The sequence below is a fragment of the Betta splendens genome, chromosome 9, assembly GCF_900634795.4.
Source record: "Betta splendens chromosome 9, fBetSpl5.4, whole genome shotgun sequence".
Lineage (NCBI taxonomy): Eukaryota > Metazoa > Chordata > Actinopteri > Anabantiformes > Osphronemidae > Betta > Betta splendens.
The window spans coordinates 28,399,962-28,460,909 of NC_040889.2; the positions used below are offsets into that span (position 1 = coordinate 28,399,962).

General features: G+C 44.1%; 1 protein-coding gene and 1 long non-coding RNA gene across 3 annotated transcripts; one reads left to right on the forward strand and one right to left on the reverse strand.

Annotated features, from left to right (window-relative positions):
* Positions 1-24,612: 24,612 nt before the first annotated feature.
* On the reverse strand, positions 24,613-33,009 carry LOC129604578 (uncharacterized). The gene is made up of 3 exons (XR_008695589.1): positions 32,931-33,009; positions 27,798-30,620; positions 24,613-27,702 (listed from the first exon to the last, which is right to left on the reverse strand). It is a non-coding gene; the product is annotated as an uncharacterized LOC129604578 (long non-coding RNA).
* A 72-nt stretch (positions 33,010-33,081) lies between these two features.
* On the forward strand, positions 33,082-60,674 carry smarca2 (SWI/SNF related, matrix associated, actin dependent regulator of chromatin, subfamily a, member 2). Of its 2 annotated transcripts, none has more exons than XM_029161431.3 (34): positions 33,082-33,235; positions 34,685-34,949; positions 35,443-35,572; positions 35,781-36,185; positions 36,332-36,433; positions 37,335-37,587; positions 39,223-39,349; positions 39,605-39,778; positions 40,169-40,342; positions 40,699-40,869; positions 41,490-41,540; positions 41,816-41,946; positions 43,135-43,192; positions 43,482-43,579; positions 43,763-43,910; positions 44,895-45,058; positions 46,506-46,572; positions 46,662-46,772; positions 47,085-47,327; positions 48,489-48,602; positions 49,051-49,155; positions 49,292-49,378; positions 49,457-49,503; positions 50,030-50,196; positions 50,922-51,085; positions 51,955-52,182; positions 52,584-52,661; positions 53,218-53,436; positions 54,046-54,269; positions 56,461-56,566; positions 56,642-56,743; positions 57,580-57,706; positions 58,345-58,478; positions 59,229-60,674. In XM_029161431.3, exons 2-34 carry the CDS (start codon positions 34,716-34,718, stop codon positions 59,262-59,264), a joined length of 4,779 nt encoding a protein of 1,592 aa, XP_029017264.1. In that variant the 5' UTR covers positions 33,082-33,235; positions 34,685-34,715; the 3' UTR covers positions 59,265-60,674. The 2 variants fall into 2 exon arrangements, with proteins under 2 accessions (XP_029017264.1, XP_029017266.1); XM_029161433.3 differs by having other exon boundaries at positions 36,353-36,433.
* The last annotated feature ends 274 nt before the right edge of the window (positions 60,675-60,948 follow it).

Consider the following 60,948-nt stretch of genomic DNA (forward strand, 5'->3'; position numbering starts at 1 on the left):
CAGTGATACCTGCACTTCAGTTTGACCCAATAGGAGAAACCGAGGAACAAAATGAAATCCAAAGCTTGTAGATGAAAAATAAAACCCCCGTCTTTGAATGCACCTTCAAGCTTTTACAGGACTTGGTTTTTTACCGGGCAACATGAAAGTGTTTTACGAGGACCTGCGTGACACATGGGATACCACCTCTGAAGCAGGGTTTGGACACTGGGCTCATCCAATACATCACCTGTAAGTGTATGGTGGGCGCAGACAGACGCGCTGCCTTTGATCAGCAGCAGCGCAGGGTTTCAGGGAGGTTACGTCGTCCTGAACGGCGCAAATCACACATGTCACGCGCTCGCACGCGCTCGGCCTCGTCCGCTGCAGCTCACGCTCAAAACGATCCCGTCACCAGTTAAACTGCAATGGTTTCCTTTATTTAGAGGACGAAGGTTACCATGGCAACTGCACATCCTTTCTGTGATGGTGATCAGATGAAGCTATTGGTAAAAAAATGAACTGTGAATTAGTTATTCATGTTTATGATGTTGACGTTTTAACCAATAAAGGTAAACGCATTTCAAATCTGTGGGAAATGCATCTGCCTGTTTTAAAGTGACGTGTAACAACTCCTGTTCCTGCCTCTTTCTATTTCACTTCAGATTGTATTAGATAGTGAAATGGGATCTTTGGTTTCCTGCCTGACAGGATTCATCCTGCAGAACTCATTAATAACAGTCAATGAGCCCTAAATGCTCTCACCTGCGTCTGGAGACGACTCGACCAGTCGCTCTCCTGCTTTACAGGAGGTTCTAGCTTTTATCGGCCCTGTAAAAACACGGATGCACAGAGAGGGAAGATGAAAACTTAAAATGCCTCCAACAAGCCAGAGTTGAGAAGCACAGAGGTCAAGTTCACACTCATGCACTGGAGCAGCTCACAGAGTGGACCTCTCCACCTGTAGAGAATTTACCCAGACCGCAGGGGGTCTTTAAACATGTGCTACTCAGCTGCTCGCCTTCTCTGGAGCTGGAGATTTACACCCCTGCTCTACAAAAAGCCACAATTCAAGCTGTATTTTCTGCAGGGTGATTATTGCTCTGATTCAATGGACGTGCATTTTACTCAGGGATCTGTCTGTGATGTTAACGACTGTGCTGAGTCCTCAGCTCCTCAAAGACCTGCTGCTGTGGAGCGATTCCAGCCCGGCCTCGTCCTCCATCATGACTGGTGAACGGAATCAGCCGAGGCAGGAGTGACGTCCACTTCCTCTGGGCCTGTGAGCAACACGCTGACGGCTGGAGTCTCCATCGCTCACCGGACGAGTCCTTATAGCGACAGCGAGACTTCCGAGCAACTAGTCAAAATTGGTCCACAATTCGAATCAATCTTTAAATACCTCCATCTCCAGACACGACGTCTTATCTTGGTCCATCTGCGCCTTAAGACCTGCAGTGCAGTAGTTCTCCAGGCTGAGCCACAGGTGAGCTGATGGCGGTGCTGATCCAACAGCTGCAGGTTGTGAAGTGAAGACGATAAGAAAAAGGCCAGAACCCGGTGTCCAGCGTTAGTGCAGAAAAGACTTGGAGGTGATGCCCCTGAGACGTGTCCACAGTAGCTCACGAGTCCAAAAGGACAGTAGCATCTCTGGGTTTGAAACACAGGCCTCCTCTTCCTGTTTACTGCACTGTGATGGTTGTTATGTGCGGAGCGCAGGGTGGTTAGTTAGTTCCCTTCATCATGTTGACCTGAAGCCCACATCGCTCATCTGGGTCCGTGGAGGGAGCAGCCTGAGCAGAGAAACCCAGACGTGGTCCTTGTGGGGGTTCTGTCATTAGTCAAAACGCTCCTTCCTGCGATGCTTCAACTCCACTCTCCCTGAACTGCAGATTCAGGCTTCACAGCATCACAAGGTGCTCAACTCCAGCTCAAATCAGTGCTGTAAACGGAGCCTTGTGTTTCACTGCTGCAGTTGAGGACTGGATGAACTGGAGCCACCCGAGTCGTGACCAGTTCGTCCATTAATGGGAAACCCAGTGGTCGTATTCAGCGTTTTACTGAGAGGCTCCTCTGCTTTCCTGCTGGAAACGGCCTCACATCCTCAGAACGCGCGTTTGCATCGGCTTCGCAGCCGATAGCGCGACACGTGTAAGCAGATCTAGCTGCATTTGAAGTTTTAAAAGCTCCTGCCTGAAAGATTTAGGATTAAAAGGAGGCGGGCTGCAAGCGACACCCCTGCAGGACCTCCTGGAAATTGGAATCAATTTTTCAAAGGAAATCATAAAAGCTCTCTTGCGGTGCCACACTGATGGCTCCGTTTAAAGCGGTTCTGTCCACATTCCTTCACTCTGACTGCTAAGTATCGGCCTCCATTACCTTTGAGTCAAGGTTGGAGCATTAATGGCCCAGTTTGAATCAGGGTGCGTTGTGGTATTGTTTGGAATAAGGCACAGAGTAATACAGGGCCGCGGAGAATGGCAAAGCCAGTCACTTCCTACAAATTGACCTGACTGATGAGAAAAGCAAAGCGTGTGCAACAGCTTAAGCCCGTTCTAAAAGGGCCCAGATGTGCAACGAGGCCGGTCGAGCCTTTCTGGACCCGCCACGCTTCACTTGGAGCGCTTGTAACAAAAGGGGAAACTCTCCGGAGGCACCGGTGACGCAAGTGGAAGGAAGGCTCCCGTTGGCTTTCATCAGGATCCACGAAGGATCCTTGTCACGGGCTGAAGGACGGTTATGGAGGCTCCGACCGGAGCTGTGAATTCACTATAAGACACATCACAAGTTTAGTGCTCTCAACGTCATCCAAAGATTCAGGCCTCTTCACACACCTCTGACCTCTGACCTCCGACCTCCGACCTGTGACTTTGCATGGTGTCTGTGTTAGCTTGGTGTCACTTCCTGTTCATCATTACTTTGTTGGTTCGCTTTCCATGTGTTAAATGTCAGGTTTAACCCAATAGGAGAAGTAGGAGTAGGTTTATTCCCTAGTTTCTCCAGTAAAAACGTTTCTATATTTTTAGGCCAGTGACTTTTGGATGTTGGCACCAGTCACAGGACAGAAATATCCACCACGCTTGAAAGGAATCCAGCTGGGTGCAGCTTTGTGCCCACTGTCCCAGGCGGTCCCTCTGTGGCGCTGACGGAAGGTGGTGCTGGAGGTGGTTCCACACATGGGCTCAATCAGACAGAACCTGGAGCTGGTGAGTGACTGCGTTTAATGATTCTGACACCTGCGTTGTAACATGCAGCTCGTCTGCCTGATGTCCAGTTACCTTCACGTCTGGTTGGGACTAATGAGGTCATCAAACACCAACGAGCTGCAAAACACTGCACCACGCGTCCTCCTGCTGACACCAAGACTTTGCTTTTGATTTCACCTTCTGCATCCACGAGTCAACTCCAGGCTGCACCTCACGACGTCCAACTGGAAAACCACTCGTCCGCCTCCTGCTCCTCTGCACCTTTTCCCACAGGGACGGAATCGTTAAAGGAGGCGCACGATGAGCTCGACCTCCTGTAAAGCGTGTTCGTGAGGCCTTTTGATGGAGCAGCGGCAGGGTGGTCTCCGGGGCCGGGTCCTTGTAAAGGCCCTCTGTGACGACCCGCGCAGCTGGAGCCCCGCTTTTACGGCACCGTCGCTGAGCTGCAGGTGATCCCACGACCAGGCCGGCTTTTTGATCATGTCTGTGTCGTTCTCCCAGACACAATAATACCCACATATTTGTTTCCCTACATCTGTGACATAAAACATCCCCTCCTCTCTCCTCCACCTCCTCCACATACTTTCCAGTGTGACGGTGAGATGCCCAGCAGGGCTCCAGAACAGCACATGCAAACTTGACCAGTGTGGACTAATGGCAAGCAGACGTCCAGTCCCTCTCACTCCTTCATTTTCATGTGTTCATGACTCCTTTTCAGCCTGTTTCTTTCGCTGCCTCCGCTTCCAGCGAGTCCTCCCGTTCTTCCACTGATCAAGCTGCGTCCATGCGCTGCTGTATAAACACGGCGCTGACCCGCGAGCAGTCACCCACAGCCGCAGCAGCGGGAGAGAGTCACTGCAAATCAGAGCCGCTGCGTCCGTTTCAGTCGTGGAGACGAGCGGCGCTGGGACGCGTGATACGACCGTAGTTAGGTCAAATGTCCCAGCGGTGCTTTTAGGAGTAACTGAACAGATGACTTCACCTGTCATGGCTGCAAATGACAGCTCCTGGACCAGAACTACCAGAACCGAGGCCCTGACGATGCAGCAGCACATGTGGAACGGTTCAGAAGGTGGAACCGCGAATGTTAAAACATGCAAAACGCGTTGTTGAAGGGAACAAGGGTGGAGTCTGACAAAACAAGGTACGTTTCCGTGGTGTCCCTTCGAAGCCAGTCGGAGCGAAGGTGTCCGTCAGTTCGTGACCCTGCATAAACACTTACCATAAAAGTTAACACAGAGGATTGAAGTACTTCAGCTGATGACCTGCACAGGCTCCAGAAGCAGCTGCTCCTACAGCGACTTCCAATCATCAGCCTCGGCCCGGATGACGCTGCTCTTTCCGTGTGAGCGGGTTACAATAGGAAGAGGAATCCTCGCAAAGCCATAAAGAACCGACGCTGGGATCTGGAATCTAGATCGGAGCTCATAAAGCAGTGCATTAATCTCTGCTGGAGGTTTTACTCCTCGGCTCTGTGGGTGATGACCTCTGCATCTGTCCAGCCTGGAGCCTGAAGGGAAACTAGAAGGGCAGGAACCATCATGTATTTAACAAGGATCCAAAGGTTGAGTCTTTTCCTGGGCGTGTGTGCAGCTAAAATATATTGTATATAATGTGAGCGTTTGATTTGCACCGTCTGGGATGGAAAAGGTGCACGGACGCATGGGGATGTGATCTACTGAACCAATCTTGTTCTCGCGTACACGGGCCTTGAAGCGCAGAATAAATCAGAACAGACCCCCTCTGCCCCCAAAGCCTTTCTTCGTCCTCTCTCTTTGTTCCAAGATCCCACATGTGTCCAATATATCACTTGGACTGTATCACCTTCTCCCTTTGTTTATCATCTCCTTGGACGGCCATGTGGAATCTCCATCTCATCCTCGTCTCCAGGATCCAAGCGTATTTTACAAGCCACCGGTTGCTGAGCCTAATGGTTTGCAGCAGCGGCGCTGGTAGCGCACATGATATCTTGAATGTAACAATCAAAGAGGCATGCGAGATGTGGCTGTTTCCGCCGGCTTACAGATGTTCTGCAGCTTCTGAGCTTCAAACGGGCCATCGCTTACCGCCATTCATCACCATCGCAGATAAACAGGCGTTCCTCAGTAACTGTAGCTGAGCTCTGTGGCGCTAAGGAAGCAGAACAACTCTGTTACAAGACAACACTAATACACAGACAAATACGCCACAGGTGACGGCATAATTCATGTGCACGGAGGCTTTTTAAGGCTCAGACGTGGTTCAGTGTCTGAACTGAACACGTCCACGTTGAAAACTGACACATTCAATAATCAGCTCAGTTTGGTTGAACTTCAGAGACAAAGTGAAGCAACAACATCGATCTCTATTGTCTCCAAAAAAAAAACAGAAGTCAACCAGTCACTGTTGTGTTTTTGGCCTCTGAAACCTTAAACTTTTTCCATTGTGTTTTTTCGTTGAATGAAAATCTTCAGTCGGGTAAAAAAAACAGATTCTTTCGTGACCTCCTTTAGTCGCAGTAACAGAAAATCAGCCTATAGCAAACACTGTAGATAAACACATGAAAGTCTGATTCAGTTTGTAGATGATCTACCTGTGAATGAGACCCCCCATGACTTCACTGCCCAGGTCTCTAATGACACGGCCGTTAATATATCTGCTTACTGCTGTAAACGGGCTGAGCTGTACCAGGATCAGTCAGAGAGAGAGAGAGAGAGAGAGCGACTCTGGCACAGAATGTGTTCTTAATATGAGTCACACTGTCACTAGTTTTATCAAATAGTTCTAATGAATGCATCTGAGCCATGTTGAATAGACAAACCAGTCTTGAGCTTCGGTGCATTTCTTGTCAACAACAGCAACCATTCATAACCGCACTGTGTTGTACACACCTTGATATTTGCTTTTGTCACTGACAGTTGAGCTGCAATACCCAGAATCTGAGCAGACACACACGCGTCTGTTTAGCCTGAATGTGTGTTGATTTTTCCAGCTTTCCAAACGAAGGCAAACTGTTTGGACATCACACTCGAGCCCAAATCTTCTCTGCGGGTGGAAACTGAACCGCCGCTCGCACACTTTCGCGTTCAACCTGAAAACGTCTGAGCCTTTGTTCTGGGAACTCGTGCGCAGCTTTAAGGGAAGGTGTGCTTTGCTACAATGTGGGTCTTATTTTTGTGCTGCTGGTCGTCACTGGCAGCTGTTGTGATAACATTTTAGTGACCAACATAACTGCTGATCTGAGGAGCTGTACAGGTTCCATGAGGGCAACACACACCGGCGTTAAACCCACAAAAAACCCACAATGCAGTAATGAGCTGTGTTGCTGTGTCTCTGTTTTAGCAGCGCTGATAAGAGGGTCGTGGTGACGAATGGGCGCTTCCCACAGCACGTGGTCCAGCCCAGCGAGCTGGAGCAGAGCTTGGCCCGTCTCACGCGCTCAGTGGAACCGGGTCGGCGCGAGCCGCGGCCTGACAGGTGAATATGCTGCCTGCTTCCAACATCTCTGCTCAAAGAGCGCCCTCAGCGCTGAGCCAACCTTCAGTGAGTTACGCTGAGCTGTGGGAAAGTGCATTAGTGAAACCAGAGGTGAAGCAGCTTCAAGAATAAAGCAACTAATCATGAACAGGAACGCAGGTGAAACGCACTGTTAAGTCAATTGTAGGATGCTGCAGAGCGGTTTATCCTCAGGGGACCACGACTCGTCACTCGGACTTATTCTAGCGTTGACTCTTTTCTGCAACTGCTGCTGCTGCATAAATAAAATGTGTTTCACGTTGCAGGTCATTTTCTTCCTTTGTTGCCGCTGATTCAAACAGGAAAAGCTCCTGTTCCTGTTCCTGTAATGTAACGCTGTGACGTCCTATGGATGCGTTCGCTGTCCGCTGGCGTTGACTGTGATTTTCCTGCTTGGACACTTTGATGCTGTTCCCATTTTAACCTCCTGCAGCAGGAACTCAGTTTAAAGTTGTTTGATAACTTTGCAGCAGCTCCACCGGTTTCCAGGCGGTGATGCGTTTTTCCGGGTCTTTTACTGCACAGAAGTGGAAGCACAGAAGCCTGGACCCGCTGACAGATGTGGTCTCACCTTCGGCAGCGTTTCGGTTAACCAACCCAAAATAAAGCGGCAAACAGCAGCTTTTACTGCCTGAAACCTGAGGCGGAGCAGGCGTGACAGCTTTGTTGATTTCTTAAACAGCCATTAAAGCCATCGAGCTCCCAAGTAAAAACTGGGACGCAATGGACCGTGACGCGTCTGAAGGCTGTCAACAATAATATAACAACTCTTATAATAATATGAGCGTGCTTCAACCTCTGCGCGGTGCGATGAGTCCGAGAGGCGAACGGTAACTAGGCAACAGCAGCGCAGGAGGGGAAGATGGAGAGACGGATGAAAGGAGGGAGGTCACACACACTCCGAGTGCTAATGGAAGCAGGAAACGCATATTAATTTAATACTTCACACGCAAATACTTGTGGACTCTCCCAGCGGCTTGTGTTACCCAGCGCTCAGAGGAGAAAAGCCAGCGTGTCTCATGTTTCTGACCCAGCAGACCCTGTTCAGCCTCTGCCGCTTCAGCGTGCTGGCGCTGGAGCTGAGCTCCGATTGGTCGGAACCGGGGCCGCTGCCCCCGGGGACGACTCCGGCTCCGGCTCCTGCGCGGTCGCGATGCGATCGGTTCTCGCGAGAGCGGCTGCTGTGTTATCTTGTTTGGTCTGGAAGCCGACACCCTGCTGTTTAGGGTTAAACAGAAAGTGATGGTGCGTCAGCCTGAGCGCAGGCGGCGTGAGGGGACTTTCCATGAATTTGGCTACTTTCAGCCTGGTTTCCATGAGACAAGCATTCTTGTTACAGTGGAAAAATTGACAAAGCTGTGTTGGTATTTCAAACAGCATGTGTCATATTAGATGAGGCCGCGGCGCTGCTGCAGAGCAGACAGTTCAGCTGTGGAGTTTATTTCCAAAGCACATGTACTGGCAGGGCGATACATGCGGTGTATGTACAGTATACAAACAGGATATTTAAAATAAAAACCCTATGCAGCCCATGTTTTTTCCTGCCTCCGTTATTGATGCTCAACTGTCTTCACGTCTCAGATGATCCACAAACTCGTTTAGGCTCAAGTAACATATCAACAGTTGACAGATTATCAGTTATTCATATGAAGCAATGAAAGCAGATGGAAATGTATAAAGCATCACCTGATGTGTTCAGAAGCCATAATAATAATTGTACAGCGTTTACAGAGTGAAAGCTCCACTTCAGCACTTTCAACTGTTTTCAGCTTGTCGCTCCATGATGTGTAAACACACGTTGCCATAAATAGGAGCTGCTCAGTGTGTTTACAGACTCCACGGATTCAAAAGTATAATGTAAAACACAGACTTTCATTTGTCTCTTTACATCTACTGAGTTTGCAACATGTCAACATAGTTGTGAGTCTTCATAACAGGAAAAAATGCATTTGCAAACGTTTGCAATAATCTGGCGCTTTTCGCTTTAGTTTGAGTGTCTGTCGCCCTCAAACCAGTGCATCAGAGCTGATGGTATCAGCGATGCAGAAGCCTGACGTGTTGCTGTCTCACACTTCCTCCAGCTCCAGCTTGTGTTTGTCTTTGCTACTTGCAGCTTTCATTCGCTTCTCTCTGGGCTGGAAATACTTTAACATTACGCCAAAATAAACCTGCTGCTCCCGACAATGAGCTGATAAGCATCTGAGCGATGACAGACGCCACAGCGATTTATCTGGCATCGAACATATCGACGAGAGGAACCCAATGATAAAAATAAGATAAAGATAAAGAAAAGATAAGACAAGATACATCTTCATTCCCTCAGGAACGAGAATGTTGTGGCAACATATACTGTTATATACTATAGCCTGGTTATCACTGCACTGCATAGAGGCTTTAATTAAACAGACACACACACACACACACACGCACACACGCACACACACACACACACACACACACACACACACACGCACACACGCACACACGCACACACGCACACACACACACACACGCACACACGCACACACGCACACACGCACACACGCACACACGCACACACACACACACACACACACACACACACGCACACACGCACACACGCACACACGCAGTGGATGCTTCACTACGGACCTGTCGCTAACTGGACCGGGACACGTTCCTCCACGTCGCACGTCTGTGCAGTAACTGGAGGAGACGCATCATCCACTTCCTGTCTGACACCAGCCATGACTTGGTCAAACACGCCGGCCTCGCACCGATTCTCTACATCTGAAACAGTGTCGAGCGGTGTCTCGGTTTTCACACACTCGCTATGTCTTCCTTGACTTATTTTTCACACCCCTGATCTCACACAGCGAGCGTGTTCCCGCGACTGAGTAATGATTTTGGAGATGGAGTCGGCTCTCGAGAGACAACCGTGAAACTTTGCCCTCTGGATCTGCTTTAAAGATGGAATAATAAAAACATCAAGGTCTCTCTGTATTACTCAACCTCCAGTAAAATATTCAGCTCTGTAAAGTCTGGGCCAGAGCTGCCTCAGAACGGGCCGCGGAGCTGGAACCGCAGCCTCTATTCTGCAAAAACACAATATCACACTTTTACGAGCCAATAGCGCTGAACGACTTCCTAAGTGGTGAAACCGTAGTCGCACATTCATTCAGTATGAAGAGCTTTTATGAGCACTGATGTCATTTTGTAGAAACTCTTATTGTAGATTAGCAAAGGCTTTTACACTGGTACAAAACACAAGACTGGTTTTATCCATGGGTGAATAGTGGATGTGAACAGTCAGTGTGAGACTCATGGAAAGTTAGAACTACGGAAACCAAAGGCAGCAGCGTTTGTTGAGCGTCTCTGAAAGCGCTGTTAATGTGGACGGTAAAACAACTGTATGAAACAAACGGAGCCAGAAGTTAAGGTGTGAACGAATATGAAGGTCTTTGTCCAGTCAGAGAGCAGTTAGCGCAGCTTGTTTTGTTCTAAACAGTCTGTTGTTGTAGCTCCAAACACCGACAAGCACCAGGACTGAACCAGTAAGTGAAACATCTCCATCCAAAAACTGAATCACTTGAATCAAAAAGGGGATTTGAGGCCCTGAATTGTTGCTTTAGTGGTTTAATGACTGGAAAGAAAGGGTTGTGACGCTTCACCAGTGGATTCTGTGTAGCTTCTAAGGCACATTGTGAGCGGAGCCTTCACGCGCAGACTAAATGAAAGGATTCGAACCTTCGACCATCCTCCCTCATTTCCCTGCAGATGGAAAAAACACAGGAAGCAATTAAAGGGCCAAACCGTCAGTTTGCTGGCTTCAGCAGCGAGGGGACGCCTGCTAAACAGATAAAGCTTCTCCTTCTCCAGCTTCTGTTACACGCGGCCCAACTGATGGCCATTTATTTGCTTACACAGCTTTGCAACGACCTTTTCAGTCCCTAAAGGTCAACAACCACGCAACACCTGTCTAATTCAACACTAATTAGAACTAGGTCTGTCCTTTGTTTGGGGACTGACGTCTCCTGCTTCCACACAACCTGCTTTGGTGCAGTATTTATGGCAAAAAGAGGTCGTTCCACAGAAACCCGAAACCACATTTACTACCAATTGCTGTGGAATGATGGAGTGGCCCATTTGGTTCAGATACACAGTTTGTCCGCGGCATGCTTTGTTCTGCGTCTCGGCAGGTCAATCATCCTTTACAGCAGCACTTAGCCACACGTTACACTTCACACGTCTCTCATGGCGACGCACACAGTAATAATCAGCAAAGCGCAGCGGAACGAGGCGGGAGATGCTTTTATTCGTTTTATTCAGGGGCTCGACCGCAGCTCGTCAGCGCTTGAAGGACCCACTTTCCTTTCTTTTTAATGACTGTCTTTTCTTTTCCTGCAGCGTCTAGATGAACAGGACGGTTGCTTTAAACTCCTGCCTGCTCCCGGTTTCACTGCCAGACGGACTTTGGCTCTTGTCTTCCCTACAATCCGCACCAAATGTTTCACATTACGCAGTGTGAAAACCCTCCTTTTCCTCGGATTCTTTTTTACAAGTCCATTCAGCCGAGGAAACGTGATATTTCATATTTCATTCTGCTTTGTGGATGTCATTGCAAGTGGACACCGGTTCACATGCAAGCGCCCGGCCGCCGCCTTTGATCAGCCTGACCGCGACTAATTGTGGGAAGAGAACAAATGAAAGAAATATCGGGAGATTTCATGGGAATTGCCACAATGGCCTGAAATGCCTGATGGACGCTTTTAGCAGCTAAAGAAGCCGGAGAGCACGTGGAGAATGAACCTGTTGAATGCAGCAGATTCCTGACGGGAGGATGTTGCAGCTGAAGCGTTTCTGATCGACGTCGTCGTTTTAATAAAGCTTCCACCGACGCGACCTGTTCCATGCGTCCTCTCTGTCGCTAATAAACTGCATCTAGAAATACAAAACCGTAACCGCAGAATCGCTACATGAGCCTAGAAGGATTTCACAACAGCGGAATCGCTCTGGCAAACAGAGCCCGTTCCACCGACCGAGCGCCCGGGGAGGAATAGAAGTGAATTTAAAGCAGCATGAATAATCTGAATGTTAAGAGCGGCCACGGGATCCCGAGGGGCTCGTTCGGTGCCGCTCTTTACTCCTCGTACAGGATGTAAGTGCGTTCATGCATTCTCCAGCTTCGTAACGTAACAGCTCACTCCCTCACTCCTCGGCCCAGAGCTGCATGCAACAAAGTGTCTTTCTTTCCTTCCTTTAAGGCGAAGCCGTTTCCACCCACTGCTGCGTTTGTGCACAAACACGTCCCAGGCCTGAGGTATGCATCAGTAGTTGACCTGCGCTTCCAGGGAGCGTTTGCAAAGAGGCAGCTGATTTTCCGGTTAGGAGGGCAGGTTAGCCACGGTCCCAGCAGCAGGTGACTGGAATGAGGTCATGATGTGGTCACAGAGGGGGGGACAGGAGGCCGGAGGGTGTGTGTGTGTGTGTGTGTGTGTGTGGGGGGGGGGGGGGCGTGGTGAAACCTGGGAACAACTGCTGTGAGGGAGGTGAAACACATCAGAGGCAGCGCTCCGCTGACCCCCCCTCGCAGCTCAAGGTGTTGTCTAAGCAGAGATTCCCTCTGCAGTGGAATCCACAGAGTGACAGCAGCAGATTGATTTGCTCATCCATGGAAGAGCTGGACTGGTCCTACGAGCCCCAGGAGATAACAGGGCTGACAGCAGCACTACACACCGTGGAGAACGCACCTGTGTTGCATTTGGGCCAGTGTATCTTATATCACGACTTGTCCCGATTGGGTCTTTGCAGAACATCTTCTCTCCTTACTTCACTTTAACTCAACTATCTATTCAAATTTTTAATACAACCCTGTCTTGTTTATTAGGATGTCTGACAAAGCGATAATGTGAAAGGCGGTGAAGAGCCATAGAATGTTTTAAGACTAGACAAATTATGTCAACCAATAAATAAATACCTAAATCCTAACTAGTTCAAATGAAAGAGAATATTGAATAAACTTGAATAGAAAAAAATTAATTTATAGAATAAACAATTTCGGTACAATAAAATATTAAGATAAATTAAATGAATGAAATTGTCAACACTGTCAGACTTTGTCAAAATCCTGCAGCAGAACAGCCCACAGTGGTGGCTCATACAGGGGCATAGCCGGGGGGGGCTCAGGGGGGCACGGACCACGAACATCTGACTGGCCACGACTACACAACCATAAGAACACACAAAGACCAAAAATAAATAATAACAGCCTGGAGACACACTGCAACAAGACAGAAAATACTCACAAAGTGAGAAATAAGAAACAACAACAAAAATACTAAGTGCAAAAACATTTATAAAGGAATTATTCAAAGCAAAGTTTCACTCATTACGCCTTAGTGTCTGGACGTGATATGAAGGAGGCTTCAGTTAAGTCATTGGTTCCATCTCTACAACAAACTCCCAGAGGTTTCTTCATTTGTTTACTTTAGTATTTCCAGTACCAGTATTTGCTCAGACGACCTTTTGGCAAATTTTGGCCAGTTTTCTGTTTGATATTTTCTCCGGTGAGGTTTTATCCTTCACTTTGTTCCTCACGTCTCGTTTTCTGTGTGGTGACACATAAATCTCCTCAACTAGCTGTTTGCTAGTTGGCGTCCGCTGGGGCGGGTTTGGGTTAGTTCAGTCTCATAATGAGCCTTGAACGCGTCCAGGTAGCTGAAACAATAAAAGGGCAATGACTGAGAAGTCGCAAATCTGCTTCCATCATTTTGCCTTCAGAGTCCTGCCTGTTATTTGATAGGATTCGTAGTGTGCGTTGAGAAAGACGAGCGAGTGTGAAATTTTGTGCGCTTGGCGTTCTCGGCCTTCACATCCGACAAGATGAATGAGCTTGATGAGTTCTTCAGTTTCCCTCTCAGGCTGCTCGCATTTGGCCTTCACGGTTCCTTCCCTCGCACAGAGCCGCTTTACGGGAGTCATGAGAAATGCCGCCATCAAAGAATGACTTTGTTAGGATATTATGAGCTGATGTGAAGTAAGAGAGGGGACGGGGGAGAAGGGAAAGAAAACACTGGTAATGGCCCATAAATTACACTTTTTACGGAGTGATGCGATTCGCCCTGGGTGTCAGTCCTTCAGCGCCGATCGGACCGAGCTGAGCCAGAAGGTTTCCTCAGACTCCAGATGATGTTATGAATGAGGAGCGGAGGACACAGGCTGAAACGACCGCTCCCCACGGACCAATTAGGCCACGTCGTGCCAAAGATCTGCAGAGATGAGGAGCTCAGATGTTCCCTGGGACCAAACGTCGAATCAGATTGAATCATCTGTGGATCTGCTGCAAATCTGGACGCATGTTTGTCCCGAACCCCGTAAAAGTATCTCAACCTCAAACAGTATGTAACAGGAAGCAACATGTGATTCACCCAAAGATTAGAAACCGTAAAGCAATGCAGAAATATCTAAAATATCTTTTTTAAACATATAAGATAATGTTTATTAAAACACAATAAAAGTTTATAATAATGTTTTAAAATGGAACGTTTACATTGTTTTCATGCTTTTGCCGTAAAAACAATGTGTGAGTGAAACTTTAGTCTCGACTCCAGACCAGCAGTTTGACCCTCATCCATCTCTCCAGATGTGATTTCCACATCATTTGTGTCCACATTAAACAAGGATTTCCTGACTTAACGCCCATTTTTCAAAACGTGATGACCTCACTGTAGCGAAACGCTCCTAGAGGAGGGTATCGCATCCCCCATGCAGCGAAGAACAAAACATCAGATGTCTCAGCAAGTGCAGCCGCCACATTCCACACTTTAACAAGTATCTCAGGCTGCAGCCAAGTCGAACCATATGGACGGCGCTGCAGCCCCTGCTCAGCATCAAGCTGTGAGTCCTGGAGAGAGGCCTCAGAGAACAACAAGCAGGAGCAAAGACGCATTCACCCTAACATCCAGTTGACCCTCTCACAGTCACATTCATCCTGTCATTCAGTAGCATCACGTATTTCCTTTATTGTTGTTTACACTGAGTAAAAGTTTTTTTTTTTAAGTTTTTTCTTTTACTGCGATTGTGTATTTATACTGTAGTAGCTGAAGTGTGACGGCGTCATTCACGCCTGTGTTTCTTGATGCAGGTCACACTTCTGAAACAATTCCTTGTGAATGTTGTGTCAGATAGAATGAAACTTGGTCATGTGGTCCTGAGACGTTGAATTCAGGTCATCCTGACCTTTGACCTTTGACCATAAAACTCCAACCAGTTCACTGTGATGTCGCAGTTTATTACTCAAATCAAATAAGCCAGAACTAATAGTTTGGTTTTAATCAAAAAGCAAAAGACAAATACAATAAAAGTAAAAGTCAGATTTTTAAGTTGTTTTCTTCATGTTAGACAACGTGTGTCAGAGCAAGAATGACGCTGTTAAAGGTTATAAAAGCTGGCTCCCACGTTAATAATGAGGCTCAACCCAAAGATCAGTGGAGGTTTTCTGCTCCGCTCACAGATCCAGTGACAGCGAGTAAAAAACAAACGCACATTCCTCCGACAGAGACATGCAAAACCTCTTAGTTCTACACAGCAGGCTCACAGTCGTCGGCCACCTGGCTCCGCTAGCTTGATTTGCTTTACGGTGGAATCTCAGACTAATTCAGCCAGGAATGTCAGATGCGTTCTCAAGACGACGCACCTGATACTAAAAAGCACTTCACAAGCGCTGCTTCGAGACAGATCGCTCCCCGGAGGCGCAGGCGCTTCTTTCCATCGGCTGAGCTGCAGCTCCAGCAGAGACGCTGCTGGAGCGCAGCCTCGCATCGCGGCCCTTCAGACCCAAAGGTGTTTCATGTCGGAGGAGAACGGGTTTAGTCAAATCCCACATTATCGGCAACACAAGCCACGTTTATCGGTAGAACGTGTGTTCCCTTTTGGACCCTGAAGGCGGGTGGTTTCTCCACCCACTCCTCCGTCCTTCACCTAAAGTCAGACTGACTTTATTTAGTCAAAAATCACAATAAATCACATAAATCACAAATTCTGCTTTTGCAATTTGTCTTGAAGAGGAAATAACTCAAGGGAATGGAAGTGAGCGTAGTACATTTATGTTACTGTATGAACTTATCACAACATCATCCCTTTAAACTACTACACCGGACCCGCTCTGCTAGAGAGAGAAACACGACACAGGCAGCGATAGAGACGCAATGACCCGTTCCACAGAGTTCAGGCCCGGCTCGACGCCAGCAGGGGGCCAGAGGTGCTGGAACAAACAGAGGTCGCTGCATCAGCTGATCACACAACCAGCATTCAAACAACACTGTGTTATTATCCAGCGCTAGCAGGATTTGACGGCTCGGGGAAGAGAGGAGTTTATTTTAGTGGGGAGAGAAAAAGAGTGTGGATTAAAGCTTCAGGCTGAATTAATTACACAAACCAGGAGCATGAACCCATAAAATATGATGCTCCATTCAATTTACCGTGGTATTTACAGATCCTATTGACTGTGGACGTGTGTCAGTTATTTCCAGAGGAGGATTAAAAGGCTGAACATGGAAAAACAAACATAGCGTAACACTGTTAGCTTGTCCCTCGCTAACACCCTGTTTACTTTAGGCTTCAAAGAACAACAACGAAGATGAAGATGAAGATGAAGATGCTTGATGACGCTTTCATGCAAATGAGCCACAGCGCTTATCTTTTCCTTGACTCAAAATGCAAAGCGTCGAACGCCCCCGGGCTCCTTCTTTGTGAGATCTGCTTCATTCCCTGTTTGTTACTATACGTACAGACCACATGTGTCTGTACTCGCCCAGATTAGGTGCAATTAAGTTTCTGTGTGAAAAACAAAGCGTGATTCACCAGCATGGTGTCTCCCTCCCTTTGCTCCTCACTGCAGCTTATGCTGTTAGAGGGTGAACATGGAAGCGCTCCGACCATGCGGTGAGAAGGGCCGACCCGACCGGCCTCCAGAGGAAACAGATGCCACACATTATTAAAGCGTGCTCCCTTCACACGTACAAATACCACACTATCAGTCACCCAGCGGGAGCCTCGGAACACGTGCGCGCAGAATGTGTGCCACCTTTCTCTTATTCACACTTCTGATTGCTAGTCCTGTTTGAGCAGACCATAAATCATATTTAACCGGCTCCTTTGTGCTCTGCTCTTCAAACAAAGGGCCCTGTTTCCCTGAAACAGGACTCAGTCTAAAGCAGTTGTGAACCCCCAGGGCTGAGGTGTGATGGGCGCGTCCAACGATCCTTTTGGAAATATTTTATGACCACCAGCATTTCCTTACGGACAGGCGGAAAACATTATTACTGAGAGGAATGCATTGTGAGCAGGTGGAGCTGGAACGTCCAATCAGAGGTCCTCTCAGCGGGGGGACCTGCAATATACGACAAGTACTAATACATCGCCACACACGCAGCTTAATACAAAATGTGGCCGCTGATGCAGCAGCTGTACAACTGCATCAGCTCATAATTGGTTCTGACTATTTGAATATGTAAATAACTCATTTACATGTGTATTTGCAAAACATCAGTTTTTATTTTTGTAATAACAATGTCCACGGTTTAAAGTGTGGAAAGGTTTCACATGGTTTCAACAGGGACCTGTGACACAGTGAAACGGTGCAGGTTCTCATACTTCATGTTTCCCTTTCATATCATATTATATTGCATCTCATTATACTGGACAAAATATTAATGCCATGTGGAAAATATACGTGGCTTAAATATGTTTAAAGTAGGAAACCAAATATAGGGTTTTGTGATTCATGTGTTGGATCTGAGGAGCTTTTTAAAGCCTCTAATAATGAACACAGGCTACAGGTTAATGATGTGATGATGTTACTAGATATTCATCAAAATGCTGTCAAACTAAGGAAATGAATAAAAAGAGCTCCATATTAAACTGCATGGATGGATTTTGTATTTGTATTTTTATTTTCAAGCGCTGGGTTTCACTGATTGCTTCTGTTTGTCACATTTGTATAACTATAATGTAGTTATTATCATTTTTGTTTCCATCTGTTGCTGTGGATCAATAATCTGTTATCTAAATGTGCAGACAGTTTATTTAGACAGAGAAGCAGGTGCACAGATCACAGACGTTTTGTTGTTTTAATGCATTTGTTTATGAATAATACACTATTTGAATATTTAAAACTCTAAATATATATTTCCAGTGATCCTAACTAGACTTTATGCTGAAACCTGCTTATCAAAATAAACATAATGTCCCTTTTAATCTCCTCTGTTTCCCTCACGCGACCACACACTGTTCTGTATCTGATGTTGTAAGGAAACATGTTCCGATGACATCTCTGCTTCCACAGATTCCTTAATCTGTTTCTCTGTGAACCTGCAGCACATGTCAGCGCTGACGTCGCCTCCGTGCTGCTATGCAGGTGTTTGGATTTATGTGATCAGCTCCGGTCCTGAAGAAGAATGGCCGCCTGTGATCAGGCAGATAAGGCTCCTCCAGCAGAGGCAGCTCTGTGGTTGATGCACGCTTACATGCGTGGAGCTGTGTTAACATGTTGATGGACGGCCTCAGACCTTATCTGACCAAACTCTCCAAACGCCGTCATCTCATCATGAGCCATAAACTGGCTGCTGGCTTTGCCCATGGGAAAATTCCCTCCTCAGGGCCGTGGCTTTGATGCTCCTCGCGTCTCAGATGCGCCGCTGCAGCACCTGCGTCCGCGTTGTTTGGCTCCGCTCCGCTGGCGGCCGCTGATAGAGCCAATGAGCGACCGGCGTGTGGGAGCGACACCCGTCCATGTTGATGGAGTGTACGTTTAGCCGGAGAGCGGCGAGGAGGCTGCGAAGGAGACGGCTGATAAGAGATGGAGGCCTAAAAATCAAAAATGATGCTTTTGATGGATGAGAAGCGTCTCCAACATCTGTGCTCCACACTACGGCTGCTGCAACAGAAGCTCCTCTCACTCTTTGGGAACCGCTTCAGTTGAACATCTGGTGAATACGACACATTCGACCCATTTTAGAACACGCTTCGTAACATGAACGTGTGTTTGCAGACAGGTCGGTGACCAGTGACCGCTCCCACACAGTCTGAGTCAGTGCGTTGACCTCCCTGTGCATCGGGTCCCTATTGTCTCTGTAGAACGAGCAGCTCAGCGTAATGAGAAGTGGCTGCTGTGAAGCGCCGGGGGAGCGTTTGTGAGCAGCGCGTTCGAGCCGCTGGAGCACTTTAATACGTGGAGGTTTATGATCTCCCCCGTTCTCCTAAGTGCCTCTTTCCTCCGGGGAGTCATTACCGGGCTCCTGGCTTCATATTGGTGCTTAACATCACCAATAAAGCCGGATCCAGTGTCATTAAACACAAGTGCTGATTGTTAAGTGTGTCTGAGCAGACGAGGCTGCTGACGGGAGCTGGGCCGAGCTGGGATTCGCACCACAGTCTGGCAGCTCCTGTGTCGGTGCAGGAGGTGCACTTGCAGATTCCTCCGTCCTTCCACATGTATCACTTTAGCTGGATTTGCATTGCTTTTAAAATAACACCTGATCATATTTGCCTCCGGGTTCATGAGCGACGCTCATTGGTGTTGACTCTGCCTGTTACTCTGCTTTATGTCATGTGGAGCAGTCAGTTGAGTTGTGCAACTGCAGAGATGTAATCTCGCCTCTCGCTGTGGAGCGTTGGCTTCAGGGCGGCTCTGCGTCTTATGTGGATTAGCTGCTTCATCGCCGTGTCCTCGGCTGCTGCATCAAACCCAAACACGCGGCAGGAATGAAATAATCTCCCTGAGTCCACTCGTCCCTGGTTTTTATTCATGTGTTTGTTTCTTCACAAAATAAAATCCACAGAGCACAGGTTTCACTTTATTTATGAAACAGCTTTTTGTATAAAGACGAACCGTTTCTTTCATGAGAAATTCCTATTTGACATCAAACAAGCAGCAGCGGAGGCTGTTGTGGTCAGACGGCGCCTGTGTGTTATGTAAATATGTGATCTTCAGGAAGATGCGTGATGAAGCTGCTGCTGCTGATGATGATGATGATGCTGCTGCTGCTGCTGCTGCTGATGATGATGATGATGATGATGATGCTGATGATGATGATGATGACAATGATGCTGCTGCTTCTGCTCCTGCTGCTGCTGCTGATGATGATGAAGAAGAAGAAGAAGAAGAAGATGATGATGATGATGATGCTGCTGATGATGGTGATGCCGCTGCTGCTACTCACCGTGTTCATGCTAACAGCAGTAAAACAGTTCTTCCACAGTGATAATCCAGAGGAAGCTAAGTTCAACAGGCCTCGTGGGATCATCATGTTTTCTGTGCTGTTAGCTATTGCGGGTGTAGCCCTGTTTACTCAGCCTCCCTGTGCTGTAACTCCAGCTGTGTGAATGCTCTTTGTTTATTTATGCTCTTTCACTTCAGGACTCCAGATTGTTACATGACATAATAATTACTGCTGGTTGTCACTCCACAGGTGCAGAGACTGACTTCAACCTGAGGTTTGTCCACCACGATGAAAGCCCTAAAGGCACATGAATAAAAAGTCTCTCATATGCATAATATTGTTGATGCTGCGCGGAGCCACATTCAGAGAATGATGGATGTGTTGTTTGTGCAGCAAAGTACACTAAGCCCTGCTCTCTGGCTTTGTGCTCAGTCGCCCAGCAGTCACAGCAGGTTGGCACAAGCTCAAAAATAAGATACAATATCGCAGTTTATTAAAGGCGGACATGTTTCTGAAGAAGACGTTCCGAGGCGCCTCGCCCTGTAAAACAACAAGAAATAAGCGTTGCCATTGAGCAGCGCTGTTGACATGACAGCTCATTCTCCTGGCAGGCGAGTGGAAAAGGGCCTGTTACATGCCTCCCTGACACGTTTCATTATCACCTGCACAAAAGCAACAATGAAAGACGAGGAGGGGAGGGGGGGCTGACAGCATCCCCACGCTCATTCATCACGGCCAAAGCTATCGGCATCCTGCATTAGAGTCAATAAAGCCCGGCTGAAACTGGAGCTGATTTCTTGCTAAATTCCGCCATTAGTCACAGGCCCATATTTCAGGATTAGCCCGTGCTAAAGGGGGTAATTGTTGGACAAAGGGGGACTCCTGAGGCCTGAGGCTTTTTAACACTGTCTAGGTCTGATTTTTGGAAGTGCTGTCACTCATTGCGTTGGCGGCCTGTAAAGTTGTTGGCATCGTGGGCCTTTGAGGTTGGAAGTGATCCTGCTGCAGAGGAGCGGGAGGCTCACACACGTTAGCGCTGTTTTACAGAGTCTAATGGTTACGCCCTGAAAGCGTCCAGTTGTCGTGCGTCCGGCCGCGCCGCTTAGCGCCCAGCGATCGCGTTTCTCCGGCGACGCGAGGCGTGCGGGCGACAATACGACGCCGCGGGGCCGCCTCAAATCCCCGCTGATATTTGAGAGACGCCCGAGCCGTTGCTTCGGGCCAAAGCGGGACAACGGCGCCCGCAGGAGCAGAATCCGGCTCAGCTCCTGTGTCACGCGTGTTAGAAAAAGACTCGGGCATCGAGAGGAGCTGCTGAGAAATCAGGCGTCGTTTGCAACTTTATCCCGTTTGATTTCTCCGTGCAGAGAGAGGAAATGGCTCCTGTGGAACACGCAAACCATAACATTGGGTCAGACTCTCAAAATATCCCAGGCTGAACAGGCTTCCACAGGCTCCGCGTGCACCGTGAACTCCTGCTGAACCGCCTCTTAATGATTTTAACCCTGATATGTGCGGGTGCATGTGGTAAATGAGGGCACACTTAGGAAACCACAGGGGCCTTGTTATGCTTTTGCTCTTTTCTTACAGCTTAAGGAGCTCCACCTGTTCCCGGTTAAGTCACACCGTGTTACTGTTAACCTGGATATTTTAAAAGCAACATGAAGAAACGCTAAATCAGAGCTGTCAGTGAGTCGGCTTCAATCAGAAGCATTAAGGTTTCTCCATTTCCAAAAGGGCTTCTGACCGAAGGACGTGCAGAGACGGAACCACTTCGTTTTGTTAAGGTCCTATTTACACGTGTCACCACATTTGTGACCTTTGATTCGTGCGTGTGAAGATCTGATGAGAACAGACATACAACGGCCAGGAACAGCTTGAACGTGAGAGCGTTTGCAGTGTGTGAAACGGGGGCGTGAGGTTCACTGCGTGTCGTGTTGTTGCAGTAAGTGAAAAGATTTCAACGCAGGTGAGAGGAGAAAATATGAAAACTGAAAACACGGAGTTCATGCTCACTTAGAGCTGTATTGAGCATCTGGGGAACCTGCATTAGCTTGTCGGTGCGTCTTCACATAACAGTTGTGCGCTAGAATGTCCTTTTCTCCGTTAATCCTTGAAGTAACAGCAGGGAGCCGTCGAAACGCGGCGTCAATGGGCTCAGCTGTAAAAACTAGAGATGAGACCACGTTTGTGGGTACGAAGAGAGAGATGCTTCTGACGCTCAGAAGAAGAAACGCTGCACAAACTGTGGGCCAGGTCCATTTTCTAGCTGTATAACTAATGTTGTATAGACTTTAATTCAAGAATCACTGATGCAACAGGAGTTGGTTTACAGCACCGTTAGGGGTTCTGGCTAGCTGGGTAAGCTCCGTGCTGGCGCGCCTGCACTTTGAAGGCAGGAAGCTAACGTTAGCGTGAGTCTGCCCTGCTCTCCATCATGGAACCCGCGTTGTGCCTCCTCCTGCTTCGCTCTGGCCCACAGCCAGCCCTGTCCACATCGCACTGATGGGCTCTCGCAGCAATTTGCCTGAACAAACGCATCCCAGCTGTGCAGCTAAACCCCTGGAAAACACATCACTGGGACAATTTCAGGCATGTTTGACTTTGCAAATGGATTTCTAGAGACGTTCCTTCCTGTAAGGTGTGTTATTCGAGTCCGAACAAAAATAGAAGCAAAGCCACTGGCAGCATGTCACACGCCTCGCAGATGCTTCGGCTGTTGTGAGCCTTCTTTTCAGGCAGGTAACACTGCGTACGGCGGAAACCTGTCAGGAGATGAATAGCAGTGTAATACAGGCTTTGGTTGTATCATAAATGACACCATCATAAATAACCTTTCCATAAAACAGAACAGGCCGTTCTGCTTTTGAAGGTTTCTTTGAGAGTTTGATGTTGTGGTTTTCTGCTTTTATACTTTAAAAGTATAAAAAAAATACATCTGGGAACATGATGGACAGTCGCACAGTTATTAGTACAATGGGATTAACTACTGAATATGGAGCTGCTGCCTCCTGTTTGGACGTCTTCTGTTCTACTGATTAGTGCAGATTAGCGACTTCTTTTTACTTTAACTGGGCTTTTAGTTAATAGTATAAACCATCAACTTGTGTTTCTGCTGTAAAAAAAATAGCGGAGCACGCGGACGTCGCTGACACGGCTCAGTTTCCCTGTAAATATTATAAATGTCCTCCCTGTTGAGCACCGGGACACAACATGGGCTCCATTAAATGCTCCACCACCAAGTGTGAGTGTTACACACAGTCCGATGCTGCTGCAGCAGCAGGACAGAGCCCTGAATGTGCAGTCAAAGCCTCGATCTGCCGCTGCAGAGCAGCGAGCGGTGGTTTGGTGAAAGGCAGCACGTTGAATGGGAGCGCAGGGCGACTGGCACCACAGTGGAGCCAGGTGAGACACCGCAAGCTGGGCTTCAATGGCTCCACACTTCACCCTGTGAGATGAAAGCTGCTGCATCCGAGTGCGGCGCCAAACACGTCTGTCGTTACCTCAGTACTGAGTTAAGCCCAGAAACCTGTCAGGTGACAAAGCACAGTGTTAAGAGACGACCTGTAGCAACATGGACCCAACACACAATACAATGGACCACTTATATGCTTATATGTTTAACGGTCAGAGGAAATAATAATAATAATAATAATAATAATAATAATAATAATAATAATAATAATAATAATAATAATAATAATAATAATAATAATAATAATAATAATAATAATAATAATAAAAATATGAAGATGTTGCACATTTGGAAATTCTTAAGATGAATCTAATGAAACTGAACAAACAAACCCAGAGCCACACAGACAGAGACAGAGACTGTTGTACTCACAGCAAACACTGGAGTTTACACAGAGGCTAACCTCCTCTCCATAATCCAGCACGTAATACTGCGATACATCATCTCTGTCAGAAGGGTCAAAGAGAAGACGCCACAAACTGCCAGACTGATGTTCTGGTGCAGACAGTGTTTTAAAGGGATCATTTCACAAAGCTGCTCATCCAACTTTAAACATTTTCCACCCTCTTCGTATTTTTGTCTTTTGTAAAGTTTGCTTGACGATCACGTTCTCCATACAAATGCTTGTTAAAGCAGGTAAGTAACATCCAGTGATGGAGCTACTGGGGGTGGTGGGGGGCGACTGCCCTCGCTCCATTTTCATCCAGATCATGAATTATTTCACAGGTTTCCACCTCTAGACTGAACTGTGCCAGTGGAAAGCAGCATTTCCAGCCTGCGTGCCTCAAATACCGTGGTTGGACCGAGTGACGTCTCTGTATCACAGCATTGTGTCGTAACCTGTCCCGCACTAATTGACCAACAGGCAGAGACTTAGTAACACGAGCGGCCTGACTTCTGTGCATGTGTTTAAGATGAAGCGACCTTAACGGCTCACAGATGCTCAGTGAACGCTGATGGTGGGCAGGTATTCAGCACTGACTCCGTCCCCCAGGAGCTGCAGCCATCACACTGTGACCAGTTCAAAACACATGCTGGAGAAAACTAACCACTCTGTCCCGTTTCAGCCGACTCCAACTTGTGGTGAGAGAAGAGCACACAACTCAATTACACACAGCAGATAATCAAATGATTTTATCTTTATTTGTTTTAAATTAGTCATTTATATATTCCTAATAAACTAAGATAGGGTAAAAAGTAAAACAGCATTTAATCAATTATATATGTAAATATATATATATCTATATATATTGTTCAATGCTGGAGTTGGTTTCATTTGAATAAACCACTTCTTTGTCCTATTGTCTGGAGGACAGACAAGCAGCGTATTTGCCTGGCATTTAAATACAAACATCTTGTTCTGTGTATCATTTAGTATTCAACCTGTGTAGTTCTGTGTAACGTGTCCAACGGCATTACAGAGCGAGGCCCAGGGCGCCAGATGTCAGGCAGGTTGTAATATTAAACAGCGTGCTTTAACAGTGAATGGCAGAACACCTGCAACAAAGGCAACTACAAAGAGGACTCCTCTGACAGCGTTTCCTCTCCTCTCAGCCTCCTTCATGACCCCCGACCATCTTGGAAAAAGATCTCGGAGCCGCTGCATTGGAGCAGACGCCGGCCCCCGGAGAGCGCTCGAAGGCAGCTCCTGCAAAGCAAAAAGCAAAGCGAGGGAGGAGCGATGGCGGAGCACCTGCCCACAAATCTGGACGAACCTTTCCCTTTATGAGAAGGACCTAAGAGGGGGAACGAGGAACGCTGGATAGAGAGCGTAGCAGTTGGCTGAGAACGATGGGAGCAGCGCCCTGCGAGACGATAATTAGCTAAATGTCTTTCCCTGAACTGAAATGTCTTCAGAGTGAATCGCTCCTCTAATGGCTGACGCTGACGGATGACTTGACAATAAAAACAACGACGTACAGTAGAACTGTAACTAGGCCATTTGTAGCACTCCCATTTACTACTGGTAGTGAGACATGAAGGCAAAAATAAAAAAAATAGAATACAAATAGAAAAAGTGAAAGGGCAAAATGCAAATAAAGCAAAAGAGAGAAATATGGACTAGAAAGAGAACAAGCCGACATGTCAACACTGCACCAAGGTTCCAGCATGAACAATAATGAAGACAAAATGTGTGGCCCTCGTCACTCTGACGCCGCCTCTCCTCTCTGTTTAAACAGCCACTCCATCAGAAGTAAGTGCACCACAATGTAAGCATTGGTTATTCAAATAATGCTCTCAAATAACACCGAGTACAAACAAACAGCTCGCTGCCAAATCTGGCTCATGTAAAACTAATTATAACCCGGCCCTGTTTGCACACACCTGCCAACCTTGAACACCTTCATTCAGAAATTAAGTTTTACGTATTCTTTTGTTTTGTTGATAAGACCTTTGTTATTCTGCAGCCTACTGCTACTGTGTGTAATAAAATGGGATTATTTATTGTCTCATTAATACTCGTGTTAAACAATGTGGCCCAGCGTTCACACACGGACAAAATTCTCAACTTTCAGTTAAAGTTCTTTAATTTTGCTTCACCGAAAACAATTGCATCAATATCAAAGCAAAAGATTTATTAAAGAAAGGGGACAAGGACAAATTAATTCAAGGGAGATCTTTTGCATCTATAAAAATGCCACGGCAGAGATCCACCAGAGCCTTTTACAGATGGTTTCAAGGTGAATGGAAGCCACAACCACTAGTCCTTTCACTGCCAAATCACTGCGGCACAGTCCTTTCCTGAATCTGAAGGGGGCGGCGGTTTCAACCACAGACTTAATAAGGTTTGTTTATTTGAGTAGAATTTACATTCAGGAACCCTGTGTTCACCCTTTATGGACACATATCAAAAAGAGCAGAATTGTGGAGGAGGGGAAGTGGAGATCAAAGTTTTAATGTGTGGTTTTGTTTACTGATCTGTCAGATATTCAAATGATCCGATGTCTGATGGACTCGTTTCAATGTCCTACAAGGTCAATGCCTCGAACCACACAGAAAGCTGTCAAATGTATTAATAAGTGATTCTGAGGCAAAATGGACAGGACTGAAATAGGCACGACTGAAATGTTCAGCTTGTTTCTAGGAAGTGTAATAGTGTGGGTTTCATTATTTATCTCTGGGGAAGACTGGAAAAAATATGTTTGTTTATTTTAACTGATTTGGATAAAATACGCTTGATGTAAATTCAGACAAATTTTGAACTGTGCTATGTAGAAAAAAAAGTCCAATAAACATAGGTTGTCTTCTCATTGCCGAATGAAAACAAAACAAAGTTTCTAATATCAGAAAGATGCAAATGCAGCCTGACTGGATGTGTGGGTTATTTGCATGACTTGCTTTGGAAACTTTACAATGCTATCATCACACTTATGAAGTTAGTGTATGTAAATGTGGCTGTAGATATCCATCACTCGGGACTTGGCATGTTTGTTCAGAGCTCAGAGGACTGTGGTGATCTATCGCCGTCCAGGTGCTTGTGCGTCAGAGCAGCTCACTGCGGCCCCGCAGGTCGCTGCTGCCATCTGCTGGTCACTGTGGGGACTGCAAACGTGAAGCTGAAGTTAACCTCAATGAGTCTCACATGTAGCGGGTGTGATCTGTTTTCAAACTCCCGGTGCAAAAAGTGTCTGTTTGCGACAACAAGGCGGGAGCGCGCACCGCTGTACGCGGGAGCGCGCACCGCCTCGTACAGATGCACAGTGAGGCTCGGTCTGAGACTACAGCTGTTTATTTGGGCTTTAAACTGCCATAACTTGTAAATAACACCCGCTACAAGTTTTCCAGTGGTCGTAGTGATGCCACTGTAATTCGCTTTACAGTAGTCGTCGATCGTAAATGTTTAACTCTATGACATGACGCCAGGACTCAGCAGATCTACGACTCATTGTTGCAGCAACATGTTTGTTCTATATTTGTTTTCTCCAAATTGAGTGACGAGGACAGTTTATATTGTATGAAATTAAAAATGTCGGTTAATGACGTGTTATTTCGCCACTTTTAATATGTATGTATGAGACCAGTTAAACCAGTAAGATGTTTTCATGTTGCCAAAACGTTATTGAAGCCAATATTCTTTGATCTCTTGATCATTTATACATAAACGTTTTCACGTGTACAGCTCAAAGACAGAGGATTTCTTGTTGGTGGAGATGGTGGAGGTCTGGGGCAAAGCTCTGACTCGCCTGTCATCATAGCAGCCGGTTTGTGGGAATCAGTTTTTAAAATAGTGGCCAGTTTGTTGGGTGGTGAGGTGGAGGGCAGGGTTATTTCTAGGGTGACACATTAATTGAATGATAGTTTGGATTTGGGGAGAAACTGAGGAAGGCTGATGTTGAGGACAACCAGGCTGTAAAGTATATATAAAAAGGTATATGTTTAAAAATAAATTGATTTATGTCACTATTATTACTCAGGTAAATTACTGCTTAGGTGATGACTTACTGCACTGAGCTTCCGGAAACACAGGGAATGACATCTTTCCACGTCCTAAGGTCATTATCTGGCCTCTGTCGTCAAGGAAACCCTGAATGAAGTTCTCCAGCCTCCACAGCTACACCTGTCATCAGGAGTCTGCCCTTACGCTGCATCAGCTCTGGTATTCAGAGGCACAGAGGGAAAAAAGAGAGGGATAGGGAGAGAGGGAGGGAGCTTGGAGAAGGAGAATGAGGGAGAGAGACGGAGCAAAAGAAGGCAGAAGAGCGCAAGCTTGGAGAGAAAAGGATGGAAGGAAAGAAGGAGATTCAAAAGAGGAGAGGGAGCGGGAGGAAGGGAGGGGACTTGGAGAGATAAAAGGAGGGAGAGACAGTCGGGGGGAGACTAGATGTTGGAGATAGAGTTTGGGGGACTTGGAGGGAGAGCGAGGGGGGAAAAGAGAGCTTGACTTCAAAGAGGAAGGTTAAAGAGAGGGAGGGACGGAGGAAGCTTGGAGGGTGAGAGGGAGGGAGGAAAAAAGTTTGAATAAAGGGAGGGATGGAGCTTGAACATGAGGGGGCTCGGTTAGAGGGAGGAAGGGAGCTTGTAGGATGAGAGAGAGGGAAGAAGAGAGCTTGACTAGAAAGAGAGAGGTTGATGAGAGGGAGGGATGGAGGGAGCATGGAGGGTAAGAGGGAGGGAGGAAAAGCTTGACTAGAGAGAGGAAGCTTGGAGTGAGGGAGGGATGGAGGGGGCTTGCAAGGTGAGAGGGAGGGAGTAAGAGAGCATGAATAGAGCGAAGAAGGGTGGTTGGAAGGACATACTGTAAGGAAGGAGCTTGAACATCAGGAAACTCGAATAGAGGAACGGTTGGAGCTTAGAGGGAGAGAGGGGGGAACTTGAACAGGGAGCTGAACTAGAGGGAGGCAGTGACGGAGCCTGGAGGGTGAGAGGGGAAGGGGCTTGAACATGAGGGAGCTCGACTAGAGGGAGGGAGTGAGGGAAAGAGCTTGGAGGGTGAGAGGAAAGGAGGCGGGAGTGTGACTGTCAGGGACCTCGACTAGAAGGAGGGAGGTTGACTAGAAGGAGGGACCTCGACTAGAAGGAGGGAGGTTGACTAGAAGGAGGGACCTCGACTAGAAGGAGGGAGGTTGACTAGAAAGAAGGAGGTTGACTAGAAGGAGGGAGGTTGACTAGAAGGAGGGACCTCGACTAGAAGGAGGGAGGTTGACTAGAAAGAAGGAGGTTGACTAGAAGGAGGGAGGTTGACTAGAAGGAGGGAGGTTGACTAGAAGGAGGGACCTCGACTAGAAGGAGGGAGGTTGACTAGAAGGAGGGAGGTTGACTAGAAGGAGGGAGGTTGACTAGAAGGAGGGAGGTTGACTAGAAAGAAGGAGGTTGACTAGAAGGAAGGAGGTTGACTAGAAGGAGGGAGGTTGACTAGAAGGAGGGAGGTTGACTAGAAGGAAGGAGGTTGACTAGAAGGAGGGAGGTTGACTATAGAAAGAAGGAGGGTGACTAGAAGGATGGAGGCTGACTCATGTTCAACTGCTTTCCCCTTTTAAGGAAAGACTGGATTAAAATGTCCCTATGTTATTATAGAATTTGAATAGAGATAGTCCGTTTAATTTTAATTAAATTTGTATTTCTAATTTGAAGTGGTGACCTCTGTTGAGTCGTCGCTCATCTAGTCGTCACTTGTATTGCTCAAGTTTTCCAATTGGTCACCATGGCCCTAACCCCAGTCCCACTCGCTGGCCACCTGCAGCTCACCGGGGGGTCCCAGGGCGTTCCCAGGAGCAGTCCAGACATAGTCCGTCCTGTCCTGGGTCTTCCCCAGGGCCTCTTCCTGCAGGTCTGGTCTGGATCACCTGACCTGGAAGGGATCCAGGAGGCATCTAATAGTGATGCCAGGCAGTCAGAGAACCCTAACTCTAAGCCTAAGCCCAACGCTCCTCTCCACGTGGAGGAGCTGCGTCCTGTTTGTCTGGTCATAAGTCAAAAGTTATGACCGAGAGAAGGAGCGTGGAACAGTCGGTGTTGCGCTCGTTCTCTCACTCGTGAACAAGACCAGAAAATGCTTAACCCGTCCTCATGGAGCAGGAGCGCTCCCCTAACAAACACCAGCCACCCTTTTCCTGCAGAGACGATGGCCTCAGGTTGGGAGGGGCTCAATCTCACACCAGCCGCCCCACACTCACACTGCAAACTCAAGGCTAGTGCTAGCGTCAGGTGGTGTTAAAGAGCTGCAGATAGTAGTATCTTTGTGGTGTGTTCTTGTTCACGCTAGATTTACCACTGTAGACTGTCGAGTGCTGGGATAAGAGTGATGACACGAAAAAAGTTACGATTTGGTAAAAAAAAAACTTCAGTTAGCTACCTGGGGCTAAACCCGTTAACCTAGCCAGCTAGCCACGATAGAATGCAGATCGCAGGACGTTAAGACGAAGTCCGTGGAGTTGTTTAGACAGAATAAAGATCCGCAAAGTCAGCTAAACTCTAGTTGAAGCATTCTGTCTTTTTGTTTTGGGACTGAGGAACGTAAGAACAACACCCGCGCCAACAACCTACAGGACAGGGAGGGTAGCCTCTTTACTTTTGCAAAGATGAGCAGAGGCCACACTGACTCCACTATAACTTTATATCATGGGCTTATTCGGTTGGGGTGAGGGGATAAAGAGAAAGAAAAGCACAGCAACAATAACAACAACAGAGCACAGGCAGAATGGTTGGACCAGGTACTGGATGGTTGGATCCTTAGCTGCCCATCGCAGACACATAGCTCTGAGTCCGATGATACCTGTAGGTGAGGACAGAGTGGGGAGGAGAGAGGGAGAGCGGGGGAGAAGCACACTGGAGAGAAAAGAGACAAGGTTAGTTAAACATGGATCATTAATGATAGGAGGTTATTGGACAGAAGAGACAGGAGGAAACAGAGGAGCTCAGTGTATAAATTAAGTCCCCCAGCACTCTGTCTATTGCAGCATAACTGAGAGATGGTTCTCGTGACTAACAAATTATAATAATGAATTATATCTGGTGCCTTTGAGCTATAATCAATAATTATGTCATGCATGTTCGTTCACTCTGAAAACATTTAAAACTCACACATTCACTCTTTTCCCTCCAGGTCTGGGTGTAACTCTTTATGACATGGACCCTGGTTTGTCTAATACTATGATCATAAAGTGCATAAACCAGCCTCTTGTGGACATAATCAAGACCTTTAGGTGTATGATGATCCAGCAGAGGGAGCCTACACCACCATCTACCTCACAGTCACTCCTGCAGAAGAGCTCAGCAATGGAGGCTTCCTTCTCCTGTCAGACCCATGTGTATGCGACAGATTCCAGCAAAATGAGCATGCGGGTGTGACAGGACTCTAGCTGAGATACAGCAGCAACCTGGTCAGACAGCAAATGGGCTCCTTGGTCTGTAACAAACGACTGAGTCCATGCACACGTGGTCAAGTCATCAAAGCACCAGTCGTTTTTGGCCCTGCAAGATGAGTTACATCACATTTACCACTGCAGAGGGTGGTAAAAACTGCCCAACGAATCACAGGGACTCCTCTTCTGGTCATTCAGAACATCCAAAAGAAACACTGTCTGCATCGAGCTCACAGTATTCTTAAGACTCCTCTCAACCTGCCTACGAACTATTCTTCTTCCTGCCTTTGTGGACAGGCGCTTCAGGTTTCCCCGAACAAGAACCAGCAGACTGAGGAACAGCTCTTTTCCTAGAGCTGTCTTCTTATTGAACTGAGCTCCCCACTGATGCTACAGCCTCCTTTGCCCCACTCACACACCCCTACAGTCTCAACCATTGCACATAATCACTGTACGGCTACATGCTCATCTGTAAACGCACATATTCATTGCACATTTATACTTAATTAGACACCTATAAAAATACGTGAATCCCTGATTATAGTAAATAGCAACTGAATTTTCTTTTGTTGCCCTGTAGATGTGTAATGACAATAAAATTAAATCTAATCTAACAAGGAAGCAGTTCCTTTGAAGGTAACACCAGACGGGGACAAGGTCATGGTCATCAGTGTATTCAGTTAGAATGTAGCATAGTTAGAATCCGCCAGCGATTAAAAAATGAGAGCTCAATCACACAATGCTGTGGAGGGTTTTAAGCTGTCTGCATAAAATGTGTGTACCAGAATGTTGAGGTCATTTCTGCCAGTGAGGTGTCTCCATCCAGTGACCAAATCCAATCAATACACCACCTCATCCTCACTGCTCTGAACCTCCTGCTTCTGTGATGGGTCCTCCTTCACTGCCCTCATCACCCTCTGCAGCCTGGTTGTCCTCACCATCAGCCTTCCTCAGTTTCTCCAAATCCAAACTATCATTCAATTAATTCAATCAATGTCACCCTAGAATGAGTTGAGTTGCTGATGAAAAAAAATGTAGGCTGCTTCGCACGTTTTGGCAACATGAAAACATCTTACTGGTTTAACTGGTCTCATACAAATATTAAAAGCGGCGAAATAACACGTCACTAACCTATTCGTCATTTTTAATTTCGTACAGCATAAACTGTCCTCGTCACTCGTACAGTTTCAAGCAGACACAACATTTGGAGAAAACAAATATAGAACAAACATGTTGCTGCAACAATGAGTCGTAGATCTGCTGAGTCCTGGCGTCATGTCATAGAGTTAAACATTTACGATCGACGACTACTGTAAAGCGAATTACAGTGGCATCACTACGACCACTGGAAAACTTGTAGCGGGTGTTATTTACAAGTTATGGCAGTTTAAAGCCCAAATAAACAGCTGTAGTCTCAGACCGAGCCTCACTGTGCATCTGTACGAGGCGGTGCGCGCTCCCGCGTACAGCGGTGCGCGCTCCGGGTACACCAACGATTTTTGGCAAACAGACACAAAACACCTGTCTTGAACTTAATTTAATACTTGAAAATTTAAAATTCCCTCGTAATGTAAGTTGAGTCTATTTCTAGTAACAGGCAGCTGCACTGTGCTACGGTGGTAGTACGACGTATTGGCCCCTGTGCTATTTATTATTAAAAGTTGATTTCAGCACTAGCACACGCAGCACTAGCACACGCATGAAAACACAATATTATTCATACAGTGCTGCAACTTTACTAGAGTATCAGAATGGTACGGTCACCAAACAATACCTAGGTTTTTAGTGAAACTGGCCTTGTTTGCAGTCGTGGCCACTCAACCAGAAAGTTACAGCCGTGGTTAGAAAGCAGAGGTATACGCCCTGAATAAAATACGTCAACGGGCGTTGGTTTCAGCCAATCATGGCAGAAAGGGGCGGGATTTCCGTTGAAATTGACAAATCAGCAATGGCGACTCATGAAAAACTTCAATATGTCACCAAAACAACATTTAGGGGGAGTGAACCTTCGCGCTGCAGTCATATTTTGAAGAAACATAATAGTTTCACCAAACTGTGCGGTTGCAGTTCAGTCGAAAGGCAAGTTCATCATTGCGTGTCCCAGTCGATATTACTGACATGTAACTACTTAGCGTACAGCTAACTGTCCAAACTTTCTAGTGCGAACACAGATCGCTCGCTGGAGAACCACAGCGAGCGCCACTCGGGGTAGCTAGCAGCTAGTTCCTGTGCTAGCTAACGTCAGTCCGCCGTTAGCAAGTTCCCAAACGTTTGGCTACAAACGGCGCAGTTCTCAGTTGGCTTTATTCTAGTGTGATTAAATTTTAACGACAATGTTTGTCGACAACACTTATATCGCTAACGTCATGTCAGGTGCTTGACTTGCGCTGAAGACTTTGATTCGTGTCTGCATATCCGCGATGGCCACCGATTTTGGGGCAGCCATGATCCAATCAGAGTTAGGCTAGGCTAGCTATATGTGTGGCGCAAGTGTAGGCTCATATTATTGCATAATTTTTAAAGGTACATATGTTGAGTCTTACTTTAGTGACAGTATTAGCATCACGGACACGAAGCGTTGCTCTACTGGCAGCTGTCACTGATAAGTCGTCGGTGCAGGAGTTGCTTTGATAAGTGACAGTTTATGGATTAGCAACAAAGTGTCAGTCAGTTCAAAACTAGCGTGACAGCGGTGATCATTTTCAAGCTTGGCCTTTGTTTACATGAAGCTTTTCTCAGCTTAGGTCAGCGCTGTGCTGTGCTGTACTGTGCATATGGTTTAGAGCCCTACAGTAATGCAAGGATGCTTTAATATATTAAATCATTTGTTTTACTTTTTAATTTAAACAATATAGTCTCTGACTGTGTTTAAGTCTTCAGGTGCGTTCCTAATACTAATGTTTATGTAATATATTGTTATAGAATAGAATAGAAAACCTTTATTATCTTGTGATGGGGAACTTGCTATGTTGCAACAGCATGAAAGACCAATGACACAGAAGATAATAGATACACAATTATTAAAAGAAAGGCAAAAGACAGGGTGAGAACTCCACAGGTTATCAATGGTATGCACACGTGACAATGAGATAAAATGACTGTTGCATTAAAGTGACTGATGTAATTGCCCTGGTAATGTAGTGTGTGTGTGGCAGTGTGGTGGAAATGTGCCCATGTTATAATTGTTCATTACAAGTGTCACAGCAGCAGGAAGGAAAGACCTGCAGAATTTCTCTTTCCTACAGAAAGGGATTCTGCAGGTTTATGTATATATAGATTATACATATATGGCTAAATATTTATGTTTCAAAGACATGTCTTGTTTGTAGACTATAATAAAGCTCACAAGTTGTTTTACCTATGTTTTTGTATATATTTATTAAAAAGTTACTGCATTGTGTTATTGTAGAGGAGTTCATGATTTGATGTGTTGATGAAAAAAGACACTTTAAACATCTAAATGTTATGGTGGTATTTGGCCCCTATTGTTTGCATGACATTAACTTTCTTGCCTTTCTATTTTTTTAGGCTGCCTGGTGTCTTTCCAGGAGTTCTGTAAATGTCCACCCCTTCAGATACGTCAGGTGGTATGTCCCATCCTGGCCCGTCTCCGGGGGCAGGTCTTTCCCCAGGTCCCATTTTGGGACCCAGCCCTGGACCCGACCCTTCACCAGGCTCTGTTCATAGTATGATGGGGCCCAGTCCTGGACCTGGAACACCTAATGCACCTCATGGTATGCAGGGCCAAGGGCAAAGTGATTACTCTCAGGACACCATGTATCCTATGCATAAGGTAAATACCTATACTGTACTACAACTATGGTTGGTTAGAATGATGCAGACAAGATAATCATCTTCTTCTCGTTATTTTTAAAAAACCTAAATTAAATCTAAAATATTATTTCACTGTTATTATAAAAACTGCCGGTTGTGCAGTATTTTACATTGACACTTGACTTTTATTGACAAATGACATTTCAATATAATGAAACAATATACCACCCAGCTGGTCAGTCAGAACTAGTGAAGCCTTTCAGGTAATCCTTCAGAGACAAAGAAACAAAGTTTTTGGATATTTATCTATACCTTTAGCTGTAACATATTGACATCTGTCACGTATACTGTAGAACTACTGGTATTGATATCGGCCTAGCTCTAATATGGATACTTTATATTCAGGGTAGTAATCCATTGTTTTTCCATTTTTGTATGGGTTGGATTGTACAGTATTATAGTGTAGAAGAAAATGTATTCTAATTCTTTCATTTTCTTTTCTCTGTTTACAGCCCATGGATGGAATGAATGACAAGACCATGGCAGATGCAATGCATTATGGTCACATGAAAGGTGTGGGAATGAGGTCGCTACATAGCGGTATGGGACCTCCACAGAGTCCAATGGATCAGTCCAGCCAAGGTACGTATTGAGTCTATTCATCTACAATTTGGGTGATGACTTTGTTTTCTGTGATCAGAAACATTAGGATAACTTTTAACAAACATTCCTTTTTGTGTCAGAAAACATTTATTTTCTGCCTTAAAGTATTGTTAATAATCGTTTGGCCACTTTATTACCAATGATAATGTGTCTGTAAAATAATTAAGCTTCTTCCTTTGTACTGCAGGATACATGTCCCCCCATCCGTCCCCCATGAGTGTCCATGAGCATGCGTCTAGTCCTATGTCAGGAGGTGGAGGTGGTGGAGGACCCACACCACCACACATGCCTCCATCACAGTCAGGCCCCATGATACCCATGGATTCACAAGGAGGCATGTCCAACATGGGGAGGGGACCTTCTGCTTTCAGCCCAGTCCAACTGCAGCAACTCAGAGCTCAGATTCTAGCCTATAAGATCCTGGGTCGTGGGCAACCGCTGCCTGAAAACCTTCAACTTGCTGTTCAAGGAAAGAGGAGCCTTCCTACAATGCAGCAACAGCAGCAGCTGCCACAACAGCAGCAGCTGCCACAACAGCAGCAGCAGCAGCAGCAACAGGCACCTGGTTCTAGTCCTTACAGCAGACCTCCTGGTAAGAAAATATAAAGTAAAGATTTATAAATAGCACACAATGTTTGTTTAGTTTGCAAAAGTTGCTCAGGTACAACCTTTCCACTAAAACTGAAAATGTTTAGTAATAAAACCGTTTAGATAAATATAACCTTGTTTTGTTGAAAGGTATGCCAATGGCCCCTATAGGTGGACCCCAGTCAAGTCCTTGCCCGACCCCAGTAATGCAAGGACACAATCAAAGTACAGGACCCAAACCTTGGCCTGATGGTAAGTACTATGTGAATGTACATTGTTGTGCGGTTCAGACTAGTTGAGACGTAGGATGAATAGTATTTCTGGAATAAAGCTATATTCAGTTAAATTAGCTTTGACTTGTGATTTATTCTTTTATTCCCCACAAGGTAATCCAGTTTGAGGTTTGACACTGCTGAGGATGTGCCAGTTGTTTAATGCGTATTCTTATATATCAGTTTCCTTTTGAATGCATTTTAAAGTCAATTCTTTGAAGCAGCGCTGGAGTAAGAGTGGAGAAGATGCTGCAATCCAAAGTTGACTTTAAATCCACTATAACAGCACTAGCTTTGAAGATGCTGGTGAAGAGAGGAGACTAAACTAAAAAGTAAAGTATGTTGTAAGTCACCTAGGCAGCTGGACCACTGATGTAATTATGATTGGAAAGTAGAAAGAAAAAATTTAACTGAATTAAAGGGTGACTCCATTTTATTCTTCAATTCCTTAACCAGCAAAAGAGCAGATTTCTGAATGAACTGGAAATCCCATCTCAGTTTAAATGTGAAAATAGATTGACTTTGACTATACTGTGTGTGTGTGTGTGTGTGTCTGTGTGTGTGTGTACATGTTTTTCCTTCAACGTGGGGACCATAAACCATGTTTTTGCTATCAAGGTGAGGACATTGTCCGAAGGCTCTTTCTGATGGTCAAGGTGTGATTTTAGGGCTGAGGTTAGACTTGAGTTTTGGTTTGGGTAAGGGGCTAGGGAAGGCATGAGTCCCCACGGAGAAACACGATGTGTGTGTAGACCTGTGATAGACTGACATTATTGCAGTGCAAAATTGTATTTTATTGAGATTTCTGTTACAGATATTTTCTCATGCCACCATGTCTGCCTTAAACAAGTATTAACAGTCACTATATATATTTTTTGCAGGTCAAGGAGGTGACAATCAAACCAGTGCTCAGAAGCACCTCACCCCTGCTCCCAGTGGACGCCCATCCCCTGCGCCACCTCAGGTGTCTGCTATGCCGGCTGGTCCTGTTCCAGGCAGCTCAGTGACCCCGCAGGCTCCAGGACAGCAGGTCTCCCCCATGCTCCAGATGCAGCAGAAGCAGAACCGCATCACACCAGTCCAGAAGCCCCAAGGCTTGGACCCAGTGGGGATCCTGCAGGAAAGAGAGTACAGGTATTTTTCATCAAACAGAACTTGGTGGATACGCGTAATCCATAAATAATTCCTGACACAAGATAATCTTACTTAACCTTTCCAATTAGAGACAATTGCTTTTCTTCTAATAATAATTTCATTCAATACGATCATTAAATGTCAAATGTTAGGAATTGTTTTTGAATTATGTATATTATTTTGCTCTAAATGTAAAGGAGTCTTGTGCTTTCAGAAACACAGACAGGTGTCTTGTAATATGTGTTTTTATGTTTTCCATCTTGTTCAAAACTAGTGTAATAATTTAAAAGAGTGTTTGGTAAGTTTTGTTTTCTACAAAGAGAAGAACTAGAACCTTAAAGGTCAGCTCATGAAGCTCATTAGTGAGTGACATTTAAAGATGCTCAAACACTCAAACATGTTACCTTTATTTGAAGCTTTTCAACAATTGAACTGAGAAATGTGTCTTTTAATACATCTCCCACTTGAAGGAATTTAAATGAGTCAAAGAGCCATTTCAGTTATACAGCCACAGACTGGCACATGTTTTGTACAGTGCAGCTGGTTAGTTGAGTTGCTTTGTGAATGTTGTCTCATAATTTCATTAACTCAATGTTGTTAGGTAGTTATAAACTTAAATGCTACAGATCTAATTGCAAAGGGAGAGAGAAAAGGGTTTTCGCCTCTGTACCCTGTTGCCTGTTCTTTAAATTGATTTAAAGTAATTTTTATTATTATTATAGCTGTAAAGAAATTATGTGTATTAAGGTCTAATTCAGTCAGACTGATGTATTTTAAGCTCTTAAAATGACAAATTTCTTGAGCACTTTCAATTTGGAGTGCACATTTAAAGAGGACTGAATCTTAATTTTTTGACTATGAACTTAATAATGTCTGTTAAAGCTCCACTGGCCTTTAGTAAAGGTGCAACGCATACAAAGTCACAGCTCATTGTTGACTGCTGTGATACCAGCACAAAGGCTGGATCATTTTCTGAAAACAGAGATGACTGAACGAGATACGACGAAGGCACACAGGTCTTTATCTCGTTCTGGCCCTGAGGCTGTATTTTCTCATTCGTCCTTAAGGTTGCTGTTTTGATCTTGTCTTAATTGTGTTCTCAAAACACAGAAATTCTCAAAGGCCAGAGACAGAGTTGCCCAGTCACACTGCTTGTAAAATGGAACATTTTGAACCTACAAGGCTATATTATACAATATTAATAGTGCTTTGTTGTAATATTTAGTAATACGTGTCTGATGCTTCTGGACAGTTGTGTGGTTTTAACATGTCAAAGTGTGTCAAAGCTTGTAAATTATTGCACAGAGAGAGGTGAGAAGTTTTCAAAGCCCTCTCTTTAGTTCCCCACCTGTTGGTGCTTTACAGTATAATACCATCATTTAATCTTTCCTGTTCTGCTTCACTCCATGTTTTCTCCCCATGTCATCCATCACTAACAAGAACAAGCTATCCCATATTACATGCGCATCTTCAAAAGTAATTGGTATCTCAGCACGTAGCCTCTCAGATCTAAAAAACACAGGCACCGCCAGGTGACCCCGAACACCTCATCAAATGTTTCCCCCATCCTGTTAGAGAAGCAGCTAGAACTAGGCACAATTTAGCAGAACTCACTGTTCTGTTAAAATTCTTCAGATTGCAGGCTCGGATTGCACATCGTATCCAGGAACTGGAAAGTCTTCCTGGCTCTCTGCCTCCTGACCTGAGAACCAAAGCCACGGTAGAGCTCAAGGCCCTGCGTCTACTTAACTTCCAGCGGCAGGTACACAAGTGTTTGATAGATAGAGATGTAAAGCCATGCCTGAAATGATGTGGTTTGTTTCCATCATCAACAGTGTAGGCACCCATTTACTAGATAAAGCTTATTAAATCCACACTGCACATTTTTGGTTCTTTTTATGAAATCTAATCTTTTTGAATTATTTAAGATTAGGCACTATTTTGACTGCTGCATAATGTAGTATATAGTTTCCAACAAAAATAATAATCTTTGACCTGTAACCGTGCATATGTCCAGCTGAGACAGGATGTGGTGGCATGTATGAGGCGAGACACAACCCTGGAAACAGCCCTCAACTCAAAGGCTTACAGACGCAGCAAGCGGCAGACACTGAGGGAGGCCCGCATGACAGAAAAGCTGGAGAAGCAGCAGAAGCTTGAACAAGAAAAGAAGCGCAGACAGAAGCATCAGGTTTGTAGAATAATAGAAGGGAATGATAGTGCTGTCAAGGTTTAGGAACAAATTTAGTTTGTCCTAAGTCCTTAAACCACTTATTGTTTTCAAGCATGTATGAATTTGAAATTCCATAGAAGCCCTAAAAATGTGTCTTGAGTGAGACATTAAGCAAAATATAATAAAAAAACTGTTAATGCTCTGTGCCGTTGTCTGAAGTAAACTTTAAAAATGTCAGTTTAAATTTTCACAGCCGAATACCAGACGACAGCATCAGTATTTTGAAATAAATCCATCAAAAGTCTGTAACAAAGTGTAGTCTAGTTTATCAGGACCCAATGATGTTTTGTTTGACACTTTGCTGATAAAGTATTTGTACTTTAATAAGTTTGGTGATATATTTTTCAGGAATATCTGAACAGTATCCTTCAGCATGCTAAAGACTTCAAAGAATATCACCGCTCGGTGTCCGGTAAAATCCAGAAACTCACCAGATCAATTGCCAACTGGCACACAAACACCGAGCGAGAACAGAAGAAGGAGACTGAAAGAATCGAGAAGGAGCGAATGAGAAGACTTATGGTACAAACTATCTCTGTCTTCCCCCATAAAGCAGATGTTGAAGTAAACCAAAAGAAAAAACACACTGTACTTGAAGTACACATCATTAAACAATGCACAAACTGTCACTGGCGTCATTTTGATGTCTGACTATATATGCACACTTGAGTTTGGCAGCTTAACGACAACTTGTGATGAATGTTATAATTGTATAAATGAGTCATCACTTTCACTTAATCATCACTTTATTATTAACTTTAAATGAAATGGGGTATGCTTGACTTGATGCATTAGCAAACCAGCTCAAGGCTAATCATATAAACCATAGAAAAGGCTGCAGTCCTACAACTAAATCTTTGTTGATGTCTTTTGTCCAGGCAGAAGATGAGGAAGGTTATCGAAAACTAATTGATCAGAAGAAAGACAAGCGTCTGGCCTATCTGCTTCAGCAGACAGATGAGTATGTGGCCAATCTCACCTCGCTGGTGTACGAACACAAAGCTGCCCAAGCAGCCAAGGAGAAGAAGAGGAAGAGAAAGAGGAAGAAGGTGACTTTTCACTCACACCAGTCTTGCTTTATGTTTCTGTATTGTGACAATAAACTTTAATGCTGTTTCTTCATATACTGTAGACAGGTGAACAAAAAGAAACAGACCAACATAATGTGATTGGCACTTAATTGTCCTTAGGAGAGGCATCATTTAACAGTATTCTGTGTAATCACTTCAAACTATTTTGGTTTTACACATTAGATGTTTTAGCATAACAATGATATTGTCAAGTGTTACACCATGATTAAAATATGTTCATATGAGCACATCAAGTGTTATTTGTGACTGAAATAGAAACAGCACCTGGTCTGAGATCCCCAACACTCCTCTCAGCCATTTGAGTATTTGTACAACCAGGTGCTCTCTAGGTTGAGTAAGTGATGATGGCTCTGGAGATATCAACGATTATATGAATTTCTGCAGGGCCATTGAAGTTAAATACAGACTGCTACCTTTGGTATTTAGCTGTCTTCTATGCCAGTGACTTTTCCCTTTTTAAACAGGAATAAAACAAAACCGATATAAACAAGCTAATTTACGGCCACGGTTTCCTATAATGTACATGTACAGCTCAATGCTGGTGCGAAGCTAAATTGGTTTATGTGCTTAATGTCTAGAAGTTGGATGGAGATGGTGAAAGCACCAGTGCCATTGGCCCGGATGGAGAGGTAAGATTTAGTGTCTCACCTTTATACCAGCCTTAGTGCTTGGTTGCCTCCCAAATGCCATCAAGTAAGGAAATTGCATTTTTAATTTATTATTAAAATCGCTCTTTAATTAAACTACATCACTAGCAAAAATAAAATAAACACTGATGAAATACAGATGCAGTGCTTTAATAATTGAATGAATGACATGAGTTTCGTCCTGTGCACGACAGATAGAAGAGACATTGTTTGTTCTGTATTCATTAATCCTTGTGGTTTGTTTGGTTGTCCTGCAGCCCATGGACGAGAGCAGCCAAATGAGTGAGCTTCCAGTCAAAGTGATTCAGACAGAGACTGGGAAGGTTTTGCAGGGAACAGATGCTCCCAAATCCAGCCAACTGGAAGCGTGGCTGGAGATGAATCCTGGGTGAGAAGGCATAATTTTTCACACTACACACAGCTGACATTTCTCTGCTCTTAAAGAGATATTTTCTCTCTGTCAGCTGGTGACACTTTTTCTTTTCAGCCATAGTGGTTGTTACACTTTGTACAATCTATCTTCCTGTAACACAGTGCTGATAATACAAGGAACAAAATGCCTTTTCATCCCTTGGATAAAATGTTGAAATCAGTCCTTAATGAGCAGTTGAGTTGCTGGAAATGGCCGCTGTTCTGAAATCAGTATGATTGTAGTCATTGAAACAGAATCTGAAATGGATCACAGGCTGATTCTGTCACAGAAATGTGCTGAAAACCTGAAAGTGCTGCAGGATAAACAAGGTCTCAGCTGTGACTGTCCACTATGTTTTTGTGTGTGTGTGTGTGTGTGTGTGTGTGTGTGTGTGTGTGTGTGTGTGTGTGTGTGTGTGTGTGTGTGTGTGTGTGTGTGTGTGTGTGTGTGTGTGTGTGTGTGTGTGTGTGTGTGTGTGTGTGTGGGGGGGGGGGGGGAAGACACAATGAAAACTTTGTTCTTTACAAAAGCAACTAGCTTTTGTGGTAAATGCACCGTTTACCACTTTATGCATTACTATTACAGGTATATGTACTGTAACTGAATGGACATAGGGGCACTGGGACCCACATCACTTTTTTATGCTGTGCATGAGTGTGCTGAGTGAGTGTGGAAAAGAAAACTAAGTAAATTGTGTTGCTGTAGGTGGTATTTTATATCTGCATATAATTACCTAAATGTCATTATTGTTACACTAATGAAAAAAAAACTACCCACAATAAGAATTAATAGAGGGGGGCAAAAATAGGGCACATGAGACTGACACCAGTATAAAGTAAAATGCAGCCTTCAAACCAGAGCTGCTCTTTTAAAGGTCACCCAGCAGATGTGGTTACACACTCTTTTTTCTGCTCTTAAAAATCCCTCATATTGTTGTATTAATATAAAATCATTATCAAGCATGATCCTAGTACAGTACATATATAGAAAACTATCTGTTGCTTTCATTCTCCCTGATGGCATTTTGAGTCTAGTGGCACCTCCTAAGCAATGCCAAACTCGCGGCACTGTTGGACGCCTGCTTGTTATCAGTTGAATTATGCTAAAGCTGTACATTACTCTGCCCATTTTTAATTATTTGTGTTTCATCTTCCTGATAACCAGGTATGAGGTTGCCCCACGTTCAGACAGCGAGGAGAGTGGCTCAGAGTTTGAGGAGGAGGTCAGTGACTCTCTCCTAATGAACTCCATTAAGTAAAGGATTCGAACTGTGCCTCTTTCTTCTGCAAGTCTTTAAATAAAAAAGTCATTAAATGGAGAACACATCCCATTCAGACAAACTCAGTATGTGCATGCACACTCTAAATACATCAAAATCCAGCAGGGGGCTGTAAGTGAATGCACTTCAGTCATGCCATGTTTTGTTTTATCCCCATCAGGGCTACACAGTCATCTGCCTGTGCTATTAAATAAAATGTCTCAATTATTCAGTTTCAACTTTGCCTTTTAAGGAGGAAGATGAGGTGGCCAGGGCAGAAGCTGACGAAAAGAAAATAATCGATCCCAATGGAGATGAAGTACCTGTGAAAGATGCCAAGAACATCATTGAGTATGACATTTCTACTTGTGTATTAGTTCTGAGTTCCCAGGAAATGGATTAGATAGTAAATTAAATCTCCACTTGACTTGTGAGCATAAAAGGTTATTTGCGACATTGCGACAATCACACAGTTGTATGTACACAGAGTATGAGGGATTTCTAAACGTTCTCTCTCTCAAACACCTATTTCAGGACGGCCAAACAGGATGTGGATGATGAGTACAGTGTTCCTACTGGACAAACCAGCTCCCAGTCGTACTATGGTGTGGCCCATGCTGTCATCGAACGAGTGGAGAAACAGTCATCACTTCTCATCAACGGCATGCTCAAACAGTACCAGGTAAAATCACCCACGCACATCTACAGCACACGCACCAAGTCTTGATTTACATGTTTGATTGAATATTTTATTTTGGCAAACAAAAAATAACTTTTTACTAGAATATTGAATGATGATAGAGTCTTTCAATGGGTGCTAGTGAGAGGAGGTTTTTAAATGGCAGCTGGTTTCACAACTTGACGTGCTTGGGTGCTTGTAGCTGTTGACGTGAGGGAAAATGTGAAATCCTGTGTTCTCTGTTGTTTACAAGAATGCACAAAGTACAAAACCACAGGTACTGCAACTAAAGGCTTATTTGTCTTAGCTAAGTTTAACAAAAGCTGCCTGTCTGCAACAATCCAGCCACATTGGTCTCCAGTCTGAGGCTGTAAGATTGCCTGGGCCTGGGCAGAGGTGGTGTATTGCTACTATACTCTAATAATTGGGCACTGCTGCCATTTATTTCTTCCAGTCAGGTAGTGGTCTTGTGCTGTTCTGATGTATGCTGTGTCAGACTAGAAATGAGATGGTATAGCAGCTCCTTGGGGGAATTGGAAAGATACTATATAGCAATTGGTTCAGTTGCCAGTGCAGACGTGATTAGTGTGTCTGACCTAACTCCCAACAAGTTCTAGAGTAACTACATGTATGCACAGGACAGAATATGAGCTCATTATTTCCTTCTAAGTCTGTGCTGTGAGACATTTAGTTAGTTAACTCAACTCTGAGAATGTCTCAGCTGCAGTATGTTGCTTTCAAAGTTCATGTCAGACATGTAAGTCACAAGGAGAGTTCAGTTTTGCCTTTTGACATTCATCATGGGGTTCCATGGGGTCACTCCTGCCAAATCTTAAAGGGTTACTTTGACATGCATTGTCTCTATTTTTAATTCTTTTATTTATTTTTTTCTTATTTTATAGGTAGAACACATATTTTGTGGAACAAGCTGTTTTTTTTTATTTAGAAGCTTATTAATAGACATGCCCTTATTGTCCTCTTATGTAGATCCAAGGGCTCGAGTGGATGGTGTCCCTGTACAACAACAATCTAAATGGCATTCTAGCTGATGAGATGGGCCTCGGCAAAACCATCCAAACCATCGCCCTTATCACCTACCTGATGGAGCACAAGAGGCTCAACGGGCCCTATCTCATCATCGTTCCTCTCTCGTCAGTACTCTCCGCTGGCATCCATCATAGCTCTTATCATATACAGTAGTGTGATCAAACTGTAGTTGAAAATATTTTCAGGCCTTTGTGTTTTAAGATACTTGAGGGTTTAAATTTAGATCACAAATCACAAGATAGGGCTCTAACAGAGAACAACTTGTTTACTCAAATGTGTTCACCCTGTGATCAAAGTTAAAACCCATCACAAAGTGCCTGTGTTGCAAGGACTGCTTTATTTTAGTGGTTGTTTGACTAGAGTCTGCCTGTAGAAATAATGAGCACTTAGGTTCATGAATGAAACAGGAAGCTGAATATTACGCCGTGCCTTTCAAGTATCAGAAACTCTGTTCCTGTAGGGAAACTTCTAGCAAAAGATGAAATCTAATAAATTTTTGCATGAAGTGTAAATATAGCATAAAGCCCCTCACAATCGCACAAAAAGCAGCAAGTTTGTTTTCTGCATGCGTTTGTGCAAAGATGCATTAGTAAATTGTTTGTTCATTTATACCACATAACGTGAATATTCTTGCTTTTATTTAGTCTGTTGATAAAAGGCACATTTGCTGTTGAGTATACAGGACCTTATACTTTAAGGCAAAACAGTAGTTTGCAAAAGTTTGGAAAAATGTTTTATGGGCTGTTAATTTTGGAGTGGGAACAAGGCCGTTAATCCCTTCACGTCCAAACAAAACCGCCTGCAAACAGCGGGAGAGCGCGTCTCTGTGGGGTACTGGAGCGCAGCTGTTTGGAGTTTTAACCTGAAGTGCAAAATGCAATATAAAGGGGCTGAGGCTCCACAGAGCTTTTCAGATCCTTTAAGGATCTAAAGGAAGTGAGAGTGCTCTTTGTGCTCTTGTATTTGTCTTTAAGTTTTAACATTTAGCAACAACTCTGATGCTACAGAGTTCCTCTAATTAAAAAAGTGTTTATTTACAACCTCAGGTGTTCAGATGAAGCCAGAATTTAAATGACTGCTTTTAACTTTTTGAATTTCAATTGTTTTTGCCATACCAGTTTTTGAACTGAATGTTGTGCTGCCTTTGGAGTCAAACTGAGCGCAGCAGAGGTTTAATTTTGAGGTCAGTTCCACTGTGTGCTTTTTATTATGCACTATGAAGAAATGTGGAAGAAAGCCTCACACTCACTTTCTTTCAACTCTACGGGGATTTAACGCTGAATCTTCCTGGGGAGCCTACTTTGAACAAGGTCCTTTGTAAGAAAAGTCTGTGAGCCGCGACGTATCGGTGCCATAGAATAGCTTGTACGTCTGATCTGCAAGGAAATTTGTCTCTTTATCTTTAAAATGATGCCAGAACCCTAATGACGTAATATTTTACTGAGCACTCAGCCTTTCTGCTGCTTTTTTTTATTATGTCAGTCTTTCTCCATTGCTCTAAATGCAGCCCCCTTTCTTACTTGTGTGATGATTGTCGATTTCTGTCTCTAGAACTTTGTCTAACTGGGTTTATGAACTTGATAAGTGGGCTCCCTCTGTGGTCAAAATAGCTTACAAGGTAAGAAAGGTCTTTTTTATCTAAGATAATCTTGTTGGTCTTGGCAGGTTAACAACTGAATGTTTATTCTTTCTTCTCTCTCATTAAAGGGCACTCCCGCTTTACGCCGTGGGCTTGTGCCTCAGCTTCGCAGTGGGAAGTTCAACGTCCTGCTGACCACCTATGAATACATCATCAAGGACAAACACATTCTGGCCAAGGTGAAGGAGCTCAAAGCTTTGCTCACTTTTATAATCCCTGAAACCTGTACCCACAGACCTGTGAGGGAAGTGTTCACTGTCAAATGGTCTTTTCCCTTTGCCTTTTTGTGTGTGAGTCAAAGATATGATGAGATAAAATACAGTTGTCAGTAAATCTGAAATATTTCAGTTGATTCAATTATATTGCAGTGTTGTTTTAAGAGCTTTGTGTCTTGGAAGCACAATGCACATATTTGTCTAGATGTTGCAGAGACTTCACATGATCTCATTTAACAACATAACGTAACCTCGTTACACTTTTCACAATTCCAGATTCGATGGAAGTACATGATTGTGGATGAAGGGCACCGCATGAAGAACCACCACTGTAAACTGACGCAGGTGTTGAACACCCACTATGTGGCTCCCCGCCGCATCCTCCTTACCGGTACACCACTGCAGAACAAGCTGCCTGAGCTTTGGGCCCTGCTCAACTTCCTGCTTCCAACCATTTTCAAGAGCTGCAGCACCTTTGAGCAGTGGTTCAACGCACCCTTCGCCATGACAGGAGAGCGGGTAAGGAGCAGTCAGGTCCAGAATTATTTGGACAATGGCGTGAAGTATTTATAATCTAGAGACTCACGCACACGTACGCACGCACACACACACACACACACACACACACACACACACACACACACACACACACACACACACACACACACACACACACACACACACACACACACACACACACACACACACAGGGCTTGGTTTACATTTCAGTACTCCTAACTCCCTAACAGGTAGGTAGGTAACAGTCACTTCATCCACAGATTACTCTGTCGCTAACAGGTGGCTAATGTAACCTGGTGTTCCATACAGTATGATGAAAGAGGAGCCACGTTGATGACAGACTTCCGGTGAATTGTTTTACCTGGGTGACATTCTATTAACTGTCCCCGTCAATGTCACCTTAGAATTGATTCAGATACAATCTACTTTTCCCATTGGCGTCCATATGAGCCCATGTTTGGCACATGATACAGAAGCTGTTTGTTTTCTTGCCTGGAGTTTTTCTTTCCCAATATTCAAACTTTGTTTTTAATCTTTCTGTACAGCGTTTGGTGTTCTTTTCTGGTCTGATTTGATTTGCGCCGTCTTGTAAACTTTTTCATTTACAGTTAAGAAAAGTCTCCCCTGACTTTAGACCCATTGTTCAAACACTACAACAACATTTTTTCAAATTGGCTACAGTTCCTCAGTGCCATATTTTGTAAACCTTAAAATAAAGACATCTGTCACATTTTATTCCATATCTGTTGTTATGTTAATACAGTAAACAAAACAATTGTTGTTTTTTTTTGTTTTAGTACTGTTTCTTACCTTCTCTGTTATTGTAGAAGCAAAAGAAAGTAAATCAAGTCATGAAAAGCACAGTATGTCTAAGCTTTCTAGAATACTCTTTGTGCTTTTAGGCAAAAAATAGAGAAGATTGAATTTGTAAATGCTTTTAACCCTCATGGAGTGTTATTATTAAATATGCACATCATTCTAATTTATCATACTGAGATTATATCTGCTCCGAGTGAAATAAGCTTCAAGCTCCGTTTCAGTCTAGCATCCCGATGAGTACTGTTTCACTGTTAAACCATTCTCTTCCTGTTCTGATCCTGTTCTTTTCGCTCATCATATGTCGTGGTTTTGATGTTAGTTCAAATCTGTCTGTCTGTCTAGGTCGACCTAAATGAGGAGGAGACCATCCTGATCATTAGGCGTTTGCACAAGGTGCTCCGTCCCTTCCTGCTACGCAGACTGAAGAAGGAGGTGGAGTCTCAGCTGCCAGAAAAGGTGAGATCAAGACCAAAGATCTCAACTTTAATTGGATGTAGCAGCATCATTACATTTGCTGCTGGTTTGGAGCGATGACCTGCCCTCTGCCATTGTGACTGAGTCTGTGTAAGTAGCCTTGTAACTGATGAAACCAACATCGATGAGAACAAGGTCCAGACCCTTTAAACCTGAGGTGTTTAAAAAAACATATCCTTCCGCCATTTAGACTGTGCATATCCTTCAGAGAAAATTCTGTACATATTTTTTATGGTTGCTGCTCATAGGGAGTCTCTGGCAACCTAGACCTTGCTCTTTACATGTCTTTCTTCATATTTTTTATTAACTGTTACTTTTTACCTCAAGGTGACAGGAGTGAGTCGACTTTGATTAGACTGTGGTGTCATGTCAAGCAGCCTTGAAGAGACACTGTTGTTTCACTGAAGGTTTGTTGTTGTCATTCTCACAGGTGGAGTATGTGATTAAATGTGACATGTCTGCCATTCAGAAGGTTCTCTACCGCCACATGCAAAAAGGCATCCTTCTCACTGACGGCTCTGAGAAAGATAAGAAGGTAATAATACACCTATACCATACACTCAGACACTCAGGCCTTTAGCAGCTGAAGAGCAGGTTTGGGATCTGGTAGAGAACAAACTGAGCTAAAGTACAACTTCAAATACAGGTTATTACAATTTAATTTTCTTCAGGGCAAAGGAGGAGCAAAGACCCTAATGAACACTATCATGCAGTTGAAGAAGATCTGCAACCACCCATATATGTTCCAGCACATTGAGGTACGTGTTGCAGAATTTTAAATTGTGAGAAATGTTGCTGTTACAAATACAAAAACCAGCAAATGTTCTGTGTTGCAGGAATCTTTTGCTGAGCACTTGGGCTTTCCAAACGGCATCATTAATGGGTAGGTCCTTAGCTTTGCAGCTATATTATTAGTAGTAGTAGTATTATGTCAATAACTTGGTGTTTTTTGGCATTTAAAGGCATTTACGTGTTTTGTTAGCAACCATGGGCACTAAATATACATTTGATACTCTCTGACATGGTGCCTCAGTACTTAACAGTACTTGGCAGCCTTGACAGCCCTAGTTTAAAACCAAGTACTTAGCAGTACTTGGCAGCAGATTATTCATAGTAGTGGTTCACTCCAGAACATCGTTTACTCCATTTACACAGAAGTGTACAATCAGGTCTGCATGTTAGCTAGTTTTTGTTTCTGTACTCCAATGTACAATATCCAGCATTTAGTAATTGATATATATAATTATCTTCTGTCTGCCTAAAGGTTTAGTATTTAAATACAGTATACCACTTTAAATTTAAGAATTTAAATTTACATGTTTTAAGTTTATTGATCATGTAACACAACCAATCAGCTCTGATGCTATACAATTTTAACCATTTTTTCAATTTTTATCACCTTCACACAGACCTGATCTGTACCGGGCTTCTGGAAAGTTTGAGCTCCTGGACCGCATCCTGCCGAAGCTCCAGGCCACAAACCACAGAGTCCTGCTTTTCTGTCAAATGACGACCCTTATGACAATAATGGAGGACTACTTCAGCTACCGCAACTTCCAGTACCTACGGCTTGATGGTAAGGTCGCACGTCTACAAAATAAATGTAAATAATGATTACAGTATATTTAACACTTTGACTTTTCTTGGTACTTACTGTAGAAGCTCAAAAAAAGTTCAATTAAATGACCAACTAATTTTAAAAGTTCCTTTGAATGGAAATCTTAGAGAACTGAAATGATACATTTCATTAAGTCAGACTTTGAGGTTTTGTAATCTTTTTATTCCTTTATATCTTCAAATTAAAAAGCTGTTTCTCATTTCTGAATTGGCTTGACTCATACCTCTCTTACTACAATAATGATAGTAATCTGTCAAACCGAGGTCCTGGAGAAGTCCCACCTTTACCTCTCAGCAGTAACCCACACACTCATGTTAACCACAAGGTCTGGCAATAAACACAGAGTTGACTGAGGAGAAATTATTGATTCATTGTGGGGCTCTGTTTAAAATAGAATAAAAGGTGTAATATGACACTCAGAGGCACAGAAGTCAAGGAAGATGGATCGAGACACAAACTGTGACAAGTGCTTTTCTACATAAATATGCAGATTTTTTTAAATTAAGGGTTTCTATCATCTACAGAGCAGCAGTTGTTAATGTGAACCATATTCATAAGCTAAATCTTTTGTGGGATGTTTTTATCTGCCTCTTCAGCCCTGAAATAGACATTTCCCCAAGAGCTTTAAACTTAGTTAACTTGTCTGACTTCACTTTACAAATTGTTGCTCTTTGATGTTTCAGGAACAACCAAGTCTGAGGACCGAGCTGCACTGCTGAAGAAATTTAATGAGAAAGGATCTCAGTACTTCATCTTCCTGCTCAGCACCAGAGCCGGTGGTCTCGGCCTCAACCTGCAGGCTGCTGACACCGTTGTGATATTTGACAGTGACTGGAATCCCCATCAGGTCTGTCAGGCAGAAGACGTGCTCATGGCAGAAATGCTGTAGTCCTGACACTTTGCTGTTCCTGTGCACAGGCACAGAAAGCTGTGTCACAATAGTGGGTGGGAGAGATGAAGTGAGAGAAATGCAAATTAGAACAGTCTGTTTTCACTAAAAACTGCTTTACTTGAAGAAGGAACGAGCACTAGAGAAATCTACAGTCCATAATCTTTTGTTAAGCCTCCATCATCAGTATATTTACAATGGGTGCCGCAGGATCGACATAAGCTTGCAGTCCTAAATCAGTCCATCCTTTATTCAAATGATAGCCCACTCGTTGGCTGTGCTCACTTACGTCCTGATGCCTTGTATAGAAAACATACTGTATTGAAAACAACTGTGAATTTTTTGGATAATTAACTTTTAGAATAAACAGAATACGATTTAATGGTTATATAATAGAGCAGCCTAAGGTCCCAGTGGACGGGATCAAATGAGGAGCTCAGTTGCTCTTTCGTGTCTGTGGCAGTCACTCCTAGTCTTGGTAGACTCTACAGTAGTTGGCCTATGTCAGAAGCCATTAAGCCAAGTAAACATGCTCATTTGGCAGAAATTACACAGTCTCTCATCTGGCGTATCTCTGACTCAGCCAGTTTCTGCAGTTCGACTTTTCTATTAAGACATCTATCGCAAACAAAGAAAGTAATCCAAACTTTGTGATAGCAGCTGTAACTTTGTATTGCACATATTTTTAATTTTAAAATAGGATATTCAGGGCCCACATTTTGTCTGACACTGCGTCAGATAAGGGGTCTGTTTGGAGCTTACAGTATCTGCTTTGTTAAATATCATTCCCTCTGGTGTAATGGTCTTATTTCTCTTTCTGATTTCAGGACCTTCAGGCTCAGGACCGTGCTCACCGCATCGGTCAGCAGAATGAGGTGCGTGTGCTGCGTCTCTGCAGCGTCAACAGTGTGGAGGAAAAGATCCTGGCAGCTGCCAAATACAAACTCAATGTGGATCAGAAAGTTATCCAGGCCGGCATGTTCGACCAGAAGTCCTCGAGCCACGAGCGCCGTGCCTTCCTCCAGGCCATCTTAGAGCACGAGGAGCAGAATGAGGTGAGCTCAGAGTTTGTTGGTGTTGATCTCATGTTCTTTATCTTTTATCTTAGAAGTAAAGGCATTTCCATACTAATTTGAGGTATTTTGGCCTCTCTGGCTTTCTCTATAATAAATGTTGGAGGTCCCAAATAGATTTTTTTTCTTACATTTTATGCTGGTTGTGATTGAATTTCTGCAGTCTTAGAGAGCTTCTAGATAAGATCAGTGAGTTATGTCATTGTATTGTATTACAACCAAAGCTTTTTAATTGGTATGTGATAAATTCATTGGGCTACTTCCTTCTTTTTTTCAGGCTATTTATCTGAAACAGTTCAATCTGACACAAGAAAGTTTGCGTTTCTAAGAATTTTGCATGAAAGTAACTCATCTTTTGGTGTTTTTCTCCAATGCATTTTTAGGAGGAAGATGAGGTACCTGATGATGAGACCCTCAACCAGATGATAGCTCGCAATGAAGATGAGTTTGAGCTTTTCATGGTAGGAAAAAAATCGGATTGACGTCTAAATTGCAGAGCAAAATTCTTCAAATGAGCATTCTTCAAATATTTATTTCCAGAAGAGAAGGTTCTTCCAGCTGGTACTTTCACATCAATTCCAAAATAATTGTAGGCTGTCAATAATTGCAGGACCATTATACTTAGCTGTCGTAATTTATTCATGAAGCTTCAGGTTCATCCTGAGAGATGCTTTTAGTTGCATGGAGATAGAAAATGAATTTCCATAGGACTCTATTATCTCATCACTTAATGGTTCCAGCCTCTTTCAGGGTTTTTTTCAACATAGATAAAAATGCCAAGATTTTAATTAAAAAAATTACTAAATTGATTTATCAGAATAAACTGAAACCCTATCAAGTTTACTTAATTTTTAATTGTTTAAATAATTTAGTTTATTAATTAGAAAAGGAAGCTACACAGTGCGATGAATCCAAGATTTTGTTGAGGCTAAATCTGCGTTTATTTTGGTAGATATTGTTTAGTTAAGGACAGGTTTATACCCAAACTGATCCTCCTCCTGCTTTTGTTCTATGTAGCGCATGGACATGGACCGACGCCGGGAGGATGCCAGGAACCCAAAGCGTAAGCCTCGTCTCATGGAGGAGGACGAGCTGCCTTCTTGGATCATCAAAGACGACGCTGAGGTGGAGCGGCTGACTTACGAAGAGGAGGAGGAGAAGATGTTTGGCCGAGGATCACGCTGTCGCCGTGACGTGGACTACAGTGACACACTGACGGAGAAACAGTGGCTACGGGTAAATTCTGATTATACATGCACTCTTAATGCCTTCAGACATAAACAGCAAATGTGGGGAAACATATCATCCATCCATCCATTTTCCAAGCCGCTTATTCCCTAATGCGGGGTCACGGGGGTGCTGGAGCCTAACCCAGCTGACTATGGGCGAGAGGCAGGATACACCCTGGATGGGTCGCCAGTCCAGTCCAACACAGAGACACACAACCATTCACACACACTCACACCTACGGGCAATGGAGAGAGTCCAATCAACCTATGCATGTCTTTGGATTGTGGGAGGAAGCCGGAAAACCCGGAGAGAACCCCCGCAACCACGGGGAGAACGTGCAAACTCCACACAGAAAGGCACCGAGAATCGACCCCAGAACCTACTTGCTGTGAGGCGACGGTGCTACCCACCGCACCACCGTGCCGCCCAAACATAACATATCAGTAAATGTGAAATATTGTGTATATATAGACGATAATATTAGAAACCATAGTGGCTGCAGAACAGCTTTATTTCTGAACTTTCACTTTACCCGTACACATTGATGGTTGGTTTATGTGTTGACAGTGTTTGAACACACCATCATATTAGAGGTTAACCTTTCTCTGACTCCAGGCCATTGAGGATGGAAACCTGGAGGAGATGGAGGAGGAGATTCGGCTGAAGAAGCGCAAACGTAAGAGACGTCAAGACAAGGACTCATCCAGCAGAGACGACGGGGGCAGCAAGGCCAAAAAGAGACGTGGGCGACCACCTGCTGAGAAGCTGTCTCCAAATCCCCCCAGACTCACCAAACAAATGAACACAATCATCGATACTGTCATCAACTACAGAGATGGGTGAGATTCATCTGTGCAGATAAAACGTTCTTTATTTGAGTGCATACATTTTCAGATGTCTTTATGGCCTTAAAGCTAAATTATACCTTTTCAGAAAAAAACAAAATAAACTCAATGAAATTATTTGCCATATTACTCAGAGCAAAGATCGCAGTTGGTCTGTGAGGGGTGAAGCTTGAGATTGATTGAAAATCTCTTCCTCACAACATCCTCACTGGGCTGTGAAGGCTGTACAACATACTTGTGCCTGTGTAGACAAATGTGTGTGATGTAGCAACATGCTTCGCGTCCTGGGAGCTTTGTCAGGCTAGTTACACGTCAGGTTTGCTGGGTGTATTCATACCTAGGGAAGAAAAAGGGGTTTCAGAGGATAAAGACTTTTAGATTTCTGTATTTGACATGAAACCCACTGTTGGAGCAGCTCATAATCACAGAATAAATGTGTCATCTTATCAAGTACAGGACTCTCCAGAGTCCTCGCATGAAGAAATGAAGTCATTTCTTTCTAGTCCTAAACATGTGGGTTTATTTGTAGTCAAGCGGAGGTTCCTACGTCTGAAGAGCATGTGCGTTTGTGTTCCCGCTCCTCAAATATGCGCTGGCTGCCTCTGTTCCAGGAAAAGTCTACCTGCTGTTCCAGAAGTCAAATTCTTTCCTCCCCCAGTTGATGACTGTTCTTCCCAGAGCATCTCAATCATCGCTCTGGCGCGCCGCTCACTTAAGTAGACTCGGACACAGTTTGGACTTTCCATTCCAAAGAACACTGGATTTCTAGGGAGCACTTTAGTTCTCCCATAAAACAAACTACACTCCTAAAACTGCGTAAAGCACATGAAAGGTGAAGATATCTTTGCAACGTTCATCTTTAAGACTCGAGGACAGTTTGCCCACAGCATGTTCACAGAGCTGAGGCCCTGCTGGGGCGAGATATACTATTCAGGGTTTCCACATTGCTCACACAAGGATGTGAAGTGTGTATCACTACAGCATGAACAACAACAGAGAAATCGGAGCCAATCTCTTTGTGTTGACTTTACAAAATTCTGCCTGTGTGCGCGTGTGAGCGTGTGTGCGTGTGTGTGTGTGTGTGTGTGTCTACAGAATGTGATCACATTTATTACTTTGAGTGTTTAGTCGCATATAAAAAGGTTTGGTGTTTCCCTGAATGCCTGATCACATCTATCTCAGTTGTTACCCATATGCTAAACGTTTCTGTCAGCTGTTTATGATCTAAACAGTTTAAAGGAAGGTCATGTTTTTGCTGAGCACATTTCACACTTGGGATCAGTTAAAACAGTTTTACATAATGTGTTTGATGAGTCAAGGCAAATGAAGTTGTGCTAGGTTTCAGACTCTCAAACTCCAGAGACCAGTTCAGATGAGCCCTGCTTTACAGGAAGATAAGCAACATTTTAGTCTGTTAGGAAGGTTGTTAAAATAGGTGCAGTTACAAAAAAAGGTTCACTCTGTAATGTAGACGTAGTGTGAATGACGCCAGTCGTTACAAGACAGTAAAGTGTAAGGAGATCAATTAAAAAGGAGGACAGGACAGGGTGGCGCATGATGATGGAGGATCCATTAAGACAGTGGAGGTCTTGGATTCAATAGCCTCTGTGAAGCACTGAAAGTGCATGCACTGCGACGGTGAGACCTCCTCAGTTTCCATTTCTGATGCAGAAAGGTAGAACAGTAGAGCCTGCTGTGTGCTTCTATTGGTAGTAGGTGTTTTCTTTTTGCCCGTTATACATTTTTCCAGGAGTTCTACGTTGATGTAAATGTACTCTGTATCTGAAAGTCAGCGGAGCATCAACAGCACTGTAAATTTCCTGTAGTTTTATTCAACTGTATTTACCACGTTAAGCTTGTTTTCACATACTTACTTGCTTGTCGGGTTCCTCACCAACATAGAAGTAACTGCTGTACTGTAGCCTCAAGGATAAACACTTCATTATTTATTACACTGCATTATTCACACAACATAGTTGAGGGGGATAAATTTCATTTAATTTATTTGGGAAGTTTGGGACAGGGGCAGAATGAGTAATTGTGTATATTTTTGTATGATTCAGAGTTGTACTTGACTTTTTCTGTACTGCTTCAGGCTCTGCTTCTCTGACATCAGATAGAAGCGCAGAGGGTTAAAGAGCTGTAAATGCAGTAATACTGTGACCTTTTTTTGGTTCCCTTTCAGGTCAGGACGACAACTCAGCGAGGTCTTTGTCCAATTACCATCGAGAAAAGAGCTCCCAGAATATTATGAGCTGATCAGGAAACCAGTGGACTTCAAGAAAATCAAGGTATGATCAACACACGTGTATCAGAGCATCGTTATGGGAATGGTTAGGAAGAATCTGAAACCTTTTCACCAACAGGAACGTGTGAGGAACCATAAGTACAGGAATGTGGGAGACCTGGAGAAGGATGTGATGCTGCTCTGTCACAACGCACAGACCTTTAACCTGGAAGGATCCCAGGTCAGACCTCTTTGTTGTGAGCGCCGAGTAATGTTCTATCTCAAAGTCCATACTTAACAGCAAAGGTGTGATTTTAGTTCTCTGACTCTATGACAAACCCTCAAATCTTTCTGACATTTTACCCAATTAAAAATAAATCAAAGCCGTAATTCATTTTCCACTAAACTAAATAGACTCTTACAGTTACTTCTATTCGTGGATGCTTTCCTTCGTCCTTGTGTGTTTTTTTTCTTTTCCCACTCCACATAATTGCAGATCTAATGTTTAAAGGAAAAAATGCTGATACCTAATTTACAGTTGCTTTATTCCAGAATAACTCCAACCTTTTCCTGGAACGATCGGGTTTTACTAATTGCAGGAAAAAGTCTCCAGAGGCTGGTGTTCACTTCAGTTGGTTGTTTTCAGTTGATTAGACTAATTTCCATAAAAGAAACGGTTTATTAAACTCGAGTAAATATTTTTTATGTTATCTTTAGTACTGAAATTTTAATGCAGTATTATTAGATGTGTTGAAACAAATTGCTCTTCACCTGTAATTAAGAAGCAAAAACTGTTACCTTTGTGATGTTGGCTCATAGTTTAAAACGGAAAAAGACTGAAATGAAGTGATCACACAGCATGTGTTGTAGGTTTGAATTACTGGGTCCAGGTCTGCTGATATTAGCGGGCTCTACCTGCCAGTTCTGTATGCATGAACTCCTCACAGCTGTATTACTACCCTCACCCCCTATTAACCTTCTCGTCCAGCAGACTGTTCTCACTCACGCTCTTTGTAATACAATAGCGCTTTTAAAGAAAGTGTTTCTAGCAGCTGGCCTTTTCTTGTGGCTCTGCAGATATACGAGGACTCCATTGTGCTTCAGTCTGTGTTCAAGAGCGCCAGGCAGAAGATTGCCAAGGACGAAGACAGCGAAGATGACAGTGATGAGGATGATGATGAAGATGATGACTCAGAGGCCGAGGGTAAGAAGCGCTAGTTCTAGGACATGCATATGGACACAATGACACACACACACACACACACACACACACACACACACACACACACACACACACACACACACACACACACACACACACACACACACACACACACCATTGCAGTTCTGCTCTGTGAGCTCTGGAGACTAGTGTTTTAATGAAGAAAACTGGGCAAAAACAGTTTTATTGGGAATGAAAATGTATAGTTTATTCTGGGAAATCAAACCATTACTCTAGATCCACTTTATAGTTTGTTTAGCAGCAGAGTGAAGTACATTTGCTGCTCTATAGATCAACTACTTATTTTATTTAAAGCATAATCTTATCTCTTAGCTCTAGCTGAAGAAAGTTATTGTATTCTGACAAATACAGGTATATTTATTCTATTTAACAATATGTTTGATTAATTAATATGAGTCTTAATTTGTTTTGTTTTTTTTCCAGTATGAAGTATAAGTTATTTTCTTAAATGTATTGTTGTGTCTGATTCATTGTACCCTTCATTATTACACTTAATATAGACTCTAGGTTAAATATAATTTTGAAGAATATTGAAAAATGAAAATCGCAGCTGACGCAAACGAGGGGGCGAAGTATTAATATTATCTATGTTTCTGCAGCCAAGTCTGTGCGGGTTAAGATCAAGCTGAGTAAAGAAGCACGCAGCCACGACAAAGGCAAGAAGAGGCAAAGCCGAGTGAAAGCCAAGCCTGTGGTCAGCGATGACGACAGCGACGAGGATCTGGACGATAATGTAGGTCACTGCTTTTCCCTGTGACACCAGCAGTGTTTGAACCAAAGGATCGGACAAACATCTAGTGTTGGGTCTGTTCACCAGGCCAACACTGGTGATTTATAATATCTAGCAGGCACATTAACACACCCCATCTAATCGTACAGGCAGCTGGTAAAATGTGATGTAAAGCATCTTAAATTAGTTTTTCTATTCATTTATCTAAGAGCCTAAAATCTATATTCAGATGGTATTTTTTAACACAAATCAAAAACAGCTGTGAGGCTTATTCTATTCTCAGCTTCAGTAGGCACTGGAGGCCGACCCTTGTGTTTAGTCAGTCCAACAATAATCCACTGGGTGTTGGGGTTAATGTAAACAACTTGGCAAACATAAGATCATAACCAGGTCGTGGCCACAACCACGTGAAGGATTCCCTCCGTGCTCTGCCCTCGAGCTGCGGATCTGAGAGAAGGTCCTGTCTCTCACCATTTACCAGCAGATTTAAACCAGGGGTTTTTATCTTTAAGTCCACACAGAAGCCAAATCTCAGTAGGAGATGCTGTGAAGAACGAATGCGAGACTTTTACTATGTAGAGCTCCACTCCCGGCTGTTGATTTATCCAGTGTGCGGTGACCTCTGCTGCCTCCTGTTGATGTGCTCCGCAGAAAGTCAACCTTCATCACACTCCATTATTCTGCCCTCGTCTACCTCTTTGTCTGCCTTTAATCTCTCCCTCCTAATCTTCTTCATCGCCTCTTTTACTGCAGGATCACTCAGACAAGAGCAAGAGCGATGACGAGTGAGGCAACGCAAGGACGTGAGCTGTTTATAGCACTTAAAAACACAGACGGTATCTTCCATTACTGTTTGTCATACTCTGTATTGTTTCACTTTGTGTTGTCTTTATCTGTACTGCATACTCTCCCACCAGCTACAAAATCTATTACTCATATTGATAAGCCACAGCAATACCAGTGCTTTCAACGCTTTCAAAGACTGTTTTTTAGTATATTTTTAACTCTTTAACTGATTTAAAGCTTTTAATCTGCTACGGAAAAACAGATACAAACAAGATTTTGGCCCATTACATACAAATAAGCTTGATTTGTAGGTGCTTGCACTTTTTGAAAATGAAATGTTTAATATCCAAGTTTTATTAATGTGTATTTAAAAAAGTTAAGCCAAGGTCATTCAAATGAAATTTGAGATGACACGCTTGTAGTAGAGGTTTTAATTGGACTTGTTTTGCCGTGTTCAGTGCCAAATGTTAGAACATACAGAGAGTAGATGTGAACCTCGTCCCAACCTGCGATAAGCCAATCAAAGCCTAGCAACCAAAGCTAGGCACCTCAGCTCTGTCACTTAACCATCGTTCCTTCAGTAATCCACACATGAACACAGGGTCAGCAGGGAAACTACAGCCCAGTGTCTCTGATCAGCTGTCCAGAGCACACACGTTGTTTATTTCATCCATGCTGTGGCATGTTGACAGATGTTGCAACACATACAAATTACACAACAACACATTGTGTAAACTGTTAAAGTCTCTACGTCAAAGCACAACAAAGTGTAAAAAAACATTTCAGATGGGCGTGAATCCATGAAGCTTTTAAACTGCTTTCATTAGTCGTACTATAACCTTACAGAACGTCATGTAGGCCAGTCCATGGATTTATTGTGTTATTTTAGTCCTTAACTCGTTCAAGTTGTGACTCAGAGCAGAAGCTTTGAACCGTGTTGTCATTTCCACCGTGAAAGGAGTGTTTGAGGTGTTCGCTGGAGAAACCAGCCCTCAGAGCAGCATCTCACTTCAGGCTGACGATTTGTGGGAAAAGCTGCAGCTGAATGAAACCAGCATCTGTCATAGCAGTAAATGTAGCTTTTGTACAGGCCCCTCCTGACACGTCGTACGTCTTCAGAAAGGCGGTAGACTCACAACAAATCAGCAGTATTATGATCTGAACGACATTCAAACCGCACATTTGTATTGATTTCTGCCTTTGAGATGTCTGTGAACCTTATGTATTAGTTTGAGTCATTTTATTGTGTTGGTGGCATGACTTCTTTTGGCTTCACTATACTGTGTACATGCGGATCTGTCCTTTCTGTGCTTGCTGTCTCTCCATAAGTAGGACTTATTCTCTGCTTTCTTTGCACAGTGTCTTTGTGGTTGTATGTCATAGCCCAGAGCGAATAAACTCACTGATTCTGAACCGCTTCGATCCAGGCAATCAATTTGCTGTCGCCTCAAATGTACCAGGAGACTTAATGGTGGTGAGGCTGTTGTATTTTGCTTTTTTTCCAGGTTAAGATTGAACAGTTTTAAAATGGACAACTATTTATTACTACTGGAAAACGTGAAAACATTGTGAAATGGCTTTGAGCAGGGACTGAACGCACCCCGGCCACACGAGCGTTGTACTTCTGAGTCTCCACACTCCATCATCCCTGTCACATGTACTCAGCCTTAATTTCCTCTCATCTGGT

Coding starts and splice junctions, on each gene's coding strand:
- smarca2 (XM_029161431.3), top strand. CDS start 34,716: ATGTCCACCCCTTCAGATACGTCAGGTGGTATGTCCCATCCTGGCCCG. Junction 41,541..41,815: donor CCATTGGCCCGGATGGAGAG/GTAAGATTTAGT, acceptor GTTGTCCTGCAG/CCCATGGACGAGAGCAGCCA. Junction 43,193..43,481: donor GCTCAGAGTTTGAGGAGGAG/GTCAGTGACTCT, acceptor TTGCCTTTTAAG/GAGGAAGATGAGGTGGCCAG.